This window comes from Hippoglossus stenolepis, chromosome 1, assembly GCF_022539355.2.
Source record: "Hippoglossus stenolepis isolate QCI-W04-F060 chromosome 1, HSTE1.2, whole genome shotgun sequence".
NCBI lineage: Eukaryota > Metazoa > Chordata > Actinopteri > Pleuronectiformes > Pleuronectidae > Hippoglossus > Hippoglossus stenolepis.
Window position 1 is genome coordinate 17,044,325 of NC_061483.1, and position 60,948 is coordinate 17,105,272.

Sequence of the window (60,948 nt, forward strand, 5' to 3'; positions counted from 1 at the left end):
GTGTCTCAGTTGTCTTTGTGTTTCAGCTCCAGCATCATGGCTGACGAAAGTCATTCAATGGTACTTTAACCTTTATTCCTGGAGCAAGGGCGTCTTCTTTTCATGATGTGACACCTTCACCTCCCTGTGTTGTAAATAGGTGGTAATAATAATTAATTTACCTCTACCACAAATACCAGTAGAGTCGACAGTAGTTTATGGCATCCTCACAACAGCTTCAATTTTTCTATTGCTCTGCAGGACAAAACAGCATGCAGACAGTAAATAGGGAAATTAAAGACACATATTTACTCTGTTCCTCTATTAAAGTCTTTTATTGAATTATAATCATGTATAGGCTAATATTTCTTTCATTCTCCATCTGTCTCAAGGTATCTCCGTCAGATCAACCTCAGAGGGACATCAAATATAACAATTTCAGGCAGATGAATAGGAAATGAAAAAAACAGTCAGGAAGACAAAAAGACAATGACGTTTAAAAGGTTTAGCTTACCTCAAATTTCATTTCATAGAATAAATAAACCAATAAACCCCTTTTATTCATCAAGTTTTCTCCATTATCCAGCATGAGAGTGTGGAAATGTGTTCACTTCTGGTATACACAAAAATGGTTTTACTGTATTTCGTACACTTCTTAAGACAATAAGTGCTCCTCTGAATGAGTGAAAGGAATCTTGGGAAAACAAGTTCGACTGAAGATTTAGTTGTTTTAAAGACGTTCATTTTTTAAGGGTTTGTCCACAAATCCTAACGAAAAAAACCAAAATTAATCCTGTAATAATATTCCAAAAAAAGAAGTAAATATTTAAAGTCATTGCCACTCATAGTTCTCTTTCCCAAGTCACAGCTGACAGACATCCAACAACAGAATTCATTTTAACTATTAGCATAGCATTCCATGTGATTTGCAATAATATAGTAAAAGTAGGCATCTCACTGTTTATTGCAGCACCCTGTCTGTTGGCCACCATGCCACCATCTGCAGTGGATTCACAACTTTCCATTTCCCAAAGCAAACATCTTGTTGTAATGACTAAATGACCTTTATTTTATTGGATAGTTCATCATCTTATGTTGTGCACTGCCCTTCTATAGGGGCCTTAGTCTTATTTAAAAAAAAGAATTAGGTTGACGAGTCATTCATGTGCAATACGTTCAGCTTTAAGTAAAAAAAAATGTAAACCTCCCTCCTTTATGACAAGCCACATTCTCCCTTATACAAGTAGCTACATCCATCTGAATAAATAAATTCATTCAGGGCAGCAAAATTGAAGATGTAAAATTGAATAACTGGTGTAGTTGACATTTATGTCAAAATTTATATTTTAAGCCTCAGCATATATGCAATTTGCAGAGGAGTCTACAGTCAGCTTGAGTCAGTTCTCAGGCAGGCATTCACAATGTTTACTCAAAGCTCAGGAGTGATAATGCAGGACCAGGACCTCTCATTAGCTCAGAGACCCACAGGAACAGGAAGGTAGGTGCACTCATTAAGATCGTTAAGATGCCTCGAGGCGCAGTAAACAAACGATGAACCCACCTTTATAAGAAGCTGTGGCACTGTTACCAGCAGCAAAGGGAATTATATTTTGGACAAAGATGTTGGAGTTGAATGTTTAATCATTATAATGACTTCCAAGTCATTAAGAAATAGTTCTTTGTCTTTAAGTATTTTAACAATAGTAATTAATTAATAACCAGCCATTACTTTTAATCGGACATGCCTGTGTCAACCATGTCAATGAACATCGTGCACACCCAATCATATATATCAAGGATAAAAGCTTCAATCTGTTTCAGATACACAAACGCAAACATTTCCAGCTACATGTCACATCATCATTGATGCAGCTTAAAATTAGATTTTCAGTTTGGTTAAACTAAAAAAACTGATACAAATATACTAGATTGATTCCATTTGATCATTAACTAGGAACTAAGGAAGTACAGTTTAAATCAATATGATCAATTAAAAAAACAGATCATTAAAGTCAGTGTTTGTTACTTTTATGGTGTGATATGAAAGTAAACTAAAGATTTAAAAAAAAGTGAATAGTAGTTTGATTTGGTATGAACTGATTTTCATATCGTCCTAGTTGAACTTAATGGTCTATAAAAAGAGATAAGATACATGATGTCCTTATACTTTATATACACTGCGGTTTACACTTAAACATCTGACAGGAAGTATTTGGTCCTCTCAGTTCAGACAGTAATGCTACTTTCCTCTTCTCAGCCGATGCTGATTCACAAAAAAAGTCTGAAACTGGAAAAATGCATTACCCATATTTAGCATATCCTATTAAGAGATTCATGATGCAGTTATCTGGGACATCATTGTTAGAGGATTTTTTTTTCTAAATAAAAAACAACAACAATCTTCCGTTCCTTGAAGTCAGCAGTTGAAAAACACTAATAGAGAGTGAAAAGAAACCAATCAGTGGGCGATTAGTGGGTAAAGAAGTTCAGTTGTTCTACAGTACAAACATCAAAAATCAGTCTGAAGGAGTACCGCTTCTGCCACTGAAGACACAGTTAACCCACTCCTGCACACGCGGGGGCAGGATTAAAACTCAAACATCTCGTTTTGTTTCTTCGCCAGCTTGGCCACCTCCTGCCGGATGGCCTGCACGAGTGCAGAGGTGGAGAGGCTGCTCAGGGGCATGCTGTCCACGTCCTTCACCACCTGGGGAAGGCTTTGCTGGGATGCTGTGCTTGGGGCAACGGACGGCTGCTCCAGTGCCTGGTTGTACTCCAGCGGCAGCCTGGTGGGGCTCCCCTGTGGGTAGCGAGGATGAGGAAAAGCCTCGACATACCCAGGCAGGGGCACCTGGAAAAAAGGTCAACATGAAATCAGTAATACAGCGACTTAATATCATTGCTTCCCACAAAATGAATGGCTGCCAATGGGAAAATAAGAAGGATACAGTGTGTGTGATGGTTAATTTTGCTGAGTGAACATTTTCTCATCCACTGCTTTTCTAGAAAGAAATAAATGGGTGATGAGGGAAAATATACACAGTTATATGTGGCAGAAAATAATTATAAATCATCCAAAACAACAGGGAATATAATGAGTGAGGAAAGTAATGAGATTTGTAGATGTGCAAAACTTATAGACTAATTTATTCCTTAATTCCTTTATTAGTGTCATAGAAAAGGCGGGGGGGGAAAAAGGAAAAAAGGTGTTTGTTTCTAGGAATTGTGCTGAACTACCCCGGTTGTGTCCACTCAAAGGCAGCCATACATTCACTTCAGCAAATGGTCTCTAAATGACACTGGTTCTCTAAAAAGACACTATGTGAAATCATCTGGTTGAAACAGGCGAAAGACAGGGAAATAAGGGAGTGGAGGGTAATAACAACAAATCAGACAAGACAAATGGAAGCTGTGCTATCTTCATTAAAAACAGAGAAGGAAGGGGGGGGGGGCTCAGAGCTGGAAATAGCATAATGAGGCCCAATCCTGATCAAGGGTAGATAGTAGCATTTTTAATCAATGTCAGTGCCATAATGAGAATCTATGCAAACGACAACACAGAAGTTAGAGATTTCTATTATTATGATCATATTCTTTGTGTTTTAAGAGTTAATCCTGCTGCAGTGCTATAGCTCGCTTTCAGGCTCTGGGGGGTAGGGCTCCAGACTAACGTCTTACATTGGTTGCACCGGTGCTCCTAACTTTTTTCATTTTGGGTGCATCTAAATTATGTGCTGGTGTACCAACAAATTTTCTCTGTGCCTTTTGTCACCACAATAATACATTATACCTTGTTTTGACAGTTCCCATATATATTGGTCATTTCATCAGGGCTGGGTATCACCACCTATTTCCCAAATAGATTCGATTTCCAATTCAAATCAATATTGATTCGGTTAAGGATATGTCTGAAAGAGTCTGAAAAAACACATTTTAAGTAATAATATATAATTATGCACTCACTGACAAGAGAGTGTATCAACCATAGACTGTGTACATTACGATGGAGGAACCGTCTCCACATCCTCCCACTATCCAGACACGACTCAAAAATATCCCAGATACAAACGCTGCCATCTTGTGCATTTGGAGCAGAGACTGCACAGTAGCGATCAGGGGACGGAGCCGCAGTAGTCAGGTCCTGTCGATACTTGTGCTCGACCAAACATGAGCAGTCTCAAATGTCAATCATAAACTTTCATCCTGTTTTTACAGCATCAACTAACTGATCGAAACCAAACAAATTGACATATGAAGAAACATCTGTGTGATAAGAACTACCTAAAACTTTTTCGTTTGGTCCATGTCCCATCAACTAACATGGAACAGGTGGGATTTATGACTTACATTGCAGGCAGACACCATCGATCATTATCTACAGTCTATTGTATCAAGAGGCTTCTTTTGTTTTCGTAGCACTTTGCTAACTTGTTCATGGTCTGGATGAAGAGCGGTTGGGGTCACTGGGACAAATGCCTGAAAACTGGGACTGTCACTACTTAATCAAAACATCTCTTCACATTATTGTACCAAAATATGAATAATTCCTTACAGAGTCTGCCCACTGTGGTGGTACATCCTCAGGTTCAGGTGGATAGGACATCCAGGAGGGACTGTGGTAGGAGGTGGGTGGTGTGGACAGAAAGTATTCTGAGTAGGCGGACCTGGAGGCTGGGATGGCATAGACGGCTGTTATTGGGTTTCCTGGAGAAACAAGATGAGAGAGCGATGAATGTATTATTTCCACATTTACTGGGGTATGTAGATTAGAGTAAAAAAAAAAATCATTTCGAGAGTTTATTTTGTCAAATGATTACTCTCCTCAAGCAAAGCACGTCATGAGTTACTCTTAAAATACAAAGTCAGCTCCTCATATTCTTACCTGAGTAGTTAGACAGAGGCTGCTCTGCAGTGATAGATGGAAGTGCTGCTCTGGTTGTTAGCCCATATGGGTTGTTGTCGTGTCGACTCTGCATTTCAGTGACAGATGTCTCTGAGCTCCTTCCCTTAGGCCCCAAGTCAGAAGTGGAACTGAGTTGGACAGAGATGGAAGAGGGCAAAAACACGGAGTTACTGTAATGCTGCACCAGTGTCACTAGATGGCAGCCATGTTCCACATGGAAAAAGTCAGTTGCTCATTAACATTCTTGACATCTCTCAATGCACTATTTCAAGATTAAAATTTATAGACGGCCTCAAATCACCTGTGCCACAGCACATTACCAAGGGAATATGTGGTCCCTGAATATGAATTTGAATGTGAATAAAAGTGGAATATCTGATGGGCTGCATCTGTGTGTGTGTGTGTGTGTGTGTGTGTGTGTGTGTGTGTGTGTGTGTGTGTGTGTGTGTGTGTGTGTGTGTGTGTGTGTGTGTGTGTGTGTGTGTGTGTGTGTGTGTGTGTGTGTGTGTGTGTTACCGTCTTAAGGCGGCCCCAGGCGGAGGTCCAGTGCGAGGTGGTAAAGGGGGAGGAGAACCCATGGCCATCTCAGGAAGCTGGGTGAAGCGAAAGGCCTTAGACAGACAGTGAAAGGCATTTAAGGTTACACAGCAGACTCTATCACACGTCACTTCTCTCGAGAAGTGGAAATAATGTCGTCCCACTTACTGGTTTAGGCAGGCTGCACTGATACACGTCTGCACCATATGAAGGTACCCACTGCAGACCCCCTCGCCCACAGTTCATCGTGCCCGGAGCACTGGTCACAACATCTACGTAGGGGAGGGGAGGCGGGGTAGGGTTGTAGTGGTCAGGAGGGGGCTGGTGATGGTTGTGGTGGTGGGACTGCCGTCCGGAAGTGGACTGTCCCCCTGAGGCCAGGCTGAACGCCTCCTCCAGCAGCAGGTGCATCTGCTGCCGCACTTCATCAATGGACGGCTGTGAGCTCAGAGTAGACGTCTCTGAGTGGCCTTTCAGGCCCCGGCCGTACATGTATCCCCGCGGACCCATTAGACGGTCAACATTCGTCTCTTCAATCAACTCAGGCTCAGTCTGAAACATATACGAACACAGAAACGCTGCTGTGACTTCAGAATCTACACACATTTGGAAGTTGGACTTGCTAGTACACATCAACAGTGTGAGATGTTTTATAAAAGAGTGTGCAGGTGATGGAATCTGTATAACATGAGCTAGACTGTCACTCAGTAGAGAGCATTCCTCTGGTCTGTATTTTTATTTGGATCTGCACTAAATTTCTCATAAATATCAGTCTCACAAACATGATTTTTTTTTTTTTATCAAGATCCATGAATTATTCTTTGAGAAATCAAGGAAAATGTTTTAAAACGCTGTATCTCACAATGTTAAAGAAAGTGAAAAAAATCCTGGATCCACCTAAATTGAATGATTCCTCCTTGATCTATGCCACATCCTTCCACCTAGTTTTTTGCTAATCCGTCAAGTAGTTTTTGCATAATCCTGCTAACTAAACATCAAACAAATGCTTATCTTCCTTGGCAGAAGCAATCAAAAGATATGAAACTCCGATACAATTGTTGTAAGTAAAAAAATAAAGCACTCAGGTAGAAGGTAGTGTTGTGGGAATGGCTAGTCACACTTCAGCCACAAACCCAGGTAGATGTTTAACTGGGTGATAATCTGCACTTCTCTGCACTTTTTAAACGGCTTCTGGAAGCCATTCGCTGATATTATTTTATATCTTCCTTCTCTGTGTCTGTTCTCTTATCTTAAATATATTCAGTGCAACCATTATCCTCTCTCCCCTGCATATTCATTGCCTCGAATCATTTACTTGCAACTTCGCTCTATCTTTCCCATCTTTTTCTCACATTTTCAAAAGTCCCTGCGATTTTATTCTTAATTTTTATCATATCCTCTTCTCCTCCTCCTCCCTCTTTCAACCTCTGTTTCCATTTATCCAGCCCTTATACTCGGTGATGAATTAATATGAGTTCAGGGCTGCCCTACTTCCAGTGCGAATAAGACTGTGGCCACATGAGACCCAGTGTATAGTGCACCTCATAAATCAGCCCCACCTGCTACATGAAACGACGGAGACTTGTATCTGCAGGGACGGGGCCTGCAGCTACACACAGCTCACAGTGATCAACAAGGCCAGGAGTTCTGAAAATGGACCGTGTAGCTTGGACTGACTACTGTGCAGAGAGTGAACACATGCCGAACACATGGCTACACCGAGTTTAGTCACAGCAAGTACACAACAAAAAAAGAGAGTCATGGGGAAGGTTGGAATCAGAAACCACTCTATATCAAGACATTATCAATTTGTGGAGCTTGTTGAGAGGCTTATGTAACAGAATTTATCAAGTTTGTCATGTTAAGACCTCCAATATTGTGCTCATGCCACCACCCTGTTGTCCAGAGAGCCTGGTATTTCTACATCAATGTAATAGAAGCTATTTTCACATGCCATAGTAGAAAAAGCACATGGTTGTACTAATTAATGTTCCGTATACTGTTATGCGTACATATGCCAGTGAGCCAGGAGGCACGATACCAAAGCCAGTTACACCTGAGTTTTTCATGTTGTGATACGTCAAATTAATTAGAACAGCAGTTATTTCTATACCAGCACAAACCAGAAAGCAAACCCTCTTCAGGAACAACCTGTTCTGTCTGACTTCATGTCAGAAAGAGCCACATCAGTAAGGTAACAATAAAAAAGATAAACCTGCCATCCTGACATGTATTATATATCGAAATGACAGGACCTTATAAATATTACCTGTTACCTTAAATTATGAAAGAACCACTTCTCCTGTGCTGTGGCACACTTGATACCACACCTGTTTCCTAAACAGGCTAATAACAGACCGAGTTATCACCAATGAGCTCTGATTGGTTATTATCTTATAATCTTATTGATGTAAATACAGTGACATCAGTTTATTTTAAATTATCATCTGAATTTGCTCACCAGCATTTAACCACATACTGTTAACAAACAAATGTTTGCATTTGAAAAGTATTTCCTCAGCACATCAATAACACATAAAATAAGATGTAAAGTTTATATGCAATTCTCAAGTAAAAGCTACTATTCCTTGTGCATCGCTTGTGCATGAGCCTTCTAAATGTTTATTGCATATAACCTACCACATTTCAAAAGGTAACGACACAGTGTTGGTCTGTCCATTATTTTTATATATTTCTATACATTTATTATTTTTATTTTGAGTATGAGGGCCATTTTCCAAATGACAAACTTTAACGGCATCTTTCTGAGAGACGGGGTCAGTGGATGATGAAATGCGACTCACGTCATAGCCGCTGTTGCGGATGCCTCTCCTGGGTCGCTCCCTCATAACGAGCAGGTCCATCTCCGTCCCTCCAGGACTCGGACTGCTCAGACTCTGCCGGCTGCGATAGGCCGTCTGCCCTACCTGGGAGTGCCTGCCAATTAGAGTGAGGAGTGGAGGCAGTTAGACCTGGGGTAGTTATTAGATTAAAGCATTTCAGTGATTTTGTCCGTTGTTTTCGTTTGCCTGCAGTGGAAGGGACTTGGGGGGGAGGAGGGAAGATGATGAACAAGGTTGGGAAAAGTTTTTACTTTTCAGAGAGTTACATAAATCGAGACACATGACAAATAGAATAGATGTATAATAAGGAGACTGAGAAGAAGATGAGTGTGTATATTCCCAAAAATATTTTCAAAATGTTACACGACAGGCAAAATGTGAGATCAGCCAAGTGTTTTCCACAGTAAGATGCAATATTGATAAGTGTACCAAAATATCTATACACAATCAGTGACTGAGGGCAAGCTAAATGCTAATGAAACTTCAGCTGGGGGAACGTGTGTTGTTGGTGAAGCTGATCGGCTACAAGCTAATTTCGACCGTAAATTACTGCGAGAAAATAACATCACTTATACATGAGCCACAATTCACAAGCAGCTTTGTGTTCTGAGTGCAGCTAGTACATGTTAATCTGGTATGGAAAAGACTGTTTGAATTCTTGACCTAAATCTGTTATATATCCAAACCCGGTCCATCTCTATGTGCATCTGTGAAGCAGAGGCAGGACCGAACCAACACACTGGACCATCCAACACACTGCCAACCCTCTTATCTCCATTACCGCAGCTCAGGACTTGGATACGACTAATCACACAGACCTGATGGGTCTCTCACTGCCGAGTAAGACAGGATAATGACAAAATTAGATGGGGCCTGATTCACTTATCTATAAGCTAATTAGACAAGGCAGGGGTCAGTGGTTACAGATATCTGGGCATGGTGAGAAGCCCAATCAGCCAATATTGTGTCTGTTAAAACTGTGACCTCGTCTCCTCACAAACTTATGTAAGCATGGATTTCACTTTCTGTTTACACCCAGGTTCCACTTGCTTTTCCACTCTCACCTCCTGTGAGACTTGACATAAGTGGAACCTCGCTCATCATCAGGCTCCAGTGGTCTGCCATGCTCACCGGCTGCCCTCTCATGGCCGTGCCGCTGTCTCTGCGCCGGGACTCGACTGCCGCTGCTGCCGTCGGTGGAGGGGAAGTCATAGTAGCCCTTCCTCTTGGCCTTCAGCCTCAGCTTGTTCCTGTAGTGCTCGATGTCGGACTTCTGCTTCAGAGCCAAGTTCACCTGCAGAGAAGAAAAGAGCGCGGGACGCGATGGAACACGGGGAGATCAGGATGGAAACAAGACGCGGAAGGTTCTTCTTGCTGTGCCTGGTTTGGTTCTGCTTTGTCTAAGAAATGTGTGTGGATACAAGGTCAGAGGGTTCATGAGAACATGAAGCTGTTATGCAATCATCAGTCAGAAAGAAACAGGACATGTTTCTTATTTTTCATGGTTAATATATGGCTTCAAAACTGTTTGCAGTTAGTTTCTAGTCTAGTAAAACAGACACATCTTGTACTATACAATTTTCTGGGGAATAATCTCACAATAAATATGTATATATATATATATATATATATATAAATATATATATCTTCCCTAATCTTACCTTAAACAAATCTTCATAAATGATCTCACTAATTTAAAACTGTGCTGTAACATTTCTTCTCTTCTATGTTTAATTTTACATTACTGCTGCATCTTTTAAAGCCCCTGAAATCTTTTTTCTCTATACTGCACTAAATATTCACAGCTAAGTAAGAGCAAAATCAAAGTTAAAAGTTTGGGAGAACACAAACTTAGTATGAATAAAGAATTCAACACTAAAATGCTCATTATTTTCTGCAGGACTGAAACAGTGTGATCATGATTTGATTGATTTCAACAAAAACAGACAACCCCATAACTGTATCAACAATTTGATGACCATGCTTAACTATGATTGGTGTGAAGTAATGTGACCATCTGACCCTTAAGACCAGTGAGAAAAGAAAAGACAAAAACTTTGACATATACTTAGAATATGAATTTAAATGTGGTCTGTATGCGCTCTACTGTGTGTCATTCTCGTTAATGATGCATATCAGTCTGCAAATCTCTACTAACGGCTGTGGTGCTTCACCTCTCCGTTGACAATGGCTGAGTCGTGGCTGCGGACAGACGATGCAGGGTGTGAGTAGCTGGGCTGAGCCACCACAGGCTTTATGGAAATGAGCTGCAGGGAGCCAGAGGAGGAGTCATATGGATCTGAGGAACAGAGAGGGAGTTCACTCACAAAGAGACTACAAATACCTCTAATCATTTACATTGTCAGTCAAAGAGGAACAAACTGTCACGCTGCCGCCTCACCCTCCACCTCTCTCTCTCTCACCACCTTGTCCCTCTGCGGCCGGCACAGCGGGATTATGTCAAACATCAAGTCGCCTGCATCAGCAAATGAAGAGGCGGACAGAGACAATAGATCACATAGATATGGCTCAGGGCTCCGAGGTTGTGCCAATGCATCTCTGTGATAGATGGAAGAGACTGACTTTGCACTTTTTATTCCTTATCTGACATCAGACAAACTAGACTCAATCCTAGGTTCCCCTCGACTCAGCTGATGAATTATTCAAATCCATCCATTAAGAAAATCATAATCTTGAGAGCGCAGTCCAATTTACAAGCAGAGTTTTGAAATTTGATTAATTTAACTCGCACCCGCGGCACGAGGAACAGTTAGCATCTTGAGATGTGAGACTTTATATGCGTCTTTTATTATTTGCAGTGCTGAATGTGCTGAATGTGTGTGTGTTTTATGTCACAGCATCCAGTTCTCTGACATACTGTATCATATCAGCAGAGTGTCTGTCTCATGCATATTCATTGGGTCCATCTTTGCTTGCGGCAGAGTGGCTACATGTCTGGATGTACATACAAAGGAAATGATGCAGTGGCAGTGCCTCTGTCTTAGGGAACCTGTGTGCATGAGACCCCAAGATGTTTGGAGAAGTTTCCCGTGCAGGAGGGAACTGGAAAAGACACACCTGACCTTGCCTGCAGAAGGAGCTGTAAAGAAATAAATCATTTGTATTTGCATCGGCCTGTGACTCTCACCGTCCCTCTTGCGCGTCTCCTCCTTTGTCAGTTTCTGCTGAGCTGTGACTTTCGGCGCCGTCAAGCCCCTGCCGGAATTCAGCTTCTCTGATTCGTTGCTGATGACGGAACCGTCCTCGCTCGGCAACTTGCTGCAAGTAACCATAGCAACAGGAAAGGCGGTGAGCTCTCGGAAGGCTGGGCACGCAGCCAGGTTATGTCATTCCTCCCTTTAACAACCTCACCTTCCTCTCCCCCAATGCTCCAGCCTGAGTCCAGCAAACATAATAAATCATTATTGTATTTTTATGTATGTGTGCTCATATTAAAACCATCACTATACCACTGCTTGTTTTTAAAGAATAACAGTTGAGTTTAAACTTTTCAGCCCTTTGTGTTCAGGTGTTTATTTAATTGATATCCACTGGTTTTTACGATAAGATAGAAAATCCTGGTACAAGAAATGGTCAGCAACTGGTCACATTTCATATTTTGGAATAATAATGCTGCAAACCTTTGTGTTTATATGTGAGTCGAGTGTGTGCATTTGTTAATGTATCTGTCCGTTTGTAAACTTGTTAATTTTCATGTCCTTGTGTCTCTTCTTCATATGCATTGTGTCTGTGTTCATCACAGTATCAAAACCAGAGTGTGTTCATGTCCGGGGTAAAGCAGGACTGCTTCTCCCATTAATTGGACAAACAATTGCTTTATCCAATTCTTGTTTCACAAGCTTCAAACACTGCAGTGTAGTTGGAATTAGAGCTGATCAAGCGGCGGCTCAGAGGACCACAAGGCTGACAGTGACATCAAAGCGCCATGGTCTATCCTCTAATTGTCTGGTAAAAATGATAACAGCAAAGCGAGACAGTGGAACAGCGGCCGCCCTCCCCTGCTCTCGTCTAGGCAGTGCTGTGGGGAGCTGGCTCCATGCAACAGTCGCGGGTTCCACAAAGACTTGTGATTTGTAATAATTAATTGAGGTGTACAGAAAACTCTGGCTGCATGAGAGGGAGGTATGGTTGAGCCTGAGTTAGTGTCCAGGGGCTAACGGACGTGTGTGACCTAAATACAAACGAAGGGATGACTTCAGAGAGGAAGAAGCAACTGTCATTTGTCTATATCCATCATTTGACATTAAAGAATCAAATTTACCTCATAGTTCAATCACACAAGTTTCTCTCTGGGGGGTTCATTCACACATTGATGTAATTTCAATTACGAGGTACAACAGATGAATGAAAAGCTTTAAACTTCACTCAGACATCAACAAGAGCTGTAAACTTACACCTGATTGAATGAACACAGGATTCTGTCAATCATCAAGTACAGAAATAAAAGAATGTCTGCACTTGCATAGCAAATGTCCACCCCTCCGTTAACTACACTGCTGATACTTTAGTGGGTCGCGGGGGGAACTGCAGCCAATCCCGGCTGTAATTGGTCGAGAGGCAGGTACAGCCTGGACAGGTCGCCAGCGTATTACAGAGCAGACATACAGAGACAAACAACCATTCACACTCACACCTGAAATTAAACTAACCCAGACCTGCATGTCTTTTGGACTGTGGGAGGAAGCTGGAGTACCCAGAGAAAACGGACGCAGACACAGGGAGAACATGCAAAATCCACAGACTCCGACTCAACTGGGATTCGAACCCCAAACCTTCTTGCAATGCTAAACAATGCTAAAAACCGCAAAAACTGAGCTGCCCACTATAGCAAATATCTAAAACAAAATATTGCACTATATAACAGTACAGTGTTTGCCATTCACACAGTGCATCTATTTGCAGCACTTTCACAATGAGAAGGGGGATTTTTGGGGTTAAGTATCTTGCTCAAGGACACCTCGGCATGCAGAATGGGGAAGACAGGGATTGAACCGCCGGTCTTTTGGTTAGAGATCGACAGCTCTCCCAACTGAGCCACAGCCATCCGATTGTTTTATCTTGTTTTATTGTTCATCATTTGTGAAGCACCTTGAACCTGTATGAAAGGTGCTATACAAATAAAGTTTGATTGATTGATTGATTGATATATTTTCCACCGTTAAACCAGAATATCAAGGTCACTGGTCGGTTGCCAAAGTTCTCCTTGAGACATAATCTCATAAAATCACAGAAACCTTTTAGACAAATAGTTTGATAAGCAACAAATAAACAACTTTTGCTGCCTCAGAAGGCTCCGAAATAATTACTCCAGGACCCTCAGTCCATAGATTTCCCGTTGTGTCACATAAATTTCCCTGGATCTCATTATGCTGCGGGGCTTTGAAAAATGTTGCCCTTTTGCTTTTACTCGATTTAATAATTTAGCATGATTTAACGTGGCAATTAATTTCAGAAACGCTGCCACTGACTGTCAGATGAGGGAAATGGTCCATTTCACCTGCCCATACAGCGAACCCTCTTAATGACGGCCTATCACTCAGCATCAGGGTAGAACGAGGACAGACAATAGGGCTGGAGGGACCGGAGTGTTATATCACCCTGCCTCTCTCTCTCTCTCTCTCTCTCTCTCTCTCTCTCTCTCTCTCTCTCTCTCTCTCTCTCTCTTTGTGTGACCCAGGAGCTTTCTGATAGAGCAGCACGCGACACACACACACACACACACACACACACACACACACACATTGTAAACACTTTGGATGTTTGCCATCAGTAGGATATTTCAGGTTGGACTGTCATGGCTGAGCTGACTATCATCTGGTTGAGGAGGACACATGTTGCCCTCTAACATGCCAACATGTTAAATGAGACAATCACAGCTGAGACTGATGAAAGCTGAGGCTCGTCTTTCCTCTGCTCTACTCTACACATTCGCCCTCAGCCAAACACATGTTAAGGATCTAAGAATATATTTTTTTTTATCTCCGCTATGAACTACAGTATTATTATAGCATATTTTTTTCTTACACAAAAAGTGAGGAGAATTCCGATTTCATTTCATCTCTTTGAATTTTAAAAGTACTTCCACCAGCTGATAACTTAACTTTAATGTGTGCAAGGTTTGGACTTGAAACGTGAATTCTAATAAACTCAAACAATGTCTCACATGTATTATTGGGTGTTGTTTGCCATGAAGATGCCCCGGGCTCTTTCATCATCATAATCTCTCTACCCATTAGTTCTGCCAGACACACAAATCTGTATGTAAACGACATCTTTTTAAATCGACCGTCATGTTCTAATGTTTCTACGGGTCCTTGATTGAAAAAACTTTGAATTTCATAAGGTATTGTGACCTACATCGTTGCTCTTTATGCAGTGTTGTATCTTACCTCCAAAATAAAATAAAAGTGACTGAATGTCGATAAGGAGTAGCCCCACCTACAGTATGAAAAATCTGAAAGCTGTAGTTAAAGTGAGATTTTTTAAATATATTTTTGTGATACAGGTGTGTATGGACATGTATGGAGAAAATTTAATACCTTTTACGTTTGTCAACGCTGAGGCTTTTCTTGTTGGCGGTTCCGTCTTGTTGCAGGGCCTTTTCTAGAGCAAGCGGCGTGTCTCGAATCTGCAGGGACATGACTAATGTATCCTGACTGACAGGCAGGGTCTCCTCGTCCCCTCCCTGCTGGCCCAGGTGCTGCTTGGCATAGTCGAACCCCTGGACCGGCTGGTGGACGGGTTGAGTGAAGATGGAGAAAGACAAAAGGGACAGCTTAAGGAACGATGAAGATGGGAGAGAGACAAACGTGATAAACATCTGAAAATAGCTTAAGAGTGTATCCTTTTCCGAGATGTCCGGAGGATTTAGAGAACTGGACTGGGATGACTGTGCTTCTCTGCTTTGAAATAGATAAGCACAGATTTAACCAAGGCCCTTTTTCATCCTCGTCCAAATTCTTGTCAAAAAAATGATTCACAGTGGGCGGTGAGAAGATGAGATTTGCAGACTTACACTGACATATGAAGTTAAAATATAGAGAACACATTGGACGATGAGAGGGTGGAGGAAGAGGAGCCACAGTGTTTTTACCGCACACGTTTCTCTATAAATATGTCCACAGGTAAATAGGAAAGGGTTCAGAGGGGGTGAAAGGAGTTCAAAACTTGCACAATACACACACTCACACACACACACACACTCAATATTTAGGGTGGCTATAATTGCAGCGTCATCAATTCCAGAATCAATAAGTGATTCTCTTCTGACTGAGGAACATGTCTCCTCTCTCTTCCCAGCACACACACACACACACACACACACACACACACACACACACACACACACACACACACACACACACACACACACACACACACACACATATATACTTAAGTGTGTGCTACCGTAGCTGGTTTCAAAAGCAGAAACTCTCTTGCGAGGATGTGTGATGAAAGTGAACGCAATTGAGGAAGTCGTGGTGCAAGAAGCTCAATCAAATTTTAATAAACACTATCTATATAACAATAACTTTTTACATTATTTATCTCAAAGAGCCAACAATGTACATAAAATGTTGCTTCAGTGGTTTTTCACGTGTGTGCATAATAATAAATATTTTCCCCATGACTTTGCAGGACCTTAGAGTTTAGGGAATAATAACTGCTCCAGAAGCAGCACTGAAGTTTAATACAGAGGATTTTGAGACTACCTCTCTAATGAAATTCTATGAATAAAGCAGTGGCACATGTTCAGTGTTTCACTCTGCATTTTCATTATTACACACTGATGTATAACAGTGAACATGGAGCTGCAGAGATCACGTTGATTAGGACACTGTGACAACCTTGATGTAATGGAAGACAAAACAAACAAGTTTCAGTTAATACCCACAGACACAAAACACTCATTCTGCTTGAGATCCGTAATGAATTCTCTCTGTAAAGCTTCATCTTTTAAATTGGAGGCTGCTGCTTTCAGAGGAATGGGCGACGCCAGCCTTTTATCCTCATGCTGTTGTATCGTGAGTTTCCATCAGCAGAATTATTGAAATATATCATAGGTGATGTTGGCATGGAATCCCATTCAAATCCTACTGTCAGCACAGCTGAGCACTGAAGATGCAAACAGAGATGGGTAATGAGGGGAAACAGAGAAACGCAGATACCTGGTGATAATAGCCCACATCTCTGCGATACGTCATCTGAAAACGAGCGGAAGACAAAGTGTTTTAAGCAGTGTGTGTTTGTGTATGTGTGTGAGTGTGTGAATCCCACATATTAACACAGGTCATACATATTGAAAGTTCAGCTCCCCTGCTACCCTACCACTCTTTTTTACTTATGACTAGAACAAAATGACATGTTTCTATCCTGGAAAATTCCTGTTGAATGATTTGGAATTTAATAATAATTCATGGACAATAAAGTGTTTCCTCTCTCTGCATACAAACACTCACCCACACATTGGTCATTGTAGACTTTCATCACTTACTGACATGTCTTCTACCACACATGTCGAATCACGTGGTTTTAAAGTAACATATTCCTTCTCTATGGTTACAACTTATAATCCTTTTCATCATCAATTCATCTGCTGGACTTTTCCTGAAGTAATTAATCAATCACTTTGAAATAAAGTGTCAAAAAGTGAGAGAAACTTTCATTTCTCAAAGCCCAAGATCTTCAAATATCTTGTTTTTGTCTCACTAGCAGCCCAAACATATTCAGTTTACAATGTTACAAAACCATAAAGGATGGTCGATTATTACATTCGAGAGGAAATCCTGAATCAATTATCCAAATAGAGCTGTGTGATTATCATTTTTTGCTCTAGCCTGCTTTGAGAGGGACCAACAGACACACAGAGAAAAAAAGAGTGATACCTTAGCTCTGGGATTGAGGTTGCCGATGGCGTCAGCTTTAAAGTCATTTTTATTCTTCCTGCACAGCACGGCTGTGATAATGATGATTATGAGGGTGACCACAGCGATGGGCGCCAACACTGCAGCAATTATCCAGAGGTTATTAGGAGGGTTCTTGACCACAGCTGAAAAAAAGGAAAACACTTTTTAACCATCGTCATGTCAATACGCAGCATTGAATCGACCAGTATAACATGTTTATCCTGCCACAACGTGCAGCAGAATCTGCTACACTGCTGATGTTACACCTGATTTAAACAGTGATCTTACAGGCAACAATCTATAAGAGAATGCAGCATGCTCTCTCTCGCACTCTCTCTCTTGACTAACTCATGCCTCCCCCCCCCCGTCACAGAGCAGTGGGCAGCACTGCAGCCCAAACAAACAGAGTCCTGCCAGGAGCGTTTCACAAAGATAAGAGAGCAAAGAGGTTTTGCTCAAGCTTTTCTTCTTCCTCTGCCTTCAGCCCAGTACCAGCTCCTCTTCACAAACTCAGCATGAGTCACGTGTTTTGCTTCTGTGTGTCTGTCTGTCAGTGTTTCTGTCTGTTTGCGTACTTGTCAAATGCTACAGAAGGATGCTGTGCTCACGTTCTGCTTGCAGCTGGACAAAGTAGCCCAGGGTGAGCGCCATGGTCTGAGAATCCACTGTGTTCAGGACCTTGGCCGCTGACGTGCCGGGTAAGGGAACGCCGTTGTGCTGGATGTAGTAGGTCATCTCTGCTGGATTCTTCAACCCTGACACCCGACGGATGCTCACCATCTGATTGGAAAAGAAAAAAAAGGTATACACTGCGTTTCAATGAACCACAATAGCCTGAAGATCAGATGCCACTGGGTGGTTGGCTCACTGTAATTGAACAGCTCTCATTTCAACACAGAAAACAAGAGTAAAACCATGAATGTAGTTAGTGACTCTCATGAGAGGAAAATAACACAGAAGATACTTGTTTAGTAAAACATTCAACCTCTGGCTTGTTTTGATGAGCAATTAGCAGATGATGAGCTGAGACGCCCGCTAATTATGAGGGGCTGACCTCGAGTAATCACACAAATGTGCACCAACATCTCATGAAATATTCATACTGTAAGAAATAAGCCAAAAAATGAGACAGAAATTAGAGGGTTGATGCTTTCAACAGACACATCAGAATAAGAATCTAGACGGATTATTTTCACTCTCTGTGTATTGAAGAGCTGGCGTTCCCCGAGGTCTGCCGTGCCAGCTTCTTACCTGGACAGTGTAGCTGCCGAAAGTAGTGGCTCGTCTAAAGCGAGTGCCCTGCTGGCCGGCCAACACAAACAGCTCGGCCAGTCGCTGCTCCATTAAACTGGCAAAGCTCTGGTACTGTCCCTCCAGGCTGGCGTTATCCACGTCCTGGATCACTGCAAATGTGGACAAAAGAGGGAGGATGGCCAGAAAATAATTTATTGGCTAAGGGAAAGAGAGTGGCATGAACAAAGAAGGGATAGGGGCAAAATGTGTGTGTGTGTTTCTGTACTTATATCTTTGTGAGGACCATTTTAAGAATAGACCTGTCGACTGAGAATATATAAGTGGCCGGTCCTCACTTTTTCAATGGGCTGTTTGAAGGTTGAGACTTGGTTTTAGGGTTTGGGTTAGAATTAGGTTAGGGTTAGGCTTTTTTGGGGTTTGTTTATATATATCTAACTTTCATCACACAGACCTAAACCAAACATCAACACCCTTACAAAACATACAATAAAAACAAAAGCATAAGACAAAAATCACAAAAGACAAAAAAGAAAAAGCCAGACTGTTCGATGATAAACTATAGTGTTACAGCCTATACTAATCAATCATTCAGTGAAAATAAAGCATATGGCAAGGAATAGCCAGAATGGGTACAATTTGTGGTGTCATTCGGGAAAGTTAGGGGGACTATCAATTGAGCCCCAGGTGCTCTCAACTTTGTCATGAAAACCTTGCGTGTTGCTCCGAAGCCTCTCAAGATGTATCACTGAATCTAGTTCCATTAACCATCTGGAGAAACAAGGAGCTTTAATTCTCTTTGCAACTGATGTATAGTATGTGACAGTGCAAGATAAACTACAGGGCAACCGAACAGGGCAACCAGTGCGTCAGGTTCAATCTGTAGATCATACATTTTGATTGTTTGGATGGTGATGATTAAGATTAGGGTAAGGGGGTAGGGAATGTAACATGTCAATGAGTGTCCGCACAAAGATAGAAGTGCAAACGTGTGTGTGTGTGTGTGTGTGTGTGTGTGTGTGTGTGTGTGTGTGTGTGTGTGTGTGTGTGTGATTGGCCAAAATACACTGGGGAATTTTCAAATTTTTATTTAGTAGTGCTTTTCACTGCAAATGCATGATATTATTGGTATTTCACAATCTTCAGTTCACTTAAAGGCTCGGGTGCTTTCAAAACAAACTAGTTCAGATGAAGGGCGGATGAATCACGTCTGAAGTGTGAGTGTTCCGTCTTTCCTCAGAGGCACTAACAGGATTACGCTCATTTCTCTATATGAAAAGTGACAGACATGAACAAAGAAAGCTTAAACCCTGCTCTCTATGTCACTGGCTGAAAGGGGGCATGGTTGTCGCTTTCCGAAAAGCAACAAAATGTGTCAGAAGCAGAGTTCCAACGTCGGAGAGGTTTTCAAGATTCAGACGCTGTTCCAACCATCCAACACGCACTTTAGCTGAAGCATGCATTTAAAGCTGGGGTTGGTAATCCTGGAAGAGCTAGCAAGTGCAGGCTACACTGAAAAAAATGCAACTGTCGAAGCTACACCCCCAAAACACATGAACACGCACTGACTGACAACTGCCAAAAGCCGACTTTTCTGTGATTAACTTCTGAATATCATCTCTGCTTCAGCGGTGTTTGTCTCCCCGGCTGAAGACTCCGGTCATGTGCAGTGAGAGCACGGGCAGGCAGGTCAGTTCGTGACAGGCAAGTTCGTCAGTGAATAATTTAATTGGGTCGGATTGAAATGATTGGTCGAGTTTATTACAGTCCTGCGAGGCCAACAGACACTGGCTTTTTTCTTGTTTTTCAGATGACTTTATTTATTCATGGCTATCGGGACGTGAAGAGGATTTCAAATAACATAAAAAGTGTTTCAGAAACAACTTGCCAACAAATCACCCATGTAACATCCACCTGTAATTTCCAATGAGACCCTGATGGTAGATTTTTAATCCAAGCCAGTACCCTCCGTTTTCTGCCATCCCAACCTAAACACGACAATATCAAACTTTTGCCGCTTGCAGAGCAAATTGCTGTAGTTTTTCACTGTGGGATTCTGCTGAGGATCCCCAGTCTTTGTGGTGTCATGGATTGCTGTGTTTCTCTATCTCTATATGATGGATATGTAAGAGAGAAATGTGTTATAGGCCATAACATCTTGATAAGCTAATGTTGAAGAATGTGCCTCCTGGAAGCGTTTTTTGTTTCCATCCCACAGTGTTCAAACATCAGAGCGGTGCAGCTTTGACCTGTTTTTATCACCAGCCGAAAAGCAATAATCCTGGGTTTACATTATGTTCAGTGTTACTAAATCTGATTATCCAGGGTATGACCTTGAACTGACTCGGCCTCTCATCGCAGTAAGTGCAGGGTTAGGAGCTACACAGCCTGATCTGAGAGGCCCCATCCAATATACAGTACAGGTACAAGTACAGTACTTTGCAAACTGAAATATATTTTTGCTGCTCAGTGTATGTAGTCATTTGTTAAGCCCTAAGACTAAACACTACACAACAAACCACCAAGGAGTCCGATGCATATAATTATTCAAATGATAATAAGCAAGAATAAGCAAGAGGAGATAACCAGCATGAAACTCATAATTTAATGGTCACAGAACATGTCGGCCCCAAACTGTGCATCTAGTTCAGCTGCTTTCTGAGCCATGACGCAGTAAAGAGAGAATGTCTTGCATTTGACAACTTGTCAGATTTGAACCACTGGATACGCTCATTGAAAATCAAGACAGTCAAACAGGATTTTTTCCAGCTGTATGAAGGATGGATTCTGTAACATTACATACATTAAGTTCTACCAGAGTGGATTGCATATATAATGACAGTGAAATCTGTACCTGTGATAACCCAGAAGTCTCTGGTGGCAATGGACGTGTTCAGATTGTGATACTCCAGTGCTGCAAAGACAATGACAAAACAATTCATACATTAGTATCATTAGCATAACATTTTACCTACTCTTTAATCGTGATAAAACTATTTTATTCTCTTTAGATATTGTTTGTAATGTCATAACTCATTTTCCTGTAGCAAGAGAAAGTATCATATATAAAACATGTTTTAAAATAAAAGTAAAACCATGAAAAGTGAAAATTCAAAAGGTTAGAAATAAAATAAGGAGCAAAAATAATGCAGTTTTGGCCATTCACACATTCACACACACATTTATACAGTGCATCTATGTGCAGCACCTTCTCTATCACACATCACTCACACACTGCTGGCACAGCCGTCAGGGGCAATTTGGGTTTCAGTATCTTGCCCAAGGACCCGTCAGCATGCGGAATGGGAGAGACCGGGATTGAACCGCCGAGTGGACGAGCAGCTTTAACTCCTGAGCCACAGCCGCCCTACAATACGAAGCTGATCGATAAGCCAATGAGCCATTGCATTTGTCTCAGTCATTAGATTTAGCTATTGATAGAATCTCGACAAATGCAGAAAATATATAAAGTAGTTAAAAAACAATAATGAAAATAATTTTCACTGCTGCATCTGTGTGGTTATGATTCCAACAGGTGGTGTTATCACAACCCAGAGGAACAAGTGCTTGTAAATCTGGGCCAAACACAAACAACACTTCAGAAAGCTTTCATGAAGACGAGACACAGTTTCTGGTGCAATGTTGTGTGGTTGAGATCTCAGTTTAAAGCCTCATTATTACTGCATGTCAGACAAATACAGGAGCCAGGAGAGCTTCAGCTGCCTGCGCTCTGGTCGTCTGTGTTCTCTTACATACATTTCCTGCCTGATTAGGCTCTCGTGCTGGCGGCTGCCGCAGTGTTTGGGGGGAACGCTGTATCACTGGCCTGTGAAAGCAGACACGCCGGAGAAATGCACACTCGGGCATGACGGGAGAGAGAGAGAGGGTGTGTGTGTGTGTGTGTGTGTGTGTGTGTGTGTGTGTGTGTGTGTGTGTGTGTGTGTGTGTGTGTGTGTGTGTGTGTGTGTGTGTGTGTGTGTGTGTGTGTGTGTGTGTGTGTGTGTGTGTAATTATTTGTGTTTGGTCCAGGCTGTCAACAAAATCTATTAAATTCTGTCAATAAGTTAGAATCGTGGAACAAATATTGACAAAAATTCTTCCCATAAGCCTTCAGTGTTTTGGGGTTAGAGTCTGGGGAAGAACATTTGTAAGTTATTCCAGTAGATAAAAAACTATTATAAAAACAAAATGTCAAATTTTTCAGCGGTTTTAAGATTGCAGTTTTCCAAAATGAAACAGCCAACAGCCACGATCGTACTCCACCTGAGAGAAACTGCTGAAGAGCAGAGGGGGAGTAGAAGAGCTGAACTCAGCAGTCCTGCCTACACAAGCGCCACAGGAGCGATGGAGCGCTCAGTGCAACAAACAGGCGGCATTGGGGTGTCGGAGTGGTGTGAGATCCCGGGTCGTTTCTGTCAGAGCGGAGCCAAAGGTGCTATGAGAATATGCGAATCCCCCAAACTGTTAATTATTTACTGCGGAAATTGTCTTTGAAGTGAAGGAGGCCGCGGCTGCCAGCATACGCTCGCTCCTCCTGTGAACGGTGTAACATCACTAATGGTGAAGGGCACAAAACAAACAAGAGCAAAACCTGACACCCCCTTCCTTCCTTTCCTGTCCCTTTCTGCTCTGTTAGAGTCTCTGTGTATGCAACTGCCTCCGGTGTTTTCTCTGCTCGCCGACTGAATCTTCACTTTTCAACCTAATCACAACACAAAGTGAGCTTTGATTTAATAATCACTAAAAGAGATTATTTTTAAGTTGATTGAAGCTGTGTGTAAACACTGCCCCCAGTGACACTGATGCTGTATCGCATACCAGGAGATGCATCCATTCGAAGAGTCAGATTTGGTTGAGAAATGCATCCTTTTTGTTCCTCATTTGGAAGATACAGCCATAAAATACAGTATCGCATAATCCATTGCAGTCAACTGTGTAATGGAGAATTCAGACATACATAATTCAGAATATTTTGCAACTGTCTCTCAATTACCAGTTTCTTTGTTCTGGATCACTGAACAAGTCACTGCAGAGGGAAATTAAGAGAAGCCAGGAATAAACGTATTACAGTGCTGGGCAGCTATTCATCATGAGCAATAAGGCAAAAAGTCACTTAAACACTTAAATAGAGTCACACTGAAAATGAGTTTACTGCTGTTGCTTATTGTCTAATAAGATGAGATATGATGAACCTTATTGATCCTTCAGGGGAAATCATAATTTTCACTTTGGTGCTTTTTAAAATAACTTTGTGTTGAAGAAAGCAGCATTACTGTTTTTCTGTCTGTTGGCAGTATTAGAAAAAAAACTACGGAATCGATTTCCATGAAATTTTGCTGAGGGGTGGGGCATGGCCCAAGGAAGCCACCATTAAATTATGTGTGAATCTGTATAAAACAGGTGGATTGAGGAACTTTTTCTTCACTTTCTTTGGAAAGGCGTGATAGGGCATTAGCTTTGGTGGAGTTCTGCGCTCTCTGAGCACTCGTTTCCACTCTAGTTTTAGTCTGTATTGTTATGTAGATATCTAATTGAAAAAGCATGTTTTAGCCTTGCAGTGCCTGAATTGACAAACAGATATTATTTAACCTCCTGTCCAATAACAGCCCGTGACTTAACATGGAGCTAAATATGGTCCATAAAAGAATCCTCGAGGAGGTCAGAGAAGATCCATAGCCCATTTGCCCTCTGGGCTCAGCAAGTGGCATGCACTTGAATAGTCAAAGCCTGTGTTGTCAAAGTCCAAAGAGCAAAATCCAGAGATCAAATTCTGGAGAAATTAAAGCACTACAGCTGGTTAGACGCGACAAAAATTTCGGTTTCAACAGAAACAAAAACCAGAAGCGTGCGCCTGTTCAAGCCACAGCCAGTCTAATGTCAGACTGTCTCCTGGAACCAAAACGTCTTTTTATAGATTCTTTCCAGGCTTCTTTCAGCTTGATGAGACAATGGTATGGTTTCACAGAATTACATTATGCAGGACAATGAGGCCGCTGTCACACATATTACCTGTGACACCCTGTTCACACAGGAGGCATTCAGGCTCAGTATGAACCATGTTTTGGCATCGCTCAGAGCCCCTGAAACACAATCAGTGTAAATAAAAGAGACGTGACAGAGAGCGTGAAAACAGGTTTCAGGTCACGTATAACGTAAGTGAAACATGCGCTGTTACATGGCCTGTGTGGAAAGCTGTATTCATTATATAAGAGAATCTCTTCCATTGGATGTGCAGGAGACGGATGAGTGAAGAGCGCAGCTGAAATGACCCGTGTCGAAGCATCAAAAGACTGCTTCACGGGAACAGTCGTTTATCCTGCTCGTGCTATTGGCTACTGTCTGTCGAGATTTTGAGAAAGATGCATCACACATGACATGTTGCATCTTGGGAACGTACTGGAAGATGTCTCTTTTTATTGCTTTAAAACAATGGCGGATACAAAAAAAAGACCACTGCATGAAATACAGGTCCCATGGCTTGTGTTTACACTGACAAAACAATAAAACCACATATCCACGAGTGTGAAGTCAGGTTCCTCTCAGACATTGATCCTGAGACGGAACATTTCCAAACACTTTCTGGCTGAAACTTAATGTGGAAATGGAGCTTAAATCCCTTTGTCAGCTGCAGGATCCCAGTGCTTTTGCTGAACCTGTATGCTGAATTTACTGCGAACAAGATCGGGCTGTGAATCTCAACGAAGTACCATACATACAGATAATGTCTCATTATATGTCAGAGCTCTGCATCACTGCCATATCTCCCTCTGTAGAGCAGCATACATATCATTTCCCAGTTACACTGCAGGGGATGGAAACAGGCTGCACACTGGGACTCAACTGGGACTGCTGCTTAGACTCCTGCTGATTCCATGTCACTCTTCATTTGTTTTTCTCTGAGTGTACCTCTAACACAGACGGAGCACCAAGCTAAAGGGAGGCCGAGCTGAAACACACAGGCTTAGTTGTGTATGAGTTAAACAACGTTCAATTGACTTAATGGTCCATCTTATTCATTCATTATCTATACCACTTACTGTTTAAGGGTCACTGGGGGGCTGGAGCCAATCCCAGCTGACATTGGTCATCATCAAATCACAGGGCCAACATACAGAGACAACAAACTATTCACACTCAATTTTAAGTCTCCTATCAACCTAACCCCAGTGTGTATGTCTTTGGAGGGTAGAGGAAGCTGGAGTACCCGGAGAAAATCCAAACAGACGTGTGTAGGACATGGAAACAAACAGAGAAGCCTCGATCGAACCCTGACTTAAACTGTCTCTGAAACAGCAGTGCTAACCACTGCACCACTGTGTAAATGTAAGAAAAGAACTCACTTTCAAAACAACCACTTTCTCTTCATTCAATCAACTGCAGTTTCTGAGGTTTTATCAGCACTTGATTTCTACAAATAAAGCAAATTAAATATTTCCAAAAGTGTGAAAACAAAGATGAGAAGCAGATGCTTGATGAAAACTTTATAGAAAAACCTCATGTGGGCATCAATCAAGGAAAAAACAAGCAACACGTATTTGTTGTTGAATCTAATTTGTATCTGGAGAACAAATCATTCCCGAGAGAATACGACAACCACGTCTGGTGTCTCTTCTTGTAAGGCTGTTGAATTACAGCTGACTAACAGACAAATCTCAGAATGCAAATTGCAACTTACGCTCAGCGATGATAAGTGGCGGATAGAAGAGGAAGTAGCCCACCAGCTCAGCTGACAGCTGACCGAGGAGATTTGAGGCAGTGGTGCCATTAAGGAAGACAGTGCCATTACTCACAGTGTAGACCAGTGACACAGCAGGAGAGCCTGCTGCTTGAGTGACGCTCAACATCTGGGCAGAAAACAGAGAGAGGGCAGAGAAAAGAGAGCACAGAAAAAAAAAGGTGTAACACTACTAAATATCGTAAATCAAAATAATACAGAAGAAATGACATAAAAAAATCAATTACTGTCAAAAATCATCAGGAAGCATGATTGCCTGGGAAACTGGCGAGACATGACTGAGTGCAAAAATACTGTAGAAACAATTTTTTCATCCATGCGTAGCCTTCATAATAGCTTTAATATAGGGCGCACTTTAATGTGGCAGCTGATCAAGATTAATACAAACACTGGCTACATAAACATAATTTGCATCTGAGAGGCAGCGCGTTTTCAAAATGGGAGAATTTAGGACAAATTTCACGCAGTTTGCATCACTTTGTAGCTGGCAGATCAACGGGAACACATGATGACGTTGGTGTGTAAAGAAACAAAACTGTTCAAGTCATATATTTACTGTTGTCTTTAAGCGTCGTCTTTAACCTCACATGAATGTTTTTGATCCATTTACGTGCAATAACACCAGAGCACCACTTGTATTATGTTAATACTTGTATTATGTCCCTACGTACATCCTAAAAGTAAGAGGAACGCCTACACAGTGTTGTACTGATAACACACTTGTTGCACCACAGTACCTGAACAGAGAGCCTGCTGCTAGTGCTGAGAACTTTGGCCTGTGCTTCTGCAAACACCTTCTCAAGCCTCTGCTCCATCATTTGAGAGAATCGACAGGACCGAGGGTTATCACCCGCTCCCACAAACTGCAGCACTGGAACATATCAAAAACAGATAAGGCTGTGCAACATTGACATTTGAATTTTTTTACTTCTGGAAAAAAAGTTTCCACTGAAATTTCTCCAGTGCACAATTGCAGCTGATCTCTGAGTTATTTAAAGTTTTTTTTTTTTTTACTTTCATCCTGACTGAAGAGCGGCTGACCTGTTTTCAGCTGGAAGCCAGTGGCAGGGCCTGATCTCCATAATGCAGCTGGGAGGGGCAGGGCTGTTACCATGGGGAGATACTGTCGCAGGTCTGCAATCAGCTTATCACGACCGTAGGACTCCAAACCTTCCAGCACTACAGAGGGCGGGTAGACAATATCCCCCCCAGTCACGTGATAAGCCACTGTCATGTTGGGAGAGCCAAACACAGTTTCCACCTGAGGGAGGAAAGGAAGGAAGAGATTTAGATTTCTTTCACACATTGGTATATTTATTACCCTTTTACAAAAGAATACTTTGATGGAGCTTGTTTTACCTCTGACCACATGCAGCATCAATAAAGGAGGTGATCAGAAGTTTTAACAACGTCCAACATCTTATGACCTGTATCTCTTTTCCTGACCTCTGTTTTACCACATAACAGTATGTGTGGGATCCCTGTAAAACAAACTGCAAAACCGGTATCAGTATCTATACTTTGGTCGTGTTATTGCATTCGGTCTTCGCACTGCCACCCTGGTTTGTTGCTGCACTCTGGCGTGGAAGTCACTCGTCACCACACGCTGCACTCTCAGCCTCAACTAAGAGTTTGATTAACTGACATTTAATAGAATTATATTCAGTTATACAGTTTGTTAAACCACATATTTTAATAAGGCAGCAGTTCAACCCATACATGATGGAGAAGAAGCTTAACTCTTTCTTAAGGTAAAGAGTTTAGCAGATAAGTATTTTTTTGTGTTTAAACTAACCTTAAATCTGGTGTTGTGCATGTGCATGCAGCTCAGTGTCACACTGTCAAGTCAACGGCGCTTGTACAGAACAGAGCAGATCTTAATGTTATTAGTAACACCTGAGCTTTTCCTACTATAAAAAGTCAAATTGTCCACGGTGAACAAGACCTGAAGAGAGCTTAACGTGTATCTCCACAAATAACTAAAGGAGGCCAATGGAAACATAATTCCATCAGTGCCACATCTTTCCACCGAATTTCATGGTAATCCATTCAAGTTGTTTTTGTTTAAAGTCCAAATCATGTTTCTGCTTAGAATATACGCCAGAGCTCGGGGGTAGCCAACACGTTGATGTGTACCCTATGCAGAACCCTACGCCGTACCCTGACGTGCACCTCCCCAAATGTAACAGTGTAACGTGATGTGTCGAACAAGAGTGGTCTGCTTGGAGGCATTGCATTTCCTCCTGCTTCGCCTCACTCAGTTTAATGGTCGTACAGACCATCTCCTCCAACGTATTTCTTGTCTTTGTTGCAGTTCTTTAAGAAAAAGTAATTGCTCTTCAACATCTATCAGCTCCAACATGATAACACTCGCCACTGATCTGAAGTAAACAGAGGCGCCACAGGATTTCCAAATAAGCAGAACCAAAACCAGAAGAAACTCAACACAGTAACGTAGAAACTCTACAGCCGCTAGCGTTTTGGCTCGATGCCCACTAGCATGCTGACAAGGTCGTATGCCCTGTGCGTAGACTGTGAACTAACAGACAAACCAACAAACTAATGCTGATTAAAACACAACCTCCTTGGCAGAGGTAATGAAAAGAAACCACCTGCGATGTAAAATATATATTTGCGATATGGTCCTATAGACTGGATGTTAGTGTCAGTCAGTCATATCAGCAAACGAGCTGAATGACAAGTTATTGGACAGTAGGGGATTGATGGAGCACTTAAGAGCACATCCCTAACTATTTGCTAATGAGAGCATCAGGAACAGGAGAGTGAGACAGTGGCATACAGATAAGTTAAGAGAAGAGAGGGAAGGGCTGCGATGAGGAGAGTCAGAGATGAGCGAGACATGGGAGAGACTGTTAAAGAGGGAGTTTGGGACAAAGAGGCTTATGTTCCTTCTCTCCTGACTCAAAAGGTTAGGTATCACTGCGTTGTCATCCTCGCAGAGACAACGGGGAAATCAGTGTGTGCTGTGTCATGACAGAAGAAATGACATACACGTGTTTGTCAGTAAAAGTCTGACTGTTTGTTGAACTGTGCGGAAACTGGAAGAGGGAACGTTGAGAGATGTAGAAAAACTGTGTGTGTGTGTGTGTGTTGAGAGAAGTGAAACCATCCAGGTTCGTTATCTAAACCCATCAGGAAGCCTGTGCCGACAAGGGCTCCACTAGCCAAACCACTGAGAGCCAGTCCCTCTGAATCTGCCAGTGCCTGAGTATCTGAGAGCCAGCGCTCTGCCTCCACACAATCCAACCCTCTCATGAGCTCCGTAAAAAGAGCCCTTTATTATCACTTCATCCTCTCAGGCTTCACCCATGTGAAGGTGTTATTAAGAGATTGCATTTCGAGCAAGCCAAAAGATCGGTAACACACCCACTGACTCCATCTCACAGTGGGTGAAAGACTGCCGACAGATTAACCCAACACATCTTACTTCTGACATTCAAGTCATTGGAGCGCCCTGAGTAGAAGACACAAAAATAGCTCTGTTTTACTTTTTTAAAAGGTTCGGAATTGTTTTAGTTCAATTTCGTCTTATTCCGCATCTTCTTTTCAGCATCAGCAAAGGCACATCACCCTCCTCCCAACCATTTATGACCTATAATTAAACACAGAAGCAATTTCCCCTGCCAACAGCTCGCCTCCCATTGGATGACAGGGAGCGGCGCTGCTAAAAGGAACCCATGTTGAAATGGGTGACAGGAGTGCACTGAAGCAAGACACCTTCAGAGACTATAACAGTGCGTCTCTCAGTGAACATGTGAGAGCGCTGACCTTCACACAGGCACAGGACGAACACACAGGCCCCACTCTCAGTTATTTGATACTTCCACGTTGAGAAATCAACACGACTGGACATTTCACCAGACTGCAGATATGCAAGTAAACACACACACAGAGTCACAGGAACATGCACACACACATGCACTCAACACTTGCTCATAAGTGCAACACTCCAGAGGGACTGCAAACCACTGGAGACTAGCAGGAGAGTTGTTCTTTATGTGGTAAAAGGCTTCATTTATTTCTGGACACAAACAGTGTGATTTCTTTCAATTTAAACTAAATTCAGTGTGCAGCATGCGCAGTAGATTGGCAACATTCTACCACAACAAGAAAACATCTTTCCATTAAGAAATCTTCATACTTGTTTCTACCTCTCACTTTAACATTTTCTTGTAGCACACTGAGGTATTAGAGGCTTACAGGACAGGGAGAACGGATTTGGCACAGGGGGAATCATGATTGGTTCCGCAAATGGCTAATCCACAAACACAAATATCACTGTGTGTGTGCGGGCACAGTATTGGTTTGTGTTATTATTGCAGCAGAAATGCTTATAGTAGGTTGGTTTCTCCAGATTTAATGCCTCCGTGCTGGCGACAGCCAGTGGCCGGAGGCATTCTGTTTTTGGGTTGTCCCTACGTACGTCCTATTCTTGTGAAAATGGTATGTCAAGAAAGACTTGAGGGAATTTCTTAAAATTTAGTACAAACATTCAATTGAACACAAAGATGAAGGTCGCCATGACCCCACAAAGCAATTTTTTTGCCTTGTGAACACGATATCTCAGCAACACCTTGAGGACTTTTCTTTAAATTTAGGACAAACATTCACTTGAATTAGATTCGATTTTTGTAGTCAAAGGTCAATGCTCAAGGTCACTGTGTCCTAATGTTTTTGTGAATGTGATATATCAGGAACACCCAAGGAGAATTTCATTACATCTAGTACTAACATTCGCTCGGACTCGAGGATAACCTGACTAGAATTTGAAGGTCAAAGGTCAAGGAGACTGTGACATGAAAAAACTTTTTTGCCTCATGGGTCTGGACAAAAAATGTGTACATTGAAACTAGGCGTACAACTGCAGGGTGGTATTTCTAGTTGTCAGGGTAAATCTTCTGTGTTCACTCCTATGATAAGATTACCTTTTGGAAAAGTATGGGCAGACTCTCTGGTTGTAAATAAAAAATATTATCTCTTGTAAATAAAAGTCAATAGTAGCAACAGTTCTTCTCTACATTCCTGCCACAGCCCTACATCTTGTTTTAGTGTCGGTACAGTTACACAAATATGTGGCTTCACCCACTGCCTTCTGGGACACATTCAGTCAACCTAATTTCTATATTAGTCCTCATCTCTCTTCACGTAGCCTACATGAGGGTCCTTGGTTTAAGTGTCTAATTCACTCCATGCTACTAAACTACCACGTCTCCGGTGAGGGCAAAAATCAAGAACCGTTCACTGATCATCAGAGTCAGAAGATGTTTTTGAGATCAAGAATGAACAACTGCCGGGGTCAATGAAGAAGCAGTTATCACAATCTATGATATATACACATAGGATGAATCTTCAAATAAATATGCTTGTTAAATTGAGAGAGGCTCAGAATGCAATACATTTGAATGACTTTTTCTTCTCTCAGCGCACAATGATCCAGAATCTCAGCATGAGTGAACCAATTCTCTGTATCTGGCTGAACATGTAACACAACCCAACACAAGCCTGACAATTTTTTTTTAAATGTTCCCTTCTGAATTTATTTTAATATTGTTTTTTTCAGCCATTTGGATTCTACCTCTGCTTTAGGTGACACAGATTTGGTTTTACAATGTAGAGAACTTGTCACTGTTTCGGGATCTGTTTCTGTGTATTGACGAGATAAAAGAAACAGCAGTGTTGGTTTCACTTGCAGAGCAGTGAGAGAATAGTGTCTCCATGTAGACGCAGCATGTCACTCTGAATCTGCCATCACGTTAAAATAACCCCTTAGGCTTAAAGTTGCTTAGGTGGAAATTTTCAGTGTCAGAGAAATTGTGAGCACTTCTTTTAGAAGCTGCAAAGTTTAAGTTGATACATATGTTGAAATGGATCTTTAATATAAAGACATCTAAAGATGTAGGACGTCATTTGGATATTTCGTACCGTTCTATAAAAATGAAACCAAAATGTTCCATCTTGCACTTTTGACGTCAGTTGGAGTTTATGCAGTAATGATTGTGGTGTGGCTGATCAGGAGTCACTCTCAGCTGTCAATCATGATGTTCCGCCCAGTTTTTACAGCATCAAATAACTAATTAAAACCAAACTTAGTGAAAAAAATGAATAGATTAAACAACATCAGCGTGATAAGAACGAGAGATCTTCCAATACTATTTTTCCCTCACAGATGCCGATTCCGAAACCTAGAATTTGTGTACCGGGTAATACCAAGTACCTATCAGATAACAGTGGAATTAAAAAAATAAAGACTTATATGATGTATTTTAACAGCTGTATGCTACTAATCCTATAAGGATTGTGCGGATTGTTGTATGGCCTATTACTAATGTTGTATTTGGCAACAGTAGTGCACACACCACACAGTACACGTCGCCATTTGACTAGTGACTCGGCCTAGCATAAAACATTGTCACGTTGCTGATGTTAAGCTAGCTCTGGCTAACGCTACACTACCGGAAATCACCTCTGTTTCGCTGCTCTATAAACAGTACTTGCCAGTGGCAGAACAGCGCAACAGCTGTTTTGGAGCGGCAAAGAAGGAGCGATTACCAGGAAAAGAATATAAGAAACTAATACCTTTTATAGACGTGGTGATTGGTACATAGATTCACGTACTTGTTGATGCCCGACTCGGCATATTCTGCTTTATCAGAGGCATTTCCAATACTTTTAGAACATCTCTGAAAAGTCCCATGGCAGAATGACAATGACATTAATGACAGAAACTAACTTTGAGAATATTATATGAAATATTTCCTTGACTTTTTAGCATCGAGGTGAAAGGGTTTTATTGCTTATACTGCAACCAGCCACCAGGGGGCAATCAGGATGATTTGGCTTCACTTCTAGGAAATGTCCTTCATCTTTATATAAAGTCTATAGTTTATATTCAGTGGTCAGAAAGTTGTGTTTTTCATGAATACCAGTCTGACCTGTGCTTGTGCAGAAGTATCATTCAGGGCTTTTCGGAGGCCCTGGCTCAGTCCCCTCCGCAGGTTCTGTCTCTGGATGCTGTCCAGCCTGTTCCTCCTCACATAGATGGACACGACTAACAGAGATATAGATACAGAGGTAAAGAAATAAGACAAAACATGTTGGATTAATGAGGAAATTTCATACTTTTCTTTTCCTTTAAGACTGTGGTAAAAGTATTATTTATTACCTGTTTTCACCCACATCCTCTCCGTGATGTTGCACTGCTGTGGAGGAGCCTCGGTGGTCGTTGTGAAAGGGGAGATGAAGGTGGTGGTGGTGGCTCCCCTTGGTGGGCTTGTTCTCGGGACAAGTGGAGTGAACGTTCTTCTGGTTTGAGTCCTGACGGTGGTGGTGGTGGTTCTCCTGGTAACAGCTGCGGGCTGTTGAGTGGTTATGGCGGTGGACTCCGTGGTTCCAGCGGTGACTCTCAGGGAAGGCGTGCTAGTGGTGGGAGTATATTGACTCCTGGTGGTTGAAGCTGCGGCTGTGGTGGTGAGCTTCAGCGAGGCTGTGGTGGTGTCCAGGGGGGGCGTCAGAGGCGGTACCTGAGATGACATTTCAGTGGGAGCAGCGGAAAGCATGATTCTGTCTGATTGAGACGGGGACAGACCGGCCTCTTTTTCTTTGAGGAAGGTGAGTGCGATCGCTCGGGATGTTCCAGCGTTTAACTCATCTGTCCCCGCCGCCTCTGTAAGGACAACAAACAGGTCGGTCACATGCTGAGGGAGGAAGATGAGGGAGGAAGATGAGAGTGATGATGCGGTGCCTGGGAACATGGATGGTTTGGCTGACAAAATCATATTAGTGGAACTTAAAGTTGATGATGCCATTGTCGATGGAGACATTAATGATGAAGCTTTAGACGACATTGAGGTGGTTAGCTTCATATTAAAGGAGGAAACCTGAGATTCTGTGGTACCACTGAGTGACGGTGGTGAAGACTCTGAGGACGATGATGACAGCATCAGATCTCTTTGTGATGTTAACCCCGTCAGCTTTGAATCACTGATATTAACAGTATCAGTCATGTGTGCAGGGCTGTTTGGAAGAGTGAAGGTTGTATCTTCTGCCACAGGGGGGCTGTTCTTATACACGAAGGCTAAAGTAGCTCGTGATGATGTTTCAGAGTCGGTGGTGATGTGAGAGAGGGGCCGCGAAGTGTCTGAACCCCCCGCTGATGGCGCAGCCGTGCCCCGTTGCTTTACACTGACAAATCTGAGATGAGCTGGAGAGAAATTCATACTCTGCTCTTTATAATCTGATGCTCCTTTCACATGTGTAGGAGATGGATATCCTCCAACAGCGGGATAAACCGAATAGAAATCACTGCTGACAACTGTTGGATCAGTTGAATTCAATATATGCGCATTACGCTCTTGTCCGTCTTCCAGGTTCAGCTGTTCATATGATGGGCCATCTGCTGGTGAATTAGAATCGCCCCTATCAAAGCCGCTGGATGTGTTTTCTGAGTGAAAAGCGCCGCTGTGAAAAGGCCCGGGCTCTGTGGCTTTCCACTTTGTATATGGTGCCATTAATTTTGTGCCAGAGCTGAAAATAGCGCTCGCCGCCTCAATGCTGTTTTGTCTGTCACTGGAGGAAGTAGTTGCTGCAGAGGAAGCGGTGGAGAGAACGGCCGTCTGTCTGTCGAAATGAAACTTTGATTTATTGCTGCTCACTCTAGTGTGAGGAGAGGAGTTTGTCCTCGGCGTTGTGGTGATTTCTGACCGGGAAGAGGAAGGACCTGTGACTTTCACGTCGTCTTTAAGAGAAAGGCTTATAAGACGTCCTAGCTCAGCATTTATCGTTTCTGGAGAAGCAGGGAATGGAGTGGGAGATCCTTTATTTAACATAAAAACACCTTCTGTAGTCATGAGAGTTGGAAGGTCTGCAGTGAACTCACCCTTCATGTAAAACGTGGCATCTCTGATTACAGTGGACCCTTCATTTTCATTGAATAATGGAGAAACTGAACTCTCTGCTGTGTTTCTGTGAAGGCTCTCAGCATATAAGGTGTGTGCGGTGGGTTCCTGTGAGGATTTACTGTTTCCTGCATAAGTTTGCACCTCGAAAGTCAAAGGTTCACTGTGGCCAGCTCCCTCTGATTTTAAAATAAAGGCAGAGACTTCACCTGAGGATGATCTCTGCTGAGATTTATCTGGAGATGGCAACAGACCAGATGTTGTATAAAACCTGTGAGGAAAATGCTGTAAAGATCTAGTTTGATCAGATATTTGGTCAGTTAAATTAACCTCACTACCGACCAACATGTCATCTTTAGTGTTGTTGTAACTCGTGTGTGAAAAACCTTCGTGTGTGGTTTTATGGGTCGTATCTTCTGCTAATCTAACTGGCATCACTGGACCAGAAAGAGACACTGATGTACTGTTGGAGGAAAATATCTTTAGCGTTGTCCATCTGCTACGCTCCTGAGTTGTGCCACTGGGAGACTTTTTCTGTGTTGCAAATTGTTGGAGGTTTGTGACGTCTTGACTCTGTAAATTATCTGAATCTGGCTGTGATGTGAAGGAGGCTGTTCCTGCTCTGGTGATCGGACCAGTGGTGGACTCAGGCAAAAGTTTACTGTGGCCAGCTCCCTCTGTTTTTAAATTAAAGGCTGAGACTTCACCTGAGGACGATCTCTGCTGAGATTTATCAGAGGATGGCATCAGACCAGATGTTGTGTAAAACCTTCTAGGAAAATGCTGTAAAGTTTGACCGGGTCTTTCCGAGGAGGTTATTTTGGATGATGATGAGGCTTGTTCTGCAAAATTAACCTCACTACTGTCATCTTTAGTGTTGCTGGGATCTGGGCTGTGGCTGAGATATAAGGAAAACGAGTATGTAGGCTCAGTGGACTGTGAAAAACTTCCATGTGTGGTTTTATGGGTCGTATCTTCTGCTGACCTAACTGGCATCAGTGGACCAGAAAGAGACACTGACTTACTGTTGGAGGAAAATATCTTTAGCGTCGTCCATCTGCTACGCTCCTGAGTTATGCCACTAGGAGACTTTCTCTGTGTTACAAATTGTTGAAGGTTTGTGACGTCTTGACTCTGTAAATTAACTGAACCTGACTCTGGTGTGAGGGAGGTTATTCCTGCTCTGGTGATTGAACTAGAGGTGGACTCAGGCCTGCGCTCTGTGGATGAAAGTGAATTATTCTGGTGGGCTTGAGTGGAAATAGATTTGAGCTCTGCTCCTGCTTCCTCTCCCTGGTTGTTATTTATATTGATGGCAGGAGCCCTGGCGCTGTTGTGACCCGCTGCCATCACTAAATCACTGCTATTAGATGCAGGCTCTGAGGACACCGCATCAGGGCGGATAGGTATTGGCTCCGTGATTGCGGTCGGAGAGAGAGATTTTTTACCTGGTGCAGTCTCGGAGGAAATGGTTAAAAATGGTCTGAATGGCACCGCTGGTGATACAGTGTGTGAACTGGGAGGTGACGTGACTGCATGTCTAAGGCTTTTGTGAACAAAAGTATGACTATCGACCGCTGCTGTGTCTCTCTGTTCCGCATATGCTGCTCGATATAACATCTGCTGTGTGACATGACTAGAAACTGAATAGCCGTTAGGTTGGGCAGACAGCAGTGCTGATGTGGGATTTTGTGAACCTCCCTGCTGCGTTTGAACAGCTTGACTCTCTTGGTTAGAGGGAAATGAGGTGCTAATTGTAAGATTATCGGCCGATACAGAGTTCGTACCTGGGAGCTGCGTCTGAGTGAGTTTGTATAAAGCCTTTAAAGGATTTTGTCCATGTTTAGGAGAAGAATATGATGTATGTGTGCTGGTTGCTGGTGTCGTGATCACCTTTGAGTTACTATATGTTCCACTTTCTGCGTAGATTTGATCTGCTGATGAGTATGTTGCATTTTTGGTTATTTTATTGCTATTTTCATCACTGTTTTCACTTGCAAAGTGTGCTGGTTTGGTTGTTGTGCTTTGCAGTCTCTGTGCAGCTGGTAGGTCTACGATTGAAGGAGTGGTGGATTGTGCAGTTTTTAAACTGTCTGTCAAACCGTGAGGCCTCGCTGGTGATAACGTTGCTGTTTCTGTTGCAGGAGCAGGGCTGGACACAATCCGTTCACCCTGAGTCGATGCAGCTTTGTTTATCCACTCAGTGGAAGATGACCGGGAGAGTAGAGACGACAACAAAGAGTAAGTGGATGGAGCTGGTGATGACATTAATGATGACAATGAAGGAGATGATGCTGAGGAAGATGAAAATAATGAGACATTCGTATTTCCATCCATAAAGAAGACATGCGATGGCTCAGAGACGGGTGATGAAACAGCCACAAGTTGTGTGTTGTGTTGGTGAGACGTCAGACCTGAGCCGGAGGGGGGGATCCTATCTCCCGCATACGACAGTGAGGAAGACATCTCTGAGCCACGGCTGAAACTATGTGAAGGCCATTGGGTGGTGTGTGTCTCGTCCCTGGTGGCAGTCGGCGAGGTTCTACTTTGATCAAGGCTCACTGGATGCTTGACAGTTCCTGCCATGACAGTTAAGACAGAGGAGAAGGCAGGCTGCCCCGATAAACCTCCCCCCTCCGACTCTGAGTCACCGTCTGAATGAGCGGCCGAGAAAGGCACCACCTCCACCGCCGACAGGTCAGTCAAAGGGCGAGAGGGAGCTGCTGTGGCTGTGGGGTCGCTCGGTAGAGACAAGGAGCCAGAGGCGTCGAAGGTGGGTTTTTCTGTTAAGAGAAGAGACAGGGAGACGACACAATTTTATTAAGACGAAAAAAGGGCTACTTTTATTTTGAAGTCATACTTATCTCTAATATACCTTCACCATTTTACGAAGAACCATTATATTGAAATTATCAACACTGAATATGAGCATAATGTGACATCAGCACAACTTCTGGTTCGCATATTGTGAACAGAACCAAACCTGTGCTGGATTCTTCAGATGAAACTGATAACAATTTTTAGAGGACAATCATTGTCTTGGATCTTAAAATCTTATCAATAAATCATTGGTTAATGAATTCATTATTTGAAAAAATATTTACGACTTGTAAACCCTAAAAATTCATAAAATTACATGTTGATGCTCTGTCCTTTTAACTCGAGTTAAAATACAGCAAAACTCATGTTCATTCATTTGCATGTCAGCAAAGGATTCACATATCTCAAGACGACAGATGAAACGGTAAATCAATCAACCATTTAACATCTGTGACTGTGGTTAGGATCCCTTCTAATCATGTGAGATAAACTGTGAAATTTAACACATTTACTTTCAGGTACAATTAATCGGCTATTGTCCAATAATCATCTTAGTGCCGAGGGAAACGCATTTTGTAAACACTACTCGCATACCAGGTTTAGAAGTGTAAACACATCTTTCTAATAGTCTCTGATCGTGATCCAAGGGCACACATTCATGGATTCTCAAAGGAGAGACAAAGAGACAATCTTCAAAGTAGAACAAATAGAATTATTCAGGAGATGTCAGCCGAGTGCTCAAGTATAGCCAATCTAACGCTGCTTCTGAAAACACACAATGGACTCATGGTTACACTGTTCTGACCTTTGCAGAAATGACGCTTCAGTGAAAAGGTAGAGAGGAATATGATATGGAGTAAGGATCATGAAGATGGTGGAGGTGATCAGCTAACGTGGAGTTGTCTCTAATCTCTGATCCACTCCTGTCCTCGTCTTCCCTTTTATTCTCAGCAAATCCTTGACACCAACAGAGCTTCTTTTATCCGTTTATAAAACTTTGCAGTCCTATCACATCTCCCACCCCCTCAGCATGATTCCCCTGCTCAAGTGTATCCAGCCAGCACTCGCACACGACTCCTTCAGCGTCAGGGAGACATGAGCAGGAGTCAGACTGAGTTTAGGGACAAACAACCTGTTCAGCAACGAGACGCGGGACAGTCACATATCAATACATTTACATTCTTGGTTAAATAAATACATAACTGAACATACAGAGTAGTATTCTGGGTGATGTCATACTGCAGAGTCCATGCTTTCTGTATCACACACATGATGACTCGCCTGAGGCAGTGAACTCACACATCTGGCACTGTACAACATCCGTCTGCAGATATTTGCAGTTACATAAAATGAAAAGTGTAACAGAATCTAACGCCTACAAATTCAATCGAACTGCACGTTCTTAAATGTCACCACTATCCCAGAAAATTGGCATAATGCGTCTTATAATTGGTTTTCATACGAATAAATCACAGAATTTTTCGCCGCCAGTATTTGTCTCTTAAAGACAGACCCTTTGTGCTGCATTCATGATCCCACTTAATTCCTTTTCTTCAAATAAATCAGTAATGTGCTAAAATGTGATTAGTGAAATTGCAATACCGCAATTTCTAATCCGTTCTTGAAAACCGGCAATATAAAAAACAAAGAGCTGGAAGAGGGGAAATGTATTTTCACTGAAGAGCTCTAACATAAAGGATTCGTGTCGTCCTGCCTCAAGGCCGCGACGAGGTGACTCAGTTGAACCACCTGGTCATCAACATGAAACAGAACCGTCCTGCACCCCCCTCCCTTCCTCCATTCCCGTCCCTCCCCTGCTCAGCGTGGCGACATGAATTTGGGTGCGCGGGACGGCAGCCAGGCCGGAGCGGAGGTGCCGGGTCCACCTGTGGTTCGCCACCTGCTCCGACTGAGTTGAGCATATGGAATGATTTCGATAATGGACGTGAGAGGATGAGGTGTGCAGATAAAAAGAGGGAGAAAGAAAGAGAGGGGGGGTGATAAGAAAGGCTGGAGGGTATGAAAAAATAAATTGTCTTCAAGAGAGACTACAGAAAGAAGAACATTAGTTTGGTTAAGTAGTGGAACATGAAAAAGGAAATAATCATTTTTTTCTTTGGAAGGAAAACTACTCTACACTGGACATGATTCTTCACACCATGAGGTTTTTTATCTTGTAAGCAGAATAACAGAATGTGTCACATTATGTTGCACATATTACAAGGTTCTATTAAAGGCTACTAATGCTGTTCAACTACAATGTGAAACAAAAGCTCTTTTTAATTGTTTGGATCATTTATCAAACCAAACTATGCCAGATATTCACAGGCTCAGCTTGAGCTGTGAAAATTCACCTTTTTTGTCTGTAACACATCACTGCATGTTGTATATATTTGAGGTTTTGAGCTGATAGTTTGGACGAATCAAGCAGTTTTTAGATGTTGGATTGTGATGGACATTTTTCAATATACCTGAAGACAAAAGAAAATGCGAACAAGGAAATATGTAAGAAATTGGTGACTGCAAACACAACTCAAGTGCAAACAATAGACTGTAAATAAAGATTAATGACGCGTCTTTACTTCCTCCCACTATCCAGAAATGAAGCCAAAATATCCCGGATACGAAAGTTGCCATCTTGTGCATTTGGAGCCAGAGACAGTGCAGACTGATAGAGCTGCAGTAGGTTCTGTCGATACACGCTTGACCAATCGTGAGTTAGTCTCAACTGTAAATCAGTGTTTCGCATTAATTATCTAGACTGTATTTGATTATTTCTATTTACAGTTCCGCCACAGTTTCTCATAATAACATAAGAGATCTTGCCCTACCACATGCGCTATAGTCCATAACATTTTTTCCTGTCTTTGGTTTGAATATTTCATCATAATTAAGCCTCAATGAAAAGTGCGAACAAATGAAATAAAGTTTTTTAATACATTTATGTCAAGAGTTAAAGCATGTATGATCAATAAAAGGTTTGGTTTTAGCGAAGTTCTTTTGTTAAGAGAGAGCTTCACTTGTCTCATCCCTGTGCAACCAGCACACACAAACCAGAGACCTCATTTCCACACTCATTTCTCCCCCCTCTGCAGCCGGCGCTATCTTTGAGCTGCCAGGACACAGACATGACACTGCCCGGGATCCTGCTGCTCCACTCGCATTATACACTGCTTCTCCTTTTGCTTTGAGCTGTTTTGCTTCTCTTATGTGCAAAAAATGGTAAACAAGAGAGCACAATTCAACATTGATGTGGATGGAACCCCGGGAGCAGAGAAGCAAATTTCAAGGAGCCCGGTCTGCTGCGTCCTCGGGAGAAGCCTGAGAAGTCCCTCCTGCTCTCCCTGTTTATGGATGGCAGGAGCATATACAAGCGCTGTGAGCTGTTGTTGTTCTATTAAAGGGATAAATAAGCGCTTCAATCGTGAGGATGGAAGAAGAAGAAGTCTGCGAGGAGAGAATTTTAAATGAGCAGTTTAAAGTTGGATATACGTGTTGCGGCATCATGTACATGCAGGGCTGCAGGAGCGGTTAGCAGTGATCTGTGATACTATGCACTGATGAGGAGACGGTGTGGATGGAATGAGGATGTCACCAGCATCCAGGAATATGTGATTTATGAATTTATGTATTTACAGAGGGTGTAATCAGCACAGCAGGCTGAACATGCATGAGCTGTCTGGAACAAAGCCCAGCAGACATTTAACCCCACAAGCGTGCAGACAATTGTTCATGGTCAGTCACTGAATCATAAGTCACTGACTCTGATGAGGAGGTTACAGAAAGGTTTCGTCCTGACAGATTATCTGTTTGTTTGTTTGGGTATTTCAGAAAAGTAAGTTTGAAGTTAGGCCAAGGAACACAATTTGTTTGTCGCGTGGATTCATAGTGCTTAAATACAGATGATGCATTTGTTTAAAGGTTCAGTGTGTAAGATTAAGCTGAAAGGGATCTATTGGCAGAAATTGAATATAAAATAATCCCAGTGATTTTTTTCACTAGTTAGTTTCATCTAAATTGTACAAATTGTTGTTTTCTTTACCCCAGAATTAGCATTTTATATTTAAATACTATGTATTTACGTCAGGAGCGGGTCCTCTCTACGGAGGCTGCCATGTTTTTTACAGTAGCCCAGACTGGACAAACTAAACACCTTAAACTGAAGGCTACCACATGTTCTCTTACATGGGGGGGTAATTCAGCTGCTACATGACACTTCACCACTAGATGTCACTAAATCCTACACACTGAACCTTTAAATGAAGTGTCAACACACTAACAAATCCTATTTAAGTGTACACTATGTAACTTTGGCCGCTAGGGATGTCGTATCAAAGCAATAACAAAAGACTCAGTTTGATGAAGTCTTGAAGCAGCATGGCATCATGGGAGTCTTCAACACCATTGCTGATGAAAATTTACCTGGGCACAAATTGTGTTAATGGATTAGGTCATGTATAAAGATTTATTCACGTTGCGCAGCAAACGACAATGAATAATCATGATCCTTTATGAGTGACCAATACAAACAGTGGATTGGCTAACTGGCTATTAGTGTGTTTTTCCTTCATCTTATGTCATTTGCAGCAGAAATTATACCAGAGACGGGTAAAGCGAATATGACGCAATTAAAAGGCGACCAAACTGAAACGTCTCGATACCTGGAATTAGATTGTGGATTTCTCTGGGCTTGAACATTGGTGGAAACATTTTGGATAATGTGAGTATAAGTCAAAAAAATATATCACAGCCTCAGAAAACAACACGTTAATTCATTACATCAGATAATCTCTGGCAGACGACTGTAACTATGGTATTTAACACTGTTGCATTATTTACAAGCTCTTTACATCCCATTGTGGCCAGTGTTTAACCTGCAGGAGTTTCTACAGGCTCTTTACAGTCTCCTGGCATCTTTAGTGCAGAGAGGGAGACAAAACAGCCGTGAATTACATCTCTCACAGACCATGAACTCAAAAAGATGTCAGGGAAAATGATTCAGAGAGAGGAATGAGAGTGAGAGAGAGGAATCGACTCGCTACAATACGTCAGTCAGCCGTACGTGATCGTAACGCGACCTGCCCACAGACGTCTGACTGAACAGAAACTCGGAAAAGAAGCCAAACAAGGTTACACTGTCAGATGTCTAAGTACCTTTTTTACCTGTGTTGTTCTGTAGAGCGCACCGTGTGAAAATGTGAAGGATTATATCAAAACTTAGTTCATCAATAAGCACATTCGTTTACATTTTTTGCTAAATGTACCATAAAACCAATACAGAATTTAAGGATTTAAAAAATGCATTCCCACCCAACCAAACAAAACAAGCACTGGACAACAGACCACTGACTCAGGTGAAGCTGAGGAATCTCACGCTGTGTATTGTTCCTTCTTCTTTCTGTCTTACTCTCTCTTTCTTTCGCTCACTCCAGATTACAATTTGCAAATCCACTGACACTAAGGCTCTTCGTCCATTTCAGTCTGACATGTTGACACTTCTGTCCTGACGCAGCTCAGGACACTGTACTCATGGCTTAGGTTGCTGCTCTCCGTCTTCTCCTGTTACTGCTCGCTAAGGCTTTTCTCCACTGTCCTTGTCCCTGTGTGTGTGTGTGTGTGTGTGTGTGTGTGTGTGTGTGTGTGTGTGTGTGTGTGTGTGTGTGTGTGTTAAAATGCGACAATGAGCAAAGGCAGAGAAAAGTGATTGAATGAGCAGACATATTCACATTGAGTACTATGGCTCTGGTAGCTACATTATCACTGGGGCATTGTCATTTCTAAATAGCCCACCACTTGGTATTTCAGCCATTTATTCCTGTAGCTGCGTCTCTATTAGGAAAATGTTCCAATGGAGTGTTTCTATGTTTTCCTCTGCAGCACTGGCTCAGTAAAACACACATGAGAGCCATTATTCAGGGCGTTTAGAAAGCTTTTTGGAAGGTGACAGGGGACACATTCTCTCTACTCCCACATGAGGGATCATATATCTGCTGGCTCAAACTCCTGCTGGCTCAAACCCTCTTGGTGAAAAAATGGACAAAAAGCAGCAGAACCAACTGATTTCTGTGCTTCATTACGTGAGAACGTTCAGTGAATGAAGGGTATAGACACAACAAACCAGAACAACTGTGGACACTCAGCACTTTAACAGTATTTTTGTATTATGTGAGAGATGAAGTCGCGCAAATGGCTAAATATAGAAACAAGAGCGTTTAACGAGCCCAGAGATAATGAAGTGATTAAATTCCTAAATGTGGAAACACTGCTGACTAAACAATAAAGTGAGCTTTCGTATCTGTGTTTCTCTTACTGTACAATAAGTCCTGGTCCATCTTGTACAGGTTTTACTGTGCTCCACCAGCAAACACACTGAAGATTATACATTCAACTAATCATGACTTGAGACATAAGGACATGTATTGTTTCATTAGGAGGCAACACGTGAACCCAAATAAATGCAAGATGGTTCAAGAGCATTTTAGTTTATGTATCTTGCTCGACGGTCAGGTCCTTGAAGTAAACCATCACATCAACAACACAGCAGGTAAAAACTGTATAGAAATAATAAAAATGATGCAAGAGTGTGAATGACCATGAAAATGAGCCAAATGCCTGGATGTTTTTTTCATATATTGTTAAACGGACAGAAATAATCCTCAACACCTGATAATTAACAGACCAAAAACTGACAAATGCTGACAATGAAATAATACAAATAAAATAAACTGTAGTGTCAGCAGTGTATGAAGTCAAATAAGGGTAATTTCTATTTTGAGTTCAGGCAAATTATGTTCAGAGCAAATTTCATAGTCTGTATGTGTTTGAAGTTTTTGTTGGTATTTCCTTGAATGTGATTGAATTTGAGTTGTTTTGTCCACAAGCAAAACATAAAAAATTCGTTCAATACAACAAATGTCAGACAGGTATGGTAAGGAAAGATAAGGTAAGGTAAGGTAAGGTAAGGTAAGGTAAGGTAAGGTAAGGTAAATTAAGGTAAAATAAGGTGAGGTAAGGTAAATTAAGTTAAAGTAAATTTGGGTAAAATAAGGTAAGGTAAGATCAGGTAAGGTAAAGAAAGGTAAATTAAGGTAAGATAAGGTCAATTAAGCTAAAGAAAGGTAAAGTAATGTAAGGTAAGGTAAGGTAACTTAAGGTAACTCAAGGTAAGGAATAATTTATTGTCCCAAAGGGGAAACTTGTCTTGGGTTGTCTCCGGGCCACTGCATCTCATTACATATACATCACAAGTGCAGCACATAAAGCACATAAAGGAGAGATGTTATTTTAAAATGATGAAAATTGCTATGAAATCAAGAGGGAATGCAATTAATATTGTAAGTTCTACCAGCAAAGATTTTCCTTTAAAAGACATTTAGATATTTCAGTGGCCTTTTAAATATTTTTTCTTTGTGTTTAAAATCTTAATTTCAATTGGCCTTTCAATTTAATTGTGTGATTTAATACCTATCATGCTTCCAATGCTATTTATTTCTAATCCACTGCTTATAAATTGTAGAGTGTTCTAATTTTTATTTTATTTATTTATTGTCACTTATTTGTATCTAATGGATGTGTTAATACCGCTGAATGCACAAAGAATTGCCTCTCAATATTATAGTCAAGAACGTATGATTTATTTGGGATGACATGTTAAAATATCTTTACCTCACTGAATAAAACTTTGCATGTTGTTCAGCAAACCGCTAATCCTGCAAACATTAATAATACGTTTGAAAACAGTTATATCAAGCTACCGTTACCCCTCAACAATTTGAAATTATGAGATTATTATAATACATGTAATATTATTATTTCAAATTATGTCTGACATTCGAGGTAGATTGGTTAAGGGACATCTGGATTAATGGTATATGAACATTTTTAAATATTTCTAGGTTGAAATATTCCTCTGAGGCTCGGGGTGATCAGATGGAGACAGGATGACTGGATGTCAGAGGACTCAGTCGGTTTCTGCAGGTAAACCCGGTCCCATTAAAAACCAGTCATCTTTCACTTCAGCACGGCACCCGGAGGCAGCACCGTCCTCTGAACTGTCAGGGCTGAAAGCAGACAGAGCGACTGGTGGAGCCACAGATAAAAGCAAAGGTAAACACACACAATATCTTTGCCATGGAAGCATCATACATCCAAGTTTCTTTACAAAAACAGAAACAGAAAGGCTTTATTACTGAGATTGTGCAAAAGCATAATTTGTTTTATATCAATAATTCTAATCTTCTAAGCAAACCTGATTTTAAATATGTGCATATTAATAAACTAACAAACCTCCAAACCTGATAATCTTAGACATGTCCAATAAATCTGCAGGAATAGTCTTTACGTCACTGCTCCTCCAACTATCACTTTAGATAAAGTCTTGTCCTGGTATAACCCACCACACTTACACTGTGTGTGTTGGACACACAGAGAGAGACAGCGAGAGAGGGGACTGTATCAAACCGGAGCTGGTGGCCGTCTCCTGGGGTCGTGCATATCAGAGAAGGCGAGGGATGAGTGTGAGAGTTTAGCTGCATGCTGGGGCTGTGATGGGTCTGGGGGATTACGACAGTGGGTGCGAAATGACAGGTGGGGGTCAGTGGAGGACACCAGATAGTGACGCAGCAGCTGATGGGACTGTGTACAAGGAGAAGCTTTGTTCGATTCTGGAAAACAATCATAATAATCTAGGACGTCTTTGTGGTACAAATTCTATATGAAATTATTTATCTTTAATTTTGCTGTAGCTCATTGAGGTGGTGATAGATTAAAGTTAATTTATATACTTTAAATTACTTTATATACAATTTATTATTTTAGTCCAGTGGTTCCAAACCTAGGCGTCGGCCTTCTCCATATAAATCAGAGGTATTGTGAGCTGGTTTTTGGAATTGACAGAATTTTAGACAGAAAATCACTATTTATTGTATAATCAAAAAGTAGACATATAACCCCCAAAATTGTACTACGTAAATATCTTAAATTACATTCCACCACTGACATCAAGCAACCTGATTAAGATGCTGCCACAGTTCTAACTATCAATATAACAGATCAATACAATTGCTGCTGTGGCCCCGGTGAAGTAAAGTCTGGAGAAAAACAGGATTGCACAAAAAAACTATCATCACTGTTGGGTAGAGGTGTGGAAAAACAACTAAAATGTTCCTTTCCCCTTTTGTTAAAGAATTTCCTGCAAAATTCAACACAGAAGAGCATCGTTTATAAAAAGCAGTCAGCTCTTAATTGTAACAGTACTAATTAATCTGCATTTATTGTACCAATAAGTTATTTATGGTAAATCTCAGCTCATGATGTTTTGCTCCTTTAATTTTAAGAACCGTGTCATTGAGGCAAATTTCTCTTCTGCATTTACTGCAGATGGCAAATAACACCAGTGTGATCCTGTCACAACCATAAATAATTCATGTCGTCCATGTCAACTGTATTAACATAAACAGGATGCAAAAGGAGATGATCTTAGGTGACACAACAAAAACGAATCAGTTTGTTTACCACAGGAACCATTGGAACCATTCACCTTCCTAAAGCTGAGCTTGATGCAGGGTGCTCTGAATGTTTTCAACATTTCAAAAGAAAAAGCACAAATGAAAGAAAAATATTTAAAATAGACACAATAATACGACTGTATGGCAGACAACCTCCACATCTGTGTAACAAGAAGAAGAGGACCAGACCCCGACACTGACAACCACTAACGTATGAGACCGAGCAGATGCCGGCCCTGACCGTATTTATGGTCTGTGTGTGCAGCGGAGGTTCGTCGGGGCACGACGAGGATGGAGGGATGAGGACAAAGAGGGATAACAAGGTGGGTTAAGCCTGTTAAGCCTCCATGATCCCCTCTGAGATCCACACTTGAGTCAAACACAAGAATGAACACAGGTCACACAATCACAATGTTGAACAACCTGGGGTCACGACCAGCAGCAGCGACAGACCACCACGTCAGGGTTTACCTGGAATTTTAGGATTTAAAAGGATTTGGGATTTTTTCTCTTTTTAAATCTTTTTATTCAACATAATACGGACAGTAATGCAATATACATCTTTATACACTGGATACAGTTTGGAAGTGTTGAAATTGAAATTAGACCTAAACAGCTCATTAGGTCCATTAATAAGGCCAATTAGCAGATAATGAATGGACCGTTTTACAAATTTAACTAAAAAATGCTAAAACTTCATTGGTTTCAGCCTCTCAGACATGAATATTTGCTGCCTTTCTTCATCCATTACTATTGTAACTTGAATATCTTTGGGTTTCAACCTGCACTGGAAAATTGTCCAATGCATTTTTCATAATTATTCACTTTACATATATTTTATTGACCAAAAGATTCAACTTCTTTCATCGAGAAAATGATGATATAGTACAAATTGTAAAGGAAATTACAGCCTTCACTTGTGCATCTCTGCAGGTGCATTGTGCCCACACTGGAGACCACCACTCAATAATTAGACTACTGGTAATGTTCCGTTAGTGTTGGTGAGTCAGTGGGAAACGTTCAAATGGCCATATCTTTATCCTGCAGTGCAATGCTGTCAAACAAGAGAACATAATGTGCTGTTTCACTGAAATATTGGCTGAAGTTTATCCACTTCTTTCGTAGAAAACAGGAAAAGGAACAACAACATTTACTGGTTCACACCACACCTCCCTTTGTGGGAACATTTAGCACAGAGAGAAAGAAGAACAGGGGAAACGTAAAAGATATAAAAGGTGAGAATAAAAATAAAAATAACAGTATGCAGATTGCGACGGCTGAACACCAGATCCAGCAACACGTTTGAGCTACAACACCGACGCTGTTGGTGCTTAACACCGCAGCGATCAAATATTCAACCTTGACACTCAAACACAGAGATCACCACCGCCGCCGACTCCAGCAGGCAGCGTGATGGATGAGCTCTCAGACAAAGGCCTCTGCTGTATCCTCAGCTCAACACAACACAACGCGGCCAGTGCAGCTACGAGCGTGACGGCCGCCATACAACATCCTCCCATCACGTTTACAACGAGGATGAAAATACTGATGAGAAATCCTGCACGCTTATTTAACAGATATTCAGATCAGAGAAGTGGTATTTGAATCATTATCTGAATCATTGTTTAATACTACACCAGTGTTTTGTCATATGTTAATCAGTTACTTTCTTTTCCACAACATCACATACAGCCCTTTAATCGTCACTTGAGTTATTTACAATCAAGCACAGTTTTTTCTTTCATTAAATTATTATGAGTCACTGACTCTATTGTTACAATATAATTTTAGACTGATTACACACTCCAGTGTAGTAAACTGACATATGCAATTACATGATTTAGAAGTAATAGTGTGACAACCCTTAAGCTGAGTGAAAATGTATAATCAAGCACAGTAATTGTGAGAAAACAGCTGAGAAAACAAAGAGCTCATATTCACAGTTAGCAGATGTGTACAATCGTTTTCTGTCTTTTCTCAGGCCAGCTCCTACAAATGTTCAAATTTTAAGAACGAGAGGAGATTATTTGTTGCAAAGTGAAAACCAGAGGTGAGACCCTGAGTGTGAAGACAGAACCAAAAGGTGAAAATGGATTTTTCATTTTTCAGATTTTCTACATCCACAAAGGAATGCTAACTATGATGGGAAGTTGCAAAATCAACGGATGATCTGTCCAAAATTGTTCCGGCAGAAGGCCCACAATAAAAAAAACTAATGTCAGCCGTGAAATTGTGACATTGCTTTTTCACAAACTGACCTTTACAAATAGTGCTGGGTCACAACAAAGCCTTTTTTTGTGATGATTGAGATGTAACATCCAGGGATTAAACGCCAGCAGTAACTGCTGTGGCACTATGGACAAAGACTGCTTCAGTTTACGGTACCACACAATGACTCAGTTACATGGACAACAATATTCAGACTACTGGCCTTTTTATGAATACGATATTATTCCCAGTATGACGTTTACATAAGTTGCCCATAGAATATTTCATTCAGATTCCTGTTTACGTGTTAGAACAGACTATTATTCTAATCTGGTTAATATTGGAGTAATGGTTTCCATTTGAACATAGTTTTTTAGATAGATAACCTTGACTCAAGTACTGTGTCAGGGCAGAACTAAGGATGTTTCTTATTAAGTTCTATTTTTCAAGTTCCAGGAAAAATCTTCAGTCTTTCTACAATGTTAAATGTGTTATTAAAATAAGAAAAGAAGGGAAGATTATCTTTAAAGGCAGTTGCTACAACGGCCATCAAGAGATGTCATATGTGCTCTTTAACGTTATGTTCTTAAAGCATTCTGTCATGCAGTTAGCGGTTCTTTAGCTTTTGGAAAACAATGACGTAAGCCTGGTTGGACGAGGTTGTGGGGAAGTAAAGAGAGACAACTTTCTGTTATCTCAACACACAGTGGTAGCATATGACACAAGGGAAAACTGATAGTTTCCAATGTAAACCTGCTCACTGGCTGCAGCCTTCACATCTCGTCAAGGCCACAGCATAAACTGCATGATGCAGCCGATGCAGTGCGTGTTGAACACAATTGTCTCAGAGATTACTCATTTTGTATTTCAATATTTATGATCATCACAGCTCCTGTCGTTAACCTGTCTGACTTTGCATACATATAAAATAGTGACTTCTTTAAAATCTTCCTGCAGGGACACAATTCGCCTGCTTTACGAGTGAAGCATATAAACAGCTTTTTTCAGATGTGGTACATGCAGCAAGGCTCGTGTTACATCTCTCTGCTTTTGCAGCAAACGGCAACGCGAGCTCTGCAGCAACAAAGAGCTGCATCTATACAATACAGTCAAATCTCTCATTTTTCAATAAATACCTACAGGTAAGATACTATCTCTGTGCCACAATGGGGTCATAACACTTGTAATATATATATATATATATATATGTATATAATGGATCTGGGGCATGGCTTCAAAATATTTTTCTGCACTTAGAAAATGCAGATTGCAGAGACTACTCTTGAAGGGACAATTAAAAGCTTAATGTAGCGAAAAGAAGGAAGGATGTTTTTTAATTGATTCTGCTGGTCACCGTCCAAGATGTGGCTGGACAAACAGCACACACTGCAGGAAGAGTCAGAGTTCAGATGAGACCATCTGCTGTGAGAATGTTCTCTGATTCCGATTTGGTTGGCAGACGACTCATAATCTGATACCAAATCTTAAAACAGTCTTGATTAGGGTGTTTGACTGGGATTATGAATCCTGCAGGTTTAGATTAATGGGGGGGCACATAGATACTTTAAAGAGGATGGATGTTCCCATGGAAGCTGTTGTTTCAGTAATGGTTTGGCTTATAGGTAGCATCTTTCCATTAGAATGAGAAATAGGACACAACAATACACATCAAAAGTGGAGACACTGCCTCTATGGTGCCATATGGATTATAAAGTATAAAGATATAGGATTAAAAATATTAAATGTTCTTTTGGTTTTTTTTGTGTTTCTTTGAGGAAATGGACAAACTAAATAGAAATAATTGAATTTTGTGATGGTACTTTTCTTTGTTTTATCTTTTCCCCCCTGTCATCTCACTCTATATTTTATGTTTTTGTGTCCACTTGTAATCTGATTATTCTTTATGGAAGAAAACAAGACGACAAACCTTGATACCTTTAGCGTTTAGCTTCTTGATTCATGGTTTAAACTGCTTCCTTAACGACTTACTTTATAAATTTGATATTCTGTTATTCCCCGTCCTAACTACTATGATGATTTAATGTGCTCAGCTAAATGGCTGTCATTCATATCTCATGATGATGTCCACCGTCAAGGAGAGGCCTGTCTCCAAGGTGACAATATTATGACTGAGATGTAAGTGTGTGTATACCATGAAGTACCACGATCTATCTAAGGACACACTCTTGACCTTGATTAGTATGTAACGCATTACGGTGCCACAGCCGACAAGGAAACACAAGGTCAGGAACACCCCCACACCCACAGACTGCATTTCACTGTGACTGTATGTGCTGTAAAATCATATTATATTTGGTTTGTTTGTTTGGCTGGTAGATGGAAAAATATACACATCCATTTTTATAGTTTAAGTATTGAGCTCTGGGTCTCCTGTGCAATATATCAGGTCGATTGTACTGAGCTGTATTTCAGCTTCAAAAATATTGATGCAATACACGATTTTAAGAAACAAAGTAATGTTCCCTCACTGCGGCTGGTTACAAAGTGCTGAGAGTGGCAAGTTTAAACAAATCACACACACGCACGCACACACACACACACAGTCTCTGAGGACAAATGAATAAGATATCCACGGAGGATGCAGGGAGAAAACCTCAGAAACTTGCCAGACTGGACTTTTGCTACAAATGGGTATGACCTGGAGTGTGTGTATGTGTGTGTATCTGTGAAGTTCTCCAGAGGCAGTGGAGCTAAACACTCTGATCATCCCAGTAATGAATGGCCCAGTGGGGAATGGCCTGTCTCATATTAAGGCTTAAGGTAAAGCATAAATCAAACAAATGTGACTTGCAATAGATTAATGAATGCCCATAAAAGTGTGTATTTAAATAGGCTATGTATTGTGTGTTGTGGTGTGTGTGGCAGAAGGAAAATGTTCTTTATTTATGCCAAATTATAAGGCTGTATCTTTACATAACTTCGGCTTCATGCATTCAAACTTCAACACAACTTTCCTCTGTTTGTACAAGTTATTAGAATTACCTCCAACGTGGATGAGTATGAGCTCCAAACCTACTTCTGTACTCCGGAAGGACGGACTTAAAATCCTAAGACAGACTGATTACTGATTAATAAGATAGGCTTCTAAAACGAACATTTCCTTTAATGCTTTCTGAGTTCAGCTTATCCTTCCCCAGGACTTTTGATGCTTCGCTGATGCTGTCGTCTGTGCGGCACGTTGGCTTCCTCCCCTCTCCACCTGCCTCACTAAAGCTAGAAATCAGAGCGAGGCACTGAATCAGTGATGTCACGGAGATTTAAAATGAGAGGCTTCTCTATAGACTAATGTGTTCCAGTCATAATTTACTCCAGTTGATATCTCTTTACGTTGGTGCTACATGGGGACGCTTCCTGTCCTGGGTTAGTTGTGAGCAAAAACTGATGCAGCGACATTGCTCTTTGATAGTTTTGTATTTAATGAGTTCTTAAATAAATTGAACCTTAGAATAATTCCTATCAGGACTGGAAGATGAACCTGATATTCCAATATTGATAAGAAGAATATTAATATTCTAAGTTAATCTATGAAGCGTTCCACCAGAAAAGAAAACTCCTTACACAATAAGCTCAATGAATGTTGGTAAGACTCTTTTAATTTTATTCAAACAGAAATTTCACATTTTTCTCACCATGATGTGATTCCACTGGAAGCCGACACATGTTCAATTATCCCAGCGTAACCTCAATTTCTATATAATCCAATTAGAGTACTGAAAAGAATGGCATAGCCACATTTACATGACAATATGGTTGTGGTCGTAAAAGATTTCTTACTGGAAACGAGGTCACAGACCAACAATGTCCCATTCATCTGTATTTTTCTATGTTAACAACAACTCAAATGACAACATGAAAGAAGATGATGCTTCTAACACACGACAGACGCAAAAATGAAAAACAAAACAAAATGAAAACAAATATCTCCCGGTGAAAAAGTGGCGTCATTCACATAGAAGACACCAACGAAGATGTCAAGAGAGTTTGTGGCGATGGGAGCTGACGACAGTGTCGGGCTGCTGTAAACATGATTGTGTCTGCTACACCCGGCTGCTCCTCCCCTCGCCTGAATAATGCGGAGGATTTGATGCTGTTGTGAACACGTCTGTGCAGAGAACCTCCCGCTGCGTTGTGTTGTGAATGTGTGGCAGACTACGGGTAAAGTCTGTAGCCAATTTTCCGGAGTTTACCTGCAGGTCATGTCTGAAAAGGGCTTTATTTTCCCTGCCACGAAGGATGGTTACTTGCCGGGAGTAGATGGTAGTAATGGTCGCTTGCCAAGAGCTTCAGCCATCAGCCTGCGTTTACAAGACAAGGGGTATACACACACTGCTGTTACAGCTGCTAATGCTAGGGTTGGCTATGAAACAATAGAAAAGACTTGAATGTAATTAATTTTAAATGTCAAAAGTCTTAATTTATTTGAACACATTTGAACTTTAGCTGTGTGAGGGACGGCATACTTCAGAGGCTGCAAGTGAAAACCGATTATTGAGCGGCTGTCCGGTTTCGAAGACTCCGACAAATGCAGCCGACAAATGCGTCCCTTCATCCTCAAGCTACGAAGGCTCAGAGCGGCGGATCCAACTCAGGCAAACGTATCCCAGGATTCATTGGGCTTCTGTGATTCACATTCACTCGTTCAGAGGTGAAAAGATATTAGCCGAAATGCCACAGACCACAGAGGAATGCGTGTAAAAAAGCAAAGCCTACAGCTACACTTAGCATTTCCATCTGTAAGTGGACTGAATATGATATGATGACAGTGACGCCATTAAATATGACTGATGACCCTCTTCCTCACCCTCTTGTCTCCCTCATTTATACACAGCAGAGATCAAAATTCGGATCTGATCCAGTCTCGTTCATTTCTGCTAAAAACCCTCTTAAATTTTTAAATGTACATATTAATAATGTATTCTGGAGTCAAAGCCCCATCTGTGAATCCCAAGAAGTGATTCGCTGGAATAACTCGTAAGAGCCCTATCCAATCATTCAGTTTTCTTTAAATACGCGTCAAGGAACGTCTAAAAGTCCTGACATGATAAACCCACATGGGTGATTTCACTTATTTGGGCTAATTAGACCTCACTTCAGGATTGTGCGGGCATGCACAGACCACACGTGATTGACATCTCCCTGACTCTCTGAGCTTTGCTGCAGCTGTTGGAGTGAGATAAATAGCACATTTAAAATCACACTGCATGAAGTCTGGTGAAATGCAGTGAACATTTCAACCTGAGCAGAAGTCTCATCGGCCTGGACAACTGGAAACACGTGTGCAAAATGTCGGAGCTGTGAACACCTGATTCCCTCATTGAATCATTGGGCGTTCAAATGGGGTCGGAATAATTCTTCGACCTGTACTGGAAATATTCACATGAGCGTCATATCAAGTCGGAACAGCAACTTGAGTTGCAGAGTTGCTGACGTCATCACTTAAAAAAACAATTACCATCATTTACAATCAGCTCTAGCTTCTAATAAGAACTTTTTGTCAGTTTGCAAACTGTGTCCATCTGTCACAAGCACCTGATACAGACGTTTTAGATTATTTATGTCTTATATCTCAAGCCTGAACCTTTTTCATTGCTCTTCATTATTGTGAAATATTGGAGAGAGATGTCAAGGTGTTGTTTAAACGCTCTAAACTCGTAAATTCAACAAGCTTTGTTTTCAGCGTTTATGTTTTTTTTTCCACTTTCCGACTTCAAAGCACATGAACACACCAAAGTCGGAACAACGACTCGGGAAATGGGACCTTCTGAGGAGCACGTGAATGCACAGTGATTGTTCAGAAGTTAAGCTAAAGTGATTTCATCAAATCATACTTTCAACTTTCTTATTCTGTAAAATAGAAATAAGTGGTAGTATCCGTTTGCACATATTTCAGATGACTTCAAACAAACCATGTCCTCCGACGAAATCTTTTGACAGTTTACTCTAAGTTTGTTTATCTGGTCTGCATTTTGATATAGTTACTAAGTTTTGTTCTTCTATGTCAAGCAAGTGGATTTACATTTTCAAATTTTAATTTGCCTTAATATCTTAATCACTTGTGTCAGCTAAATCTGAGAGATTCATTGGACAGTCGCGCTATATTTAATCCAAAAGATGAGAGCAGGAGTTTATAGCGGTCGTCGGATTGGAGAGCCCTAAATTTCCCAGAGAATCCGGCCCCTGGTGCCCTCCTCTGCTGTGGTCCGGCGTGATTAAACAGTGGCCTTGTGCGGAGCGGCGAGCTGTATTATACAGTGTGTCCTAATAAATCTGCAGCCGCAGCAGAGCCTAACGTCCACAACACAGGGCGACACAGAGGGGGGGAGAGACGGAGCAACATGGAGACGTAAAGGTGCAGGGAGATACTGGAGGGAAACATGGAGACAGCTCATACCCCCCACACACACACACACACACACACACACACACACACACACACACACACACACACACACACACACACACACACAAAACTGCAAGCACAATATTCCCTGATTGCACTGAACTATATGAGGGATAATATGTGGCAGATGGTCCACAATACTAATTAGCGGCCTGTCTCCTTATCGCTGTATCTATGTTGTTGTAGAAGTGTTTACAGCAGTGAAGGAGACTCTGGGCCTTCTGACTTTCTTTAAGATCTGACAGAAACAGACTGAAAGAATCCTGGGAGTAAACTACAGCGAGGAGGGATGTCATAATGAAAGCTCATTTACCTGCACAAATATATTTTAAATTACTCGGTAACAATCGCTTCCTGCCCTTTTAGCGTTTTCATTTCTGTCACTCAACTTCTTACGTAATGTTGAGCCGAGCTCGTCTCCCTGTTGGAACATCTGCGTAACGCACAGGAGAAAACAGGTGGAGAGTTGTGGATAGGATATAAACCAATCCTTTAACATGGACATCACCGGTTATCAATTTCATATCTGTGTTCACAAAGACTAATGTTTGCATCAGGACGAGCTACAGCCGAGGGTCCAGCTCAGGAGAAAGCACGTGACTGCACACACACACACACACACACACACACACTCACACACACACAGGGGAAAGCCCTCCTGACACGCTCACCCGCAACATAATTAACTACGGTACAGTAAATCACTGCAATGAGGGGAAACGAGGCAAATAAACAATAAACCGGAAAAAAAATCACATCCCTTATTTGCACCTGAAAACCCAGAGCTGGTGCAGACAGGTCATCAGCCCCAGAGTGAGTCACGGCTCTTTATTTTTAAAACCAATTCCTGGAAGTAGTTTGAACATTAACCACCGTGACAACCCCTGAAAAGGCTAAACCAGACGGAGGGGAAGAAAACTGCATGATGCTTAACCACATGAAAACAAGAAAAAACGAAGCAAACCAAAGAGAGAGAGTCGTGTTGTGCAGCTCGCTTGTTACGTGATGCACATTAAAAGTCATTTTATGGATTAAAAAATCCCTGGACCGCATTGCAAATAGGAAACAGGGTTTTGAATCCCATACTGTCATGTCTCCTTTCAATGAATTCTTAAGCAGAAAGTGATGACTGGCAAAAGCCCAGGGATGGAATCTCATACAGCGAGAGGTCTAGGAGGTTAACCCCCATCAAAACCAAGCTGTCAGCACTCAGGAGCGGCGGGCGGGTTGTTGTGGTCGTCGTCGGAGTAAACAGAGCTGACGTCAGAGGAAGGGAATAAATATTCCTTCGTTGAGTCCTGGAGCTGATCTGTGGACACGTTTCCTCCTGCTGCGTTTATAAGAAAGCAAACAAGAGATCCTGTGAGAGAATTCAAAATCAATCTGACTGCGTGAATACGACCCTGCACTGTCCTCTACTCCAACTGATGTAGATGGGTTTGAGGGGGAAATGTTAATATTGGTGTTTCCATAGAAACCACATGTTGTACTGGCTCCACACATTAAGAGAGGAAACTGTGAGTCTGGACGTTACCTGTTCGGAGCAAACTGAGAGTCCGCTAATACATACACAGTGTATAAGCACTGACACAGCCGAGCACAAACAATACAGACAGTGAAATTTAGCAGAATAAAGATTAATTGGCTAATACTGATTATATTTTTTGACGTGAATGAACAATCTGATTGTATTCCCATAGATTTATTTAAAAAACTGTGACCAAGTTTCATTTTCAGCACATTTATACGGCTGAAACATTGACCGGTCAGTGCTGTAAAATATGTAACAGGTCACAGGAAACTGAAGTGAATGGCAGCAAACCTTCTTTGGCATTTCTACACTGCAGTGTATTGTTAGTTATCAGCGGCTGGTTGAGCTCTAGTGTGAAGTAGTTCATGAGCACATGACATGAACATGACACTTTAAGTCATCTGTATGAAGGAGGGTGAGTGTCAACTTGCATTTATCATTTAAGGTCTGTTGTCAATCATGTTTTTTATCTAAGACGGTGAATGGTCTCTAATATAAACATTTTTAAAGTAGTTATTATAAGTGTAGATTTCCTCCACTGTGATAATGGTGCCTCTAGTTTGATTTCCCCGACATGATGGATATTATATCAACTACAGCCTGAAATGTCACTGATTGAAGGCAACTGAGCACATTTTGTGATTCACAATCCAGTGTTAAATAATCAAATGATTTTTATAAATCTTAAATGTAACTTTCTCTTTAATAAATAGATTTTATTTTGGTGGGATTTACAGAAAATGCACGACAGCAAAGACAAAGTCGTGAAAGGAAATTTCTGTCATGTAAATTGAATCTCTTTGAATTTGTCTTGTGAGCCCACATGTTTGCACCTAAACAAATCAATCAATCGATTCAAATCCAGAAAGGAGTAAAGAGAGCTGCTGCTCCTCCATTAACATACTGGACTCCATCATAGAGTTACAATGAAAACATACTCTGTGTGACTATGAGAAAAGTCTGGATCCTTTTTTTTTTTTAAATGTTCCCTTTTTTCAAACCAATAATTAAAAGAATTAAAAGGCAACATGTCGACTAGTGAACACTCGCACCTCAGGATCCTACAGCAGTTCTTCTACCTACAGTAATGACAACAGTCCAGGTTCACAGTGTCCTTGTCCCAGAACTGAATAATCTATGTATTGGTATGACTCTTCCAGCACGTATGTACTGTACAGCTCAGGTGCTGCTGCCTAGCTCATGTGTTTAAGAATGGATGTGCTGACAGAGAGGAGGAGGAGGAGGAGGAGGAGGAGGAGGAGGAGGAGGAGACTGTGCTACTGTAGCAGTGCATCAGCAGAGGTGAGACTACAGCCACCACACCACAGTTTGCTGACTGCGTGGACAGGCGGCTGACGGAGCCGCTGTTAGACACACACTCCTGATCGGTTCCATTTCTAATTGTGCTGATGCACAGAGACGTTCACACTCATTTATGTAGAAGTGCATGAGGGGGAGAAAGGTGACGGAGCGTTCATGGCTGAAGGGCAGCTACGTCGGCCAGAGTGGGTACAGCATGTGTGTCATTTGTGCTGACCCAGATGCTCTGAAACCCTGACTGTCCTGTGGCTGCACTGCATTCCCACAACAGCTCCCACCTCATCACACACCACCACCGTCTGTAATGAACCTCTGCCGTGGAACATGCAGAATGCAGGACAATGGGAAGAGGGGAGGTGAAGTTGAGATGAGACCATGAGGAGAGATAATGAGTCCATCTGCAGGAGGAGGAGGAGGAGGAGGAGGAGGAGGGGAGGGGAGGGGGCAGGGATTCAGTGCAATCTGATCAGTGAGACAAAAGAGTTGAGTGGCTCCAGGCTCAGGTGCAAAGATTAGTAGAGAGAGAGAGGAGAGTTACATCACACACAAGCAAAACACAAATCCTCAACACCATCAGCAGCCGCAGCAGCAGCCGCAGCAGCAGCAGCAGCAGCAGCAGCTCTCCCACAGCACTACACATCATGTGAGTGCAGGTCAGGGAGGGAATCCACCCTCCTGCTGGACACTAACTGCCTGGCTGCGCAAATTCCTCTGCACAAAAGAGCAGCAGCCTCCTGCCTGTGCACGGAGCTCATCTGTGATTCCTCCCGATGGAGCACGCATACTTTCCCCTCCTTAATAAAAGCATTGGATGTGCGGTGTCCCTGCAGCCTGTGAATCACGCAGCCAGCAGCAGAGAATGTGCGGATTACAAAAGAAAACATCTTCCCTTTGTGCAGCCGATCTGCTCTAACTCTTCACAATAAAAGCCACTCGCGCACGGTGCATGTGACAGGGGTTAATGCAACACACCAGCACGCGCTTTTAGGAGCAGACAGCTCCAGGGGCGTGCGTTCGTGCGTGCATGCGTGCGTGCGTGCTTGCGCTTGCTTACCCTCTGCGGCCGTAGCGCACCGGACGAGCAGTGAGAGCATCCCCGCGGTCAGGAGGCAGTTTGCGGCCACGCTTCTTCCACCGGCTCCGCGCCAGCACCACCTGCGCCTCCCGTCCCCTCCTCCTCCTCCTCCGCCGCCGCTGCCCGTGCTCCGCTGCGGGCACACACCGGGCTCCGCCGCCGCGCGTCCACTCCTCAAAGCGGGAGCCATATCCGGGGCACAAGTTGCAGAAGAAGTTTGGGTCGTAAATAATACATCGGATCGATCCTGGCGTGTGCGTGTGAGCGGGGGGCACGGGCGGCGGGTCCCGCGGTCTCGTCGCGTGTCCAGGGCTGTGAGTGGGTGAGGGGGGGTGGGAGGTGGGGAGAGGAATTAAGAAATGCGCCCTATCGCTCCGCTGCGCTCGGTCCATCCATCACCAGCATCACCAGCATCACCAGCAGCAGCATCACCAGCAGCAGCAGCAGCTCCGTGTGGCGCAGGGCGGCGCACACTCCCCCCGCCACAGCTCTGACATCCAGCCGCTCCAGCTCAGGAGGACGCGTCCAGGTGCATGTGACGTTCACAGGTCTGTCAGCGCTGCTGTCAGTAGATGTTTTTACAGACCGTGGTCCTCCTCCTGGTCAGAGTCAGTAATTCCGCCTCTGCTGATAAAACTGTGGCCACCAAAGTCACAGCTGAGCCTGCACAGCGACCCCTGCTGGTCACACTGACACACGACGCGGGTACAGGTCTACTGACTGGCCCGATGGTTATTATATTATATATATATAATGTAATATAATTATTACATTATATATAATGAAATAATTATATTATTTATATATATAGAGAGAGGATGACGGTAGAGCTCTTCACCTCCACTCACACACAGACATGTTCTGTCCATCCTGAGGAGTTACACTAATCACCACTGCAATATCTCACTCTGGCTGCCATACCTCTTTACGGCCACAAGATGGCAGCGCACACCCGGAAAACCACTGCATATGGAACC

At 42.0% G+C, this 60,948-nt stretch overlaps 1 protein-coding gene across 1 annotated transcript; it reads right to left on the reverse strand.

Annotated features, from left to right (window-relative positions):
* Positions 1–298: 298 nt before the first annotated feature.
* On the reverse strand, positions 299–60,567 carry kiaa1549lb (KIAA1549-like b). The gene is made up of 22 exons (XM_035154394.2): positions 59,951–60,567; positions 37,505–37,873; positions 33,359–33,859; positions 33,129–33,244; positions 27,217–27,436; positions 26,913–27,046; positions 26,116–26,284; positions 21,295–21,354; positions 18,441–18,592; positions 17,798–17,969; positions 17,169–17,332; positions 16,452–16,487; positions 14,823–15,013; positions 11,411–11,541; positions 10,437–10,561; positions 9,327–9,556; positions 8,224–8,356; positions 5,588–5,971; positions 5,399–5,493; positions 4,862–5,010; positions 4,532–4,683; positions 299–2,830 (listed from the first exon to the last, which is right to left on the reverse strand). Exons 1-22 carry the CDS (start codon positions 60,159–60,161, stop codon positions 2,567–2,569), a joined length of 4,158 nt encoding a protein of 1,385 aa, XP_035010285.2. The 5' UTR covers positions 60,162–60,567; the 3' UTR covers positions 299–2,566.
* Between the last annotated feature and the right edge of the window lie 381 nt (positions 60,568–60,948).

Bases quoted from the DNA above. Each gene is read 5' to 3' on its own strand.
- kiaa1549lb (XM_035154394.2), bottom strand. From the start codon at position 60,161: ATGGCTCCCGCTTTGAGGAGTGGACGCGCGGCGGCGGAGCCCGGTGTG. The intron at 26,285-26,912 runs GTACTGTGGTGC...TTTTCTGCCCAG, and splicing joins GCAGCAGGCTCTCTGTTCAG to ATGTTGAGCGTCACTCAAGC. The intron at 15,014-16,451 runs GTATCTGCGTTT...CCCGTCCACCAG, and splicing joins ATGTGGGCTATTATCACCAG to CCGGTCCAGGGGTTCGACTA.